Genomic DNA, 70610 nt, shown 5'->3' with positions numbered 1-70610 from the left:
TCGAAGTCATTTTGGTTACTCAGTAAATAATAGTAACAATAAGTTCCAATTGGTGTTCCTCCTCCTGTGAGTTTCGAAAAAGTCGAAACGGTTCCTATAAGTTTTGGAGTCAAGAGTGTCTGCAACTTATGAGAAGATCAAACCGTTAGATTTAGTTCAAAATTTAGTATGATATGGATAAGAGGATACCAAACAACTTTCATGAAGAAACAATTTCGATTTGAGCTACCGAAATGGAGTTTTGGTACTCATAAGGTGGCTGCCCAGTTTTCTGCGGAAATTGGAAACTGGTTTGGTATTTCAGACATCTGCGACGATCGCACCGTTAACATTTTCTGAAATTTTGATATGTTGTAGATACTGAGCAGACGAACAACTTTCAAGAAGAAAGTATTTCAATCCGAGGTCCGCAAGTTGGAGTTCCGAGGCTATTTACATGGCTGTCAAATTCTCTTACAAATTTTGAGTCTTTTACTCTTTTGCTTCTGCAAAGGATGATATACAGTCATATAACAATATATATAGTTGCTTCAAGAAAATCAATTGTACTGAGATTTGAAGATGAAATGAAATTTTTTTCTTATCTACGAGATTCCAACTGAAGGAGGTGAACAGGATTTGTGGCGTTGTGCTTTCCACTGACATGAGAGCTTCTCGTGCTGATAACGTGTTGTAAAATCGACTATGGGTGCAGTGGAATAAATGAAACAAGACACAAAATTTACGAGGTTCCTCTACAGTCAGTGTGACTGGAGTACGTCCTCGGGGCAGCAGTGGTGCTTTCATTATAATTTGAAATAATAGGAGTACAAAGATAACTCTCTCTATTATCTCCTCTCATCTTCCTCTATTTTCTCTCTTCCTCTTCCTTCTCTCTCTTCCTCTTCCTTCCTTCCTCTCTTTCCTTCCCGTGAACTCTCACATCTATCTATCCCTTTGTTGTGTTTCATAAGGCTTGTTTTTATACAAGTAAATCACATGCTAAATAGTGGAAGGGCAACTTGCCCATTATTTGAGTGGACATCCATTTCTACAACAAAGCTATAATATTTGTTGGCTATCCTAGATCGGTGAGGGAATAAGAAAGAAAGAGTTTACATATGATTACTTCACTATAACTAATATCGATGTTTTTTGCGATAAAATCTTGCACCTGACGGATTGGGCAGGTAGTAATTATGGGCCCTCGCTCCATAGATTTGAAAAACTCAACTTGGTATCAAGCCCCGTGCAAGCCGAACAATTTTGGACTCCATGGAGCCGACCTCTGAGTTTCATCTCCATGTGTGACCCAATTATTGGTGTCCCACGTGCGGGGGCGTGTTGGCTATCCCATATCGTGAGGGAAAGAAGAAAGAAAAAGTTTAAATATAATTACCGCGCTAACTAACTAATACCGAGACCTTTTGTGATAAAATCGCACCCCACACCTGACGGATTGGATATGTGGTAATTATCAAGTTGGAGAAGTATTGGTGTTATTAAAATGGGACCCTCGGCCCGTAGATCTGAAAAATTCAACATATATATGTATATGTCATCATTTCCTTTGGATTTTTCTATTTAGCCATTGGCAAAATTTATTTCAAATATAAACAGTCGAGCGCACTACAACAATAAAATGTTAATATGTTTAGCAAAGATTTTTCCCTAGCTGAAAGTCCAATTCCTCCAGAAGTATATGTTCTGGGCAGTTACTCTCGCGCTGTTAAGTTTCATGCGACGATTAATTCGCTGAAAAATGGTCAAAGAGTCGCCAAAAGGTGGTTCCCTCACCATAGGATACCTCAAAACGTGTAAAATCTGGAAAATATGGCGAGAAAAGTTCAAGAAAACTTGGTTAAATTGTTTGAACGCAAAACAAGTCTAATATCTCCATGCAAAATTACACATAGAGTTCAGATCCTGAGATATTTCTCCACACGACATAAGTGTAGACTCGACAAAGCTAAAATCAACACTAGAACTTTCAAATATTGAAGCATGATCCATATCCTCAATACCCTTAATTTCCATCTGATCCAAGAGCGTATCCTTTTCTTGCTGTAGAACTACTTCTTCTCCCTTTGACTGCTCTCCCACTAATATTCTTGGTGCTTCAAATGGTTCAGTACCAGAAGCCCAGATGTTACTATTTTCCAAGAGTCCAAACACTGATAGGTTCACCGAGGAAGACGGCGATGAAGAGGAAATATTATTGATCAGTGTGCTGTGATCAGTGGATTGTTGATGAGGCAACCTGGTGATGTCATTGAAGGTAGGATCGTCAACCCTAGTCCAAGAAGCATTACTAGGGTTTTGACCATGATCATGATATTGATCAGTAGATAATGTCACATTAATAGGTGATGCATTTATTTCAGTTAAATGTACTGAAATGGGTTGCTGTTGATTATGTGACTGTAGCAGTGGAGATTGGCTGCTGCTTGCAGCGTTGTTAGAAGCTGACCTCTGATGATGAGATTTAGGAAGCAAGTTGTGGGTTTTTGGGTCTAAACCTTGTGACATGAGCTTTTTCTTAATGCATGAATTCCAGAAATTCTTCACCTCATTGTCTGTTCTTCCAGGGAGATGCTTGGCAATCTGAGCCCATCTGTCACAACCAAACCAAACAACATCAAATTGTGATGAATCCACTTTTTCTTTCGTCCTTTTGGCATATGATGGAATAGAGTAATGTTAGAGTGAACATTAATTTTATTCACATAACGTTAGTTGAAATTAATGATGGGTGGTGCTACTGCTAATTAATTAACAACTGATCATAATAGTTGATGTAATTCAACAACTGAGCATAATCGATGCCTCTAATCTTACATTTTTAAGAAATGAAATATTGTTTGACAAAAAATTGGTTAATTAAATCCTCACTTGTTACCCAAAATTCTGTGAACATCAATGATAGTCTGTTCTTCTTCAGGAGTAAAGGATCCCCTCCTGAGTTCAGGTCTCAAATAGTTTATCCATCTCAACCTGCAACTCTTGCCACACCTCTGCAAGCCTGCCAGTACCCCAAGCTAAAAATAAAACTTTCTCACTCACAAACTCATGAACTTGATAAATGTAATCAAGTATATGTGTGTGTATATATATAAATATATATGTATGTATGTATACCTGCATGTTTTGGGACAGAACTCCAGCTGCCATGACCATGGGTGGTAATGTGTTTCCTGAGCTTCTCATCTTCTTCAGGTGACCATAGACCTCTCTTCACCTTCTGTTTGCCGCAGCAGCGGTGGCCCATCTCAACCCAGCTTCAACACGCTCTTCCTGATCTACATTTGTATATCATACATACTAAGGGCCATCACTCTAACGGGCGGTCTCTCTGCTTGTCATTAGTAATGAATTATCTACAAACAATATATGTACTTATATATAGACATATACTTGTTTATAATCAGACGTAAAATATATCAGTTTTCAAACCAAGTAGATAGTCAATTATTTGATTAATTAATTAATGTAACAGAGAGACTCCTATATGTACTACTGTGTCTGACATATGCATGACCAAGGCCAAGGCAATCTTTAAGTATAACATATGTTCGATATTCATAATTGATTGCTGCACAATTACATTGCTCATTCTTTCTACAACAAGGATCCTCATTGTAAGGATAAAAAAAGGGATGTGTTATTCACACACCCCTTTTTACTTCTCCTATACCCCTTATTAATTTATTTCATTTGATCTTCTTCAATTCATCCGATCCAACGGTCGAAAATTAAAAAGGTGTGAGAGAAGTAAAAAAAGGTATGTGGATATCACATCCCTAAAAAAATGCACCCAGCTTTCTTAGGACTACCTACCCCATAATGCACTTTAAGGACTGAAACCATTCATATTTTAGGTTCTCAATCAAAGGTTATCTCTAAAAAAAATATCCAAATCCAAAACTATTCTTCAGATATATAGCTAAAATGAAAATGCGGATAAATAAAAGAAGTGATACTCACACACCTATTTTAACTTCTGCACATCATTTTACCTCTCACCATGTAACATGTTTTTAACACCAAATTTTTATAAGGAAAACTAATGAAAAATGCTTGAAAACTTTGAGTTTTAATGATAAAGACAAAATAAAAGGTAAAGTAAATAGTACCATGATTGACTTTTTAGTGTAAAAATATGATTTTTTATTAAACTGAACAATACCAAATGTTTTTCGTTAAAGTTCCCATTTTTATATCTTTTAAAATTTGGAGTGTGCTAGAGCCCTGAGCAGACACTAGCTGGCTCCGCCCTTGCCTATAATAAAAATATGCACCTTCTCCAAAATTAGAGGAAACCCGAGCCCACATGTACAATATATAACATTTGGGCAACATCAGGGAGATCCCTTTAATTTATCTTCACTTGTGTTGTGTTTTTTTAAGGGAGTTTTAACGAAAAGTATATGGTACTGTTCATTTTAAAGAAAAATCATATTTTTTACACTAAAAAGTCAAACTTGATACTATACCCTTTACCTTTTATTTTATCTTTATCATTAAAACTTAAAATTTTCAAGCTTTTTTCGTTTATCTTTTATTTAATTGAGATTATTATGGGCCTCATCAAAGAGTAAGAATCCGATTGACCCCAGTTCAAAACACATTTGAGAATTGCCGGAAAACATAGGATGCAACCATGAGAGGGAGGGCACAACATTTAATTGATTGACTGCAACTTTATTGGCCTTCTCTTAAGCCATCGGTCGCTAATTACAACTCCATCACAAAACTCATGTCAAAGCTTATGTTCATGTTATACCAGTGTTACTCTAATTAAAACAAATAAAAAGCAAATATATTAGGGCTAAACAAGTAACTAAAATCTATTTAATAAAATTAACAGAAGATCTCTGCAAAATTTGGTCATTACTCTTTCTCTGTACTGTTTCTTCCCATTCAATAACTGAGAAAGCTTTCTAGTCACTAATGCTATAGGCAAAAACATATGTGCTTGCTTAAACAAGCAACGTCTCCCCCTTGGTAAATTGCTTTGCCAAAGTAAACAAAAAGCCTCCACTTCAAGTATATACAAAAAGTTGGGTTTCCAAAAACGTGCAAGTCATCATCAGAATATTCAAAACAAAAGAAAAATACATTGATAAATTGTTTGAGGTATGTATATCATAAGTTAATGAGAGAAGAGGGCACTGCTGATTAACCCAAGAATGTAACAAGAGGCCATTATGTTGTACTAAAAGCTGAAGTTTCCACGTTGATCATCTCAGATAAAACCAAATACTGGCTCTTATCTTTCAAGCTACCTATGCGTGTTTTCCCTTGTCTTAGTCATGCTTCATATTTTAAATTAAGTCTAACTAAAAAAAGTAGAAGCATAATGACTGGGAGCAATAGAATTTGGAGTACAGTTCAAGAGAGCACATTCCAAAATACTATTATTCCACAATTACAAATTCATCAAAAGTAGAATAAAATTCGTTAGCCACATATTTGACTTCTTCCGATACCCAAAATCCTAATCACGAGGACTGAACTTTGCAAGTCGCATTACTGAAGGCACCACGAGATAAGGTTCGCACCAACCTTAGGTGATCTTGCAATCACCCACAAAGAAGCCCTTCAATGACTCACCTCCAACAAACATTGAGTGTTCTTCGCATAGTCCTTTGTCAAGCACACAAACCATAAAAACCATCACCTCAAATTAGAACAACAGATGTCAAAGTCGCGACTACTACTACAACTATGAAAACTCTCCTCGGCATAATGGGAGAGCAACCACAATGGGAAACAGAGAGGGAAAGAGAGGGAAGAGATCAAGAAGGATTGTCGCCGACTTCAAAACCAAAGACAAGGAGTCGGTGGCTAGAGTTTTTCTTTAAAGGGGTAGGGTTTTTCTTTGAATGTTTATTAGTTAGAGAACAAAACAATTCTCATAATTTTATTTTAATAAAAGTAGAAAACTCAAGAATCAAAATTATTCTAATTCTTTTTCTTTGTAAGTAAACATGCTCTGAGATTGCATATATATGTGAGTGTCATATAGTCTTTTAGCATGATAATGATTTCCTTTTGAGAGGGACAATATATCAAATCTGTTGTGGATTTAAGAAATGAATCATTCATGGATGCTGGCTACAAGAAATTAATCACGTTTTTCTCGCAATGGCTTCTTAAAGCAGGGGAATCATGTTATGAGAGTCTTGTGACCCACTAATTAGTGGTATAGTTCAGTAATAATTATGTTTTAACATATTATAAGAGTTAAAATATAATTAGTCAATAAGTTCTGTGGAGTTCATAATTGCATAAAAGGAGTCAAAGTAGTGTGGCTGCTGCGCGCCGAGGTACCCCAAGAGAGGGATAGTGCAGGGGAGCAATTGCGCTAATGGATGGGAAATCTTGAGTAGAATCTCTCCGATAAAGAACTTTACCATGCAGCTTTAGTATTCTGTACGTTCTTCTTATTTCATGGTCATAAACATGCATGTGGTTCAATGAATGTATTCAAACTGTGGAGTCGCCATTATGCCCAACGAGCTTAGGTAATCATTAAAAAATGGACCAAAATATAAAAGAAAGCATTAGAGAAAGGACAGACTTTACATACATTAACTCCTTAAACAAATAAGGAACACAAACTCAAAACATAATTAGCTAACAGACCACAGATAAGACTAGTCGAGTCACTAATATTACAAACTAATGGTACATTTTTTGTATTTATAAGTAAGAGAACTTATGTTTGATCTCATGAATAGCGAGTTCAAATCCTCCATTCCCAAATGTCTTCGTACATAAAAAAAATATTGACCAAAATTTAATAAAAAATGAAAACACAGACAATATTCTATTAAAAAACAGACGTCTTGAAGCCTAATTAAACACAAGAATTCTCAGTTTTTAAAACAACCCAACAACTAATTATCTTCTAAGAATAGGATCGTCACTTTCTTTCAAACCCTATTCATTAATGTCAATGTACATTATTCCAGATATTTTAAATTAAAATGACAACGACTCAATCTGAATTTGAGGTTTCTTGTGGTTGCATACATGTTTTGTTTTCAACAATTTAACTGTCTTTTGCAAATTAATCCTTGTCTTGGACGTCAATATATAGATAAAAAGGACCAATAGCAACTCATTTGTTTGCTAATCTGATTACTGCAATTTTTGTCTCTTTATAGACCAAATTTTTAAATTTTTACAAATCAAATTATGTATTACCAATAGAAAATAGGGACATTAATCAATACTTCAATAATAATTCAATCATCAACAACTACATCATCTGATTTACAAGATTTACAAATTTGATATCGCTTGCATTACCCCTAAAATAATTACTGATATGAAATCTTTTCGTTCTCATTCCTGCTTTACTCTTGTGATATTATGAAAAGATCTGCAGCCAAATCGAGTTGCTCGCTGTACGTACTGTCTTGCTTGACATGCATTGTTAATTAATTTATAATTGATAATGACATCATTTGGTTAGAGTTGTCACCTTTAACCTAGGCTTATATTTGAAGTTTCATAACAATCATATACTTTGTCTTTTATAGAAAGCGATATAGATATATTATTTGTTAAGAAACTTCAAATATAAGCCTAGGTTAAAGGTGCAGTTTGTACAATTTTGAATTAGTTCATACTTAGACGTACACTTAATCTTTGAGACAATCATACTACTAAGACGATCTAATGGGTATCTAATGGGTAGCATTCAAGAAGAAGAAAACATGGAATATAGACAACAACAAAAGAAGTAATGGGTGACGTCAAAAGTTTGTGCATGTTCAGGCTATTCTTTTTTGGATGCTAGCTCCGTGTATGCGAGACAAACGACCTTAGAAGGCTCATACATGTCAAAAAACAGACTCTTTGAATAGACCATTAAAGACTAAAGACCCACGTCCGCTTAAATGTTCCACATGATCACAAAAATTAACCAGCAATTCGTCGACAAGAACAATCTCACAACAAAGTATGGCTTTCATCTTTTAATCTTACGTATACATGATTAGATCTGATTTAAACAAAGTCAAATCGCAAAGGCACACGTATATTATATATATAATTCTTTATCTTAGCCAAGTAATATCCCACTAAGAGTTAATGGCCGCAACGCCGTCCCTAATCAGTTACTATCAAATTCATGGTTACTTCTCCTATACGTCACTTCTCTAAAATGAAAATTGTTTTTCATTTTTCTTGTACAAATGATTAATTATGAGCATAATTAATAAATATTCAATAACACGATCAAGATGTCACTTCATCGATTTAAAATTCATCACTTTAGCTTCTGATTCAATTCCTTCCTCAACGTAAAAATATGTATTAGTTAGCAACTTAGCATAATTTGTATCGGATAAACAGTTTCTTGTAGAACAAGAAAAGAAAGGCTAGGCATATTAAAATTCTAAATTTCACGTCGAAGAAAACCGTGTTGGAGTGAACTAGTGGATAATCAAGCATACACTTTAAACCAACCAAATATTCTAGTGAAGATTAGAAACACCTCTATCCTGAGTCCTGACTGACCAATTTGACAAAATCTGACGACCAATGTTGCCCTACTTCTGCAAGTTTGCAAATCTTTGGTCTCTGTGTCTCTATGTTGTTCCAGAATATGAGCAGCTGTAATTACAGAATAATTAGCTACAGACACTTTAACAATTCTTCACAAGGTTACCAACTTAACTATCTGCAGCAAGCAAAACCAACTGGTCAGTAATAGTCTGAAAGGAAGAAAGTCAAAGCGTTTGGAGTTGAAAGTAATTGCTATTTACCCTTAGTTAAGCTTTAGCTCATTGATGTGGGGTTTTTGGTAATTAGGGGATGGAAGAAAGTTCATGATTAGATGATTGGTAATTTTTTAGATTGTTAGGTAAAACTTTTTTAATAGTTGTAATATGTTTACATTAGATTCTGATCTGATTGGAAATTTGGAAGGCAATGAACTGTAGTGAACTTATGATATTTTTACTTTCTGTCTAAGATCACTCATGAATAAAGTCGGATGATTAGTGAGACTTGATGTACAAGGCTTACTCAGATAAACTATCCCATGCCTCATGATCAAGGCACGCATGTCAGATGCTCATGACCAAAGTCAAACATGTTCACGTCACTTGACAAAGCCAACCACGCACTATCAAACCCATAACATGAAATGAACTAAGAAACATGAGATTAAGGGCTGGTTTGGTATCACTATGCTTTGAATAAAAACTACTTCTGTTGTGCTGTGAGAATAAGCTCATTTTTGCTACTTCACGTTTTCAGTTTTTTTTCATCCAAAACTGTGAAAATAAGCTGTTTTTAAGTGTTTACCAAACACATTTTTGAGCTCAGATTTTTTTTTATACCTATTTTTTATAAAAGCACATCAGTACCAAACCAGTATTTAGAAGCGAAAGCAAAATATGATTACAAAGACCAATTAAATCACAAAGCAAAATATGATTACAAAGACCAATTAAATCACAAACAAAAGAAGAAAAAGGGATTTGACGTTATGCTGTATTGTAATCTTGTTAAACTACACCGACTTAAACATCAGAGTATTTTCCTGAACAAATGGGAAATAGCGAGCAGCAAGTAGCAGCGCACAAACTATTGTGGTTAAACTGGATCAGTAGAGGTTTGCAAAAGACTATCATCCCAAATACTTGGGCTCATCACTCATTAATCTGTTTCACTAGGCTTCTTTGTCGCTATTTAATATTTGGGCCTCTTTTTTTGGTTGTTAGAACTTAGTCCTTGGGCTTCCCTTCACAAAAGCTAAATATTTGTAGTGTACTAATTTTTTTAGGATTAAGTGCTGTTTTAATCCTTAAACTATCATTTTAGTGAAAATTAGATCGTTGAATTATTTTTTTGGTAAAATAAGTCCATAAATTCATTAGAAATTGCTAATTTCATCCCTACTGTTATATTCAAAGATATTTTATCCAATTTTTCGTCAACTTAAGTCACTTTACATATTTTAGAGTGCAACACCGTCATTTTCACGCCTATAAGCCCTTAACGTTTCATATACGTTTTGAATCTATCATCTAATGTACCCTCCAAAGTTAACTCCATACATTATTTCATTATGAAAAATTGTCAATCTACCTCAATGTATATCACATGCAATTAGCGTGACTTAAATTAACGAAAAATTGAACATAGTAGTTTTGAATCTAATATTAGAGATGTAATTGTCAGATTTTTATAATTCAATGATCAATTTTTTTAAAAAAAATTGTTTAGAAATCTAATTTTCATTCAGATGATAATTCATAGACTAAATTAATAGTTCAACCATTTTTTTATGTGAATAATTGCAACAAGTGGATAATTCCATATGAAAATCAAATTTTACTTGTACACTTATCAATATTTTGCACAAAATTTATATTATTTTTCAATATTTCATAGCAATATTAAATGATACAAACAATGAATGACTGGAAATTTTTTTGAACAAAATATATTATCAACACTAAAAGGGTGGGAGACTGGCCAGTTAGTACTATAGTCTAGTAGTATTCCTCTTCACGTGTAAGTGAGAGGTCTTAGGTGTGGTTCAAATTCGCCTTTGGCGTTAATCGAACCTAAGACCTTCCAGTTAAAAGTGAAGATGAATACCACTAGACTATAATACTAATAGCATAAATGACTGAAATCAAAATTAAAAAAAAACAATCTAGTGATATTTATCTTCACTTGTAAATAGCCACTCAGTACTACGGTATAGTAATATTCCTCTTGGATGACAAATTCGATACAAAATTAAGTTGCCCATAGCCGAACTCCCCCTCCCTTTAGTGTAAAAATATCGATGTATTAAAAAAAAGATGAAAGGTCTTTTGGACATGTAACGCTTCGTGCATTCGCTCACGCTACTTATTGGAGATACTATTGTTTGTTAAAATAAAAAAAAATTAATTGTGTAAATAAACATTTGAAAAAAAAGCTTTTTTAATTAGCACTTCACATTAAAATTTAATATTAAGTGGCTTATGTAACCTACTATGCAATGCCAATTTTGACCTATGAGGTTTAAAGAAAATAAGAAATTTTTAAATACATCCCAAATTACTTTTAACGTATTATTTATCTTCTTCAACTATAAAAAAACCTTCTCACACTCCACTCAATTGTTGAATAAAATTCTAACTATTGAAACTATAAACACATTGATTGAGAAAAAAAATTAACGAATGGAACACGATATCAGTATTTCAGAAGCTTCACATAAAGTAAAATTTCATATTTGTCATTTTTTTAATTATTCAACGATATCGGTAATTATTTAAGTCTGCTTTTGCTTTCCATACTACCCAATTTCATAGGAGGCAAACCCAACAACGCCTTTTCCGTTCTTATTCATCTTATGGGGTTTACTTTTGCTCTGTTAGGTTCCTCCTAGTTGCCATGTTTTGGCAGAAATCCTTTTTTGTTAGCAAAAGGCTTAAGAGACAGAGAAAAAGAGATTGGCTGTTATGACCCAATGAAACTCAAGCTCAACAGATCGGATTGTAGACTTCTCTTTTTAGAGAATGTTAATGTTTTAATCCTAAGTCAATTTAATTTATAAAAATTGAAAATGGATGTTATAAGATTTGAAGAATGTGGGATGTATAGAAAATGTGGGGTGTATGTGGAAAATATTAGGCGAATGAGAATGTGAGGTGCAAGAGTATTATAAGAAAGTATGTGGAGTGTAAGGATATTATGATAAAGTATTTGAGGTTTAATCAACAATATGAAATGTGTTAATAGAATAAGCCTTGAAAAAAAAATGATTGAAAGATGAAAAAAGAAAAGAAAAAGAGGGGGCTTCCGGAGTGAAATTCTCCTCAGCGAGTCACAGTTCACCCTGTCTGTAGCGCAGAAAGACTCTTAAACCCCGAAAATCTCCCGAGCCTAAAACCCATAAATCGCAGCAGAAATGAGAGGAGGAACCGCCATTGGAATAGGTAGGAAGCTCACCAATCCATCCAACCTCTCCATCTCCAAAGTAACCCTAATCCCCTTCTCCACTTCCTCCAACAGCGGCGGCGGCCGAGGTCGTGGTCGCGGCGGCCCATCTCCCCCCCGTAAGTTCGACTTCGTTGCCCCAAATCGCGTCCCGGGTCAGTCCGATTCTGACGAGCCCAAATCTGACACTCCCGCGTCCGTTCCCGGAATCGGCCATGGGCGTGGCAAACCCTTGGCTTCGTCCCAACCACCGTCGTCCTTCTCTTCCCTCGTTTCTTCCGTCAAACCCAATTCACCAGCTGGGCGTGGCCAGCTGGGTCAAGTGCAACCGGGCCCACATGCACGTGATCCGGTGGCCTCTGACGCCGGCCCCAGCAAACCCGCTACACCCATTTTCTTCAGAAGGGATGATGGGTCGGACCCGCCGTTGCCGGGTGGCGGGCGTGGGAAACCAATGAGTCAACCGGGCCCGGAGCTCCTAATGAAGGAGGTGAACACGCATTTTGTGGCCCCAAAGGGCAAAATTGAGAAAGAGAACCGGTACATTCAGGCCAGACCCGACCAGGATCCGGCTCAGAAAAGAACCGCGCCGAGAGGTCCCAAGTTGACCCGGGAAGAGGCGGTGGCGAAAGCACTTGGGATACTGCAAAAGGATGATGTTGAGGGTGGTGGTAGTGGCGGTGGCGGCAGCGGAGGTGGTGGAAGAGGCAGAGGGAGAGGGATGAGAGGAAGAGGCCGAGGCAGGGGAAGAGGAGATTTTAGACGGAGTGACAGAGGCAAGGACGTGGATGAAGGAAAAGGTTCGGGGCTTTATGTTGGAGACAATGCTGATGGTGAGAAGCTGGCTAAGAAGCTTGGCCCTGAGAATATGAACAAATTGGTTGAAGGGTTTGAGGAGGTGAGTAGTGAAGTGCTTCCTTCGCCGTTGGACGAAGCGTTTGTGGATGCCATGCATGCCAATTATATGGTGAGGAGTTCTTCCATGTTATGTATTTTATTGCTTGCTAAGGAAGTTTAGCTAATGAGTAGCCTGGTTCAGATTGTGTATAATATGTTGTCTGCTTATTTGAGAATTTTGTAGTTAACTGAGCCTAGTAGTGCATTTAGGTTGATAATTTTGGATAACTTATGAGCTTCAACTATTTTATTCTTCCGACAGGTTGTGATAGTTCATTGTTTTTTCTGGATTGCAGATAGAATGCGAGCCAGAGTTTCTGATGGGGGACTTTAGTAAAAATCCAGATATTGATGAGAAGCCGCATATCCCTCTTCGGGATGCGCTTGAGAAGATGAAGCCTTTCTTGATGGCCTATGAGGGTATTCAAAGTCATGAGGAGTGGGAGGTATGTTTTATTGGTCTTTTGTTATCTTGTCTGCTGATTTTGTTATTCTGCAATCAAATCCTGCATCTTTGTCTACAAGTCAAGCTATACGCCTGTATTAGGAGCTTGGGTTTTGTTTGGCCTTCTTTTGTGGCTAAGCTATTGTGGTTCCATAGTAGTTAAATTTGATCTTTGGAAGTTTGGTTTGTTTGAAACAAGAAACCTTTTAAAAGTTATATCTTATTTATCTTTTGCTTGATTGGGCTATCATCTTTTCTTTGTTAGTGAACATGTGCCATCTTTTTTTTTTTTTGTTTTGTTTCTTTTCTTTTTCTCTCTATACTTTACCGGGTAGTGATATGATAAATTGAACTTATTTATGCTTGTCTTAGAATTCATCACCTTATCTGTCACATAATAGTTAGTCAAGGTGTTTAAAATCAGGGAGTTCTAGTTGACAGAGTGAGAGTGACAAAGATTAGACTTTAACCATGACACAGAATGTGGGGGTTTTAATTCATGTATCACCAGATCTGTTTGTTCTCTAAGTTGACATTTTTTCTCTTCGTCATGGATTTTTATTACCTAAATATAAAGAGAAAAGTTGACACTTCCTATTGTACTTGGTTTTCTGGTTATAGTTTTGGACATTTCGTATATGCCGTTGGTTAAACTTTTGTTGACCTATGCTTATGGTTTAAATTTTCTTTCTGTTGTTAGAACCAGGCGACTGTAAGTAGTGATGGACTTTCAATTTTAAAACTTTATTTTTCTGCCTCTGGTTGTATTTGTTTAATTCATGGAAATTGGTCTGGTGATCTTCAAACTTCTAGCGTACTTGTGAATTATAAAACTACAGATCTAGTAAGTGTGTGGCTCATTTGTGTCTCTTATTCTATGGCCTCTTTGATATCATCAGGAAGCGGTGGAAGAGGTGATGGAAAGAGTTCCATTGTTGAAGGAAATTGTCGATCACTACAGTGGACCAGATAGGGTAACTGCAAAGAAACAACAAGAAGAGTTAGAAAGAGTTGCTAAAACTTTGCCTGCAAAGGTACCTGAATCTGTAAAACAATTCACTGATCGTGCAGTACTCTCTCTCCAGGTATGTATTTTTCCTTGTGCACATGTTATCTCTAGCTCATCTATGCATGAAAAACAGCATTATAATTATTATTTTTTTGGCTTGTTGATTATGTTGGTTCTTTCGTCAAACCATCTTGTGTCACGTTTTGGAGGTACTGTTTATTTTGTCTAGTAATTGTTTCACTGCCTAGTGTGAGACTGTGAGGACTGTCTGTAAAGAAGAGTTTGGCAACATGGATTTGACTTGACTGTATACTAGGATACATGGTAAAGGCTCTGTTGGGATATTGTATATGTACACTCGTCGAGGCAACATATTTAGAAGCATTGCATTTGTTAAAGTGGTAAACTGTTTGATATTACTAGAAAACACTCCTTTTAAATAGCATTTCACAAGCATGTCAGTACATTTTGCTGCTTGTTTACCGGCCTTTGGTCGAGGTGTAGAAGTAAGAATTAATCATATTTACGAAGTAATATTAAAATGCAATGCCAATTATGTACACATTTGTTGACTAAAGATTTTTTGCAATTCCTTTTAACATTCGTATGTTGCAACTTAGGGTTTGCTTTTTATTTTCGTCTATTTTTATTTTGTTTGTACTAAAATGTTCGTGCGAGAAATGCTACACAAGCATTTGCTCATCACTTTCCTTTGATGTGCAGAGTAACCCTGGTTGGGGATTTGATAGGAAATGCCAGTTCATGGATAAACTAGTGGACAAGGTTTCCAAGCACTCCAAGTAACCTCAGAACTTTTATTGTTTGACGCTTAGTGCTGAAAATGCCCACCACTAAGCTCATACGGAAAAAGAAGTCGTAGATTGTGCTTTAATTTTTCCAGTTCAATTTTCTTTTCCTCAGAATTTTGTGCTCGTGCTGAGCTTGTTTCGTTGTCATTAGCAAAGGAAAATGTTAAGTTGTGTTAAATTGTCGTCTGCAACGGTCGCAGGAGAGTTGCACCATTTTTTTTTCTGCAATAATTTGCTCTCTATGCATCATTGGACTTTTGCTGAAGCACTTAAAGGCTTACAGCGTCCGTAGGGAGAGCGTGTCTTTCTTTTTGATTGAATGCGAATAGCATATTTCCCCAGTTAGCTGATTATGGTGCGGATTTTATACATATCGGTTATCATGTTCGTGCATGTTGGTGCGGGGTTGTTGCATTAATTTTCATCAGTGAGATGAGCTACCTGTGCAGTAACAAACCAACCTGAACAAGGCTGTTAAAATTTAGTGCAGATATCAAGATAGGCAATTCAAGGGCCGTTTGATAACCATTTTGGTTTTAGTTTATGGTTTTCGACCTTTATTGATAAAGATAGAGGGAATGCATATGGAGGAACGATGATTGAAGAATGGTGAGATGAGGGGTGGAGGGAGGGAGGGAGGAGGGTGCAATGAAGGAGAATGAGAGAAGCAAAAACCTACCCAAAATTGTTTTCCTTTTAGTTTTCGTTTTGTCTATTTCTCCATGTACGTACTTTCCACTTTCTTCCCACCATCCTTCCTCGCTTTTGATTGTCCTTATTTTCTTTCTTGTATTTCTCATTTGTTCCAAACAAAATTGAAAATTATATATACTAAAACTCAGTTTGAAGTCACTGTTCATTAACAGTGATTTGACGAAATTGTCCCTCATTTGCTACCTAATTCTCAGCCTTTTTCCTCTGTTATACAGTGAAATCACGTATTTACCCCCATTGTACGCGTGTTGGTTATCGTGGAAGGAAATGAGGCTGGATGTACGCGTGTTAGCCATTTGGGAGGGGAAGCAAGTGTTGGGGATGGTGCAAGCATCTTCTTCTCTCTCTCAGATCTCTCGAGCTCTCTCGAACGTTTCAATAACTTTTCCATTTGCTTCCCTTTTATCTCAACCTGAAACCAAAAAATCCCAAAAACCCTCGAGCCCTCCAACAAAATCAGAAAAAAACACCATCTTCGCCCAAAATTTTGAATTTTCTCAAGAATTCTCGCATTTTCCTGAGATTTTTTTCTATGGGCTTTGGTAGCAGATGAAGATCGATGACAGTGATCGGAGTTCGTCACATGACATTGTGGTAAGCTATTAAATCTAATTGGCGATTTTTTTGTATGATTGTTTGTTATTGGGATTTGGGATGTTGGGAATAATTTGTTTGGTTTTTGTGTGGATGCAGCTTGGCAACGAACAATTTGATCACATCCTGAGTTTTCCGACTAATTTATTCAATCGGATCGGTTCTGATTTTGTCCCTCCATAGCATCTGCAGCACTATCTGCCTTGCTTTCGTCACAGCTTGGCTTTCGGTTCCTCAGGTAAAGTTTCCACCTTTTTTTCTTTAGGAAAATAACAAAAATTCCAAATTTATTGAATTATTTAGTGATTTTCTATTGAGTTTTTTCTTAAAATTTTTAATATAATTTTTTTGAATTGGAATAGGGGGAATGGTGGATGTGAGAGTTTCTTTTACAGCAGTTCAAAGGGAGAGCTTGAGAGACAGTGGACTCTTCCCCTATTCCTCCACAATCGCTTTTACCAATTTCCAAGAACACATTAAATTCCCTCAAAATATAAGCCGAGGTATGGAAAAGCTTCGAATTCCTTGGTTTCCTCCAATTAGTATGCAGAACTCTCAAAAAAGAAAGTAGTGAGGGTTGAATTTCTACTCTCATATATACACAGATAGATATGGAAAAGCTTAGAATGGTGAAGTGAGGGTTCAATGACTTATTACTCATTTTGGTCTATTTAAATAAAGTTCTCTGATTGGTTTGATTTGTGTTGTGTACATTTACTTCTTGGGTATATTTGTGTTTTTGGACTTATTTGTTTCTGTATCGGTTTCTGACAGAATGGATAGGGTGCCAAAAAGAGAGGTGGCATTAGGAATAATGGCTTTTTTGAGAGAATTAGAGTTTGATCTCTTCATTTGGGTTGTGCATATTTCGTTTGATCTCTTACTTTTGGTTGTGCAGATTTCATTTGAATTAATTTGGGTTGTGAGGAAGTGAATAATTATTTGAATTAATTAATTTCTCTTGGGTTGTGCATATTTCCTTTGAACTAATTTGGGTTGTGTTTGAGCATTGTACATGCATGAACGTGGGTAAAGAGTATGAGGATAAAGGGAAGAGAAAATGTTGTGATCATCCACCTCAAACGATTTGTTGAGGTATTTTTTGTACCTTTTTTTTGTTTAAAATTATATGTTTTTCATATGTTAGGAGTATGTCATCGAGGAATGTTAGTGCCTCTTTATTCAATTTTTTCTTTATTTAAATATATATGTGTTTAGAAGTGTAAATTTGTATAATTGAATCTTTGCTCCAATTTTATATTTCATTTTTTTGTGACTTTCTGCAAAACTTGGAATCAGCTTTTCACATAATATAGATGATGAATATAAGAAACTCATACACAGAATTACTCCACCAAGGTATATACAAATTAAAATCATAACTTGTGTCAATATAGAAAAAATTATTTTTTAGCACACAAGTTTGACATAATAATTTTTCTCATAATTTATAAAATATTGTACAGATTTATGCTACCTGGCAATCAACGACTAATATTACTTTCAAGAAGGCAAGACCAACATATGGCATGTCACATCGGCATTTTTTTCACAAACAGATGGTAAAATTGTACACATCACTTAGACAAGTTTCAATCTTTTTTGCTTCCATTGTAACACATTTCTAATTAACATTTCGTACTAAATTTTGATTAAACTTTATTTAAATCTTTGATTTCAGAATTTCACAAGTCGAATTACCACCTCAATAATAGGAAAAAAATACATTTGATCTTCGGTTATAAGGTGACCTCACCTCTCCCTCCCTCTCTCTCTCTCTCCCTCCCTCCCTCCCTCCCTAAACTCAATTCTGAACTTTTTATGCATATTTTTTTTTGAATCATTGGCTGTCTTTATTATTTTTGTAGTTGTATTCACAACTGTCCAAGAGAGTACAACAAAAGGTCAATTTTTCCATTGGAAGCACCTCAAGTTAGGAACAAGTCTGTTATCCAATTACATTCATGGCATATAACACTTGAAAGGTCAATTTTCCATTGGAAGCACCTCAAGCTAGGAACAAGTCTGTTATCCAATTACATTCATATGGCATATAACACTTGAAAAAGCTAATGATGTATTTCAACATTGTTTAGCATGTAGCAAGCTTTGTTTGACTGATATACTCAATACTACATTTGTAATTTTATCATTGGTCCAACTTTTTGAATAAACAATTTCTCTTTCTTTGCACTTTGAAAAAATGGATTTTTATATTTTTTGTTAGTATCTAAATTTGTTCCGTTCATGATAAGGTTTAGCAAAATATCTCATATGATTTTCAATCCCGCAGCATCGCGCGGGTGCAAATTTCTAGTTAAAAACTAAAAATGGTTTTAAGTGGAGCCAAATGTTTGTTGGGTTGTAGATGCTTAAGCGGGGCCTAGGAGGTTTTTTAATTTTAATTAAATTTTTTATATAACAAATAAATAAATGTCTATTTATGTTTAAAAAATCATTTATATGAGGATATATAAATTGCAAACGAAAAATGACATATAAATTCTAAAGTACTAGAGCATATTGAAAATATAAGGAACAAACATATAATGAATGTTCATCTAAGTATCCAACAAGTATTTTTCAATATATTGAAAGAAAAAAAAATGCAAAATGGAAGAATCTACTTTTTGTTTAAGTTAGAGTTGCAACTAGACGGTCGCTTAGGCATGTTTAGTTGCTATTTTTGATTTTTTTTAAATGCCTAAAAATTAATCGTGGTGGTGGCCAGTTGCCTAGCGTGTAGGCTAGGCCTAGGCAATGTCAGTGTTTTAAAAATCGTCCTAGGTGTTGGATGGTAATTGACCACTGCGATTTCCTCCTAATCAATCACAAAATCAAAAATCATATTAAACGGACGGTTGGGCAGCGCTGAGCAGAGTTGGGCAGGGGCTAGGCGAACGTATGTAAAGACGTTGGAATATGAAAAAAAAAATTGCAGAGTAGTGTCGCGCGCGAGGAATAAGAGGATCCGAGTCCCATCATTTCTTAATTGCATGTCTCTTCTAAGTTGGTCCCACCACTTCATTTTAACGAGAGATTTTTCAGTGTGATCGGCACACCAGGTGGTACATCACGTATCACTATACAAATGATGAAATATGTGTGTTAAAAAGTTAATAACCTAAAAAATAAAATTTCCCACCACTTACCTAAAAACACGTGGTGTACTACTTATGTTCCCGTCACAAAAAATTTCTCCATTTTCACAATGGTTAACAACATGTTTTCTTTTATGATGGTCCCACCATCTTCCTTTTTACTAACTTTTATATGTTTTTTTTTTTTTTTTTTTTTTTTTTTTTTTTTTTTGAAGAAGAAGAAGAAGAGGAGGAGGAAATTTATATGCTTTTCTTAGCAAGCGGAAACACTGCAAACCATCATCACTCTTTTTTTTTGGTAGTGTTTTATAATTATTTTTTATTTTGAGAGCATATATATGCAGGTATCCCCCATCGCAGTTTACTTATTTTATATATACGAGGGATCTCATAATGAAGTTGTGAATATAGGGGAAAAGAGTTGCACATGCCGATAATTTGATCTTGACCAACTACTTTGCTCACATGCTTGTGCTACATATAGACACCGACAAATTTCATGTTATCCTGTGTGTTCTTATTATTATACTACAAACTCCTTGGTTATTGCGTATGCAAAAGCTATCTGGATAGTTGGTGATCAAACTGATTAGATAGTAACTAATGATGTGCGTGAAAGAATTATCCGACAACCAATTACACGAAGAAGAAGATATGGCAAGCACAAAGAAAAGAGGATCCCATCACACGGAGAAGAAAAATCTACTCGAAAGTGTTCACAATGTGGTTCAAACGGCCATTATAAGCAAACTTGTAGGAATCTCGTTCAACTTCATCCTACTTAGCAGAATCCCTTTAAATTTACAGTTTAATGAATATAATTTTTTTTTCTATCATTTTATTATTTATATTGGTTATACAATCCTTTAAATTTGAGACAAGTAAAAGTTAATTCATTTTTATTTGTTCACTATGGTAGTTCACTTGCTGCTATGTGAAAATAGTATATTGCCCTTCTAATGTTTTGTGGTATGTTGCCCTTCTAGAGATTTAACTTCTTTATGTTAATTCCTAGCAAAATAAGAACAAGAGATCTAATAAGTAGGATGTTAATACCACTTTCTTTGATTAATTATTAAAAAAATAAAATTAATAGAAACTAAAAATTAGAAAAATATTAGTGAAAAATATGAGAAAAATATTAGTGAAAGCACTACTTGATTATCGCACAAGAATCTTTTAATCAACAACTAGTTATTTGTATGAATTAAAGGTATTTGTGTCTATTTAAGTGATATTTTGGATATATTTGAAAGTTTTTATAAAAACTGACATTTTTGAAATTAATAGTTAATATTTGGTTATATTTAATAAATACTCCTGTCTTCCTTTCTTCATATCCAACTACCATAAAATGAAAAAAAAACAATCCAACACAAATTTCATTTAAAAAAAATAAAACTGGTGTGTCCATTTTTTTTGTTTTTTCACTCATGAGCAACATTTCATTGAAGGTTTGTTTCATATTAGAGCAGTTATATAATTGTTTGCTTCTTAAATTTTGTGTTTGGGTTCTTTGGATATCCAACTCAGACTTCAATGCAATTTTGCATCAAATTTTCCGGACCAGGATCCTCTCCTGAGCTAAGGATGAGGATCCTCCTCATCAAAGGGTATGGGCCGTTGGATGAAAATCCAACGGCTACAATTATTATAACTTTAAAGGGATCCCCTGTTTATAACCGTTGGATTTTCATCTAACGGCCCACATCCCTTGATGAGGAGGATCCTTATCCTTAGCTCACGAGAGGATCCTGGTCCAAATTTTCCAACTATTCATTCTGAGAGAAGGGCCGATATGTTCTCATCCCTGTACATAATAGATTTCTTTTTCAATTATCACCAAGCTTGAAACACCTGTGAACGAATAATGAGTTACGTGGCAGAGAAACTTTGGTGCCTTGGCACAACTGAGAGTTGTTGGGAAGATCAGAATGATTAATGGGTTGAATATGACATTAATGGCTTTTCTTTTCTTAATAATGTTTCTACAGATTTTTTGGGAACAGGAAACCTAGTTGGGGAAGAACGACTGCTAAACGGTAAAGGGAAAGTCAGAGAAGAAAAGAAGAATGGGAAGAAAATAGGAAAAAATATGGGTCATTAGATGAATCTAACCGTGTATGTTAATTAGAAGAAAGATTATTTATGATAAATTTAAAGATGAGTGGTCTCCCCACATCTAAAGAAGAAGGAATGAAATTGAAATCTAGAAAATAAAAATAACTCAATTTTCTTTTTAGTTTATATTTTGTGCACCTTTCTTACACATTCTTCCCTACACTTTTCATTCCTAATTTTCTCCACACATTTACCCATACCTCAAGCACAAAAAATAGAAATTGAAAAACTAAAAACCAAATGATTATCAAACGAGCTCTTGGTAGTTTGAATTATTTATTAAATTTTAAATAACAAAATAGGGTATTAGAACTTAGAAGATCATATTCAAGGATGACAATCTAATTTTCACAATTAAATTTGCATGAGAATTATATTTTTTTCTTAAATTTACATTATTTGAAACCTAATAAGATAATTTACAAAGACAATTCAAACCAAACTCTACCTCTACATGTCATCCACCACTCAAAAACGCAAACCTTAGATATTTTAAGAGACAAGCCTTACAAGACAAAGAGCTAATTAACAAGTTGGGAAATCAATCTAGGCATGATCATCAACCGCATTACAAGCAGCTGTCTCTTTGTACTCTTCTTCATCCATCGTATCACAAATTCCTCTCCCTCTTGTCTCTGGCAAACAAACCACAAACCACCCACAAACCCCAACCACAACCCCAAACACTCCATACGACAAAAACCCACCGTTGTCTCTCCCCGCGGCCGCCAGCATGGGACTAAAAACGCCTCCTACCACCACCGCCTGCCTCACCATCGAAAGAGCCGAGTTCCTCACGCAAGTGGGAAATAGCTCAATTGTAAATAGAAGCAACACATTGAAAGCCAAGCATGCGCTGAAAAAAGACACCAGCTCGAACCCTATTTGCAACCCTGTCCATATCGGATGGATACCTTTTAACACGGACATGATGCTACAGAACCCACTAAGAACAGTGTAAACCAAGATTGAGGTTTTTCTGTTCATTTTGTCGATGAAAAAGAACGCAATTAATGAAGCTGGCAATTCGGACAAGGCGTTGAGCGTGACGCCTAAGTAGAGATCGATTTTCAAGCTTCCCAAAGCTAATGGCATGCCATAATACACCATTCCGATACCACAGCCGATCGCCATAACCGCGGACAATCTCCGAAAAGCCCATTTTCGCTTCACCAAAGCGTTGATTGCAGAGTAGAGATCGACGTTCCCTGTTTCATGCTCGAAGGATAATCTCGAAATAAAGCTCGAGGTAAGTGCTGTTTTGGTTGTAGTACTATTGACGGGTGCAATGCATTTTAGGGTTTCAATTGCGTCTTCTTTTAGACCTCGCACAAAGAGCCATCTTGGTGACTCACGAACCAAAAAATGAACCGTTATCGAGTACAATAATGTGGGGATTGAGGTCCAAAAATAGAGTGTTCTCCATGAGTGAGCTCTATGAGCGTATGCTATAATTGGGAGGGAGAGAAACCCTAGAGTGAAGCAGAAGAATCCAATAACACCAACCTGTCCCCGCCACCGCTTTCCGACGAGCTCTGTCGATAAGACAAGGGCGGAAGTACCGATGGTGGCACGGGCAAACCCGGTGATGAATCGGAGGACGGAGTACATCCATATGTTGGTGGAAAAGGCGGTGAGGAAGGTGGATAAAGACATCAGGAGACATGAGAGAAATAGCATGTTTTTGCGACCTAGTGAGGTGTCAGCAAGTGAGGCCAGGGTCAGCCCGCCAATTAAACAGCCTATGAAGAAGGCTGAGGCCGGCAGTCCCGTGATGAGTGACGACGAGCACTCGAGGCCCCATTCGGAGATGATGGAAGTGTGTTTGGCCCTGTCCCAGGCCCATGCGTTTTGAGGAAGTTGACAAATGTTGGAGGCTGAGTTGCATGAGTTGGGTAGGTCAGTGAGGTGGGTGCAGTGCCATGTTGGCACAGAGTCGGTGAAGACAGCGATGAATGTTTGTTGGGCATCAAAGAACCATGAGAATGCTACAAGGGTGGCTTGGAGAAATTGGGCCCATCCAAAATCTCCGATGCACCGCTCGATCACGGAGTCGAGGGATGGGAGGTGTTTGTAGAGCACAGGGGGTTCTGGCTCAGCCGAGTTTGGTTCGGAGAGAAGAGGGGTTGAATCGGCCATTTAGTTCAGAGCTAAAAGAAAAGGTTTGAGATATGATTGTGAAATACAATGAAGGTTTTTATGGAGCTAAGAAACACACGGAGCTAAAAAGAAAAGGTTTGAACTCTGGGCCAACTTTCTCAAAGTTGTCGTGTTAGTTATCAATTGTCATTGATCATGTAGCTCAATCATTGTCTTAATGCCATTTAAATAAATAATGAAGATGTGAAAGAAAAAAAAAAACGATGTATCATACAGCTGTTTCATTAATTCAGTAGGCTAGTACAAAGGCAGGCCAAAGTTGGATTATACAGATGTAAAAGAAAGAGATGTATCATCAAGTTGGATTATATAGATGTAAAAGAAAGAGATGTATCATCGTTTCTCAAGCATATCACATGTAATTAGTCTAAGTGCGATAATAAATGGCAAACATCCAATTGAGTGTAAAGTATAAAGTTTTTAGCCGGCTGCGCACAATGTGACCCACGTTACTAGATATTGGTTCCTTACAAGTCAAATTTTCATGACCTCATTTAATCGTAAAATATCATAATTTGAATTATTTATTCTATTTGTCATCATGTGAAGATCATCTCTAAAAAATATTTCATTTGATTTAAATACTATTTAGTTATCCATACAAATCAAACTTGATGACAGTAAATCATGATAATATTACTTGTTATCAGAATCATCTATTTATTCAACAAATATGGATGACTAAAAATAGTCTTCACCTTAAATAGATTTTCTAAGAGATGATCTTTAGATAATGAACGGTTTGGATAATGACACTTGTATACAAGGAAAAAATGTTAGGTCGTCAATAGGTCCTAACATGTGAGGAGTTAAGTATATCTCATGTTATTAACCCATCTTGACATATATTTCTCTATTTACTTATCATGTGACAAGTCGTGTAATGAGTTAAATAAAAACGATTAATAAGGTTATGAATCTGTTGCAAACAAGTTTGTTCTCGCCACAATGAAAAAAAGATTTATTGTTGAAAAAGTACTTGTATCTTTATACATACCTAAATACTCGTAGTGTAGATTTGATCATTTCATGGATTTGAATATTTGGAAGTCCATTGAATACTAACACAGCAACACAAGACACATATTGTTTGAAGCTCAGATCGTATAATATTAATAGAAAACTAGTTATAATACAAATAAATTGATGACAATGTGTGTCAGACCATATGAATTTTATACCTAATCATGCCTGGCACATGGAAACGTTGTAATTAATGCCTGAAAATCGCAAGGCTCAACATTCGTGAAGAGAAACATACAAAAAAGGGTAGTAGGTCGAAATTGATGAAATTAAATTAATTAGCAACACTTTGGCATAGCCTTTTAACCGGAATAACATTCAATGGTTTTGAGCTTTTGGTTATCAAGATGATCAAAACTGCTTGCAAATTAGCTAACAAAATCTTTTATTATTAAATATATGCAGACTTTGCAGCCCACTGGATATGATTTTTATATCCCACTGGATATATAATTTGCTTGTCCATGGTAACACAAACTGGAGCTCCCCTGGCAATGGACTAAACACTGGTCCAAACAACAAACACCAAGGCCTGCCTAAACAATGAGGTTGCAAGCAAAGATCCTCACACATGTGGGGAAAGACTGTTGTGTAAATCAGCAACACAATATTGTATGCAGTAGAGGCAGTAAAAAAATGAAGCCAACTAATCCAATCTATTCCCTTTTGTTTACTGGCTATTGCGCCTCACAGTACCAGTGTTGAAATTTTCCTATTTCCTATTTCTCTATCAACACAAAGTTCCACTTGCTGTTTACTAAATTACTATAAAAAATCCCAGTGTTAAATCTCAAGGTTATGCAAGTGACTTGTAGCTGAAATGGTTAAGAGTGTTTATCCCTACACCTGAGGTATGGTGTTCATTTTCCTTTTACGCAGTATCGTTGTACAGAAAAAAAATCCCTAAGTGATCAACCCCCAATCACATCCTATGTTTTCTCAAATAGGGTCTTATGTTATGAGTATATAGCAGTAGTTATTGTTTTGAGCATATATGCATCATGCATGCAATGTGATGAACAAATCTTACCAAGAAAAACTAACATTGAATAACAATTTTGTGTTCTTAATTTATTTGATGGATTACTGAGTCCCTCCTACCATTATTCCATGAGAAAAGAAAAGTTCAACATTAATTGAGACATGAATAGGCCAATGTTTTCTCCTCGATGAGCTCTTTTGCAGTTGCATCTAGCTTTCCCCTTGAGAAATCGTCAATCTTGAGTCCTGCTTTCAAAATAATTAAAAGTTGATCAATTGGTGAGTGCACAGAAACAGCCTCATATAGAGGATGAGTTTTTACGTAGAAAATGTCTTAAACACTTCAGAATATTGAATGCTGAAATATCAAATGGGATCGATACATGGTTAAATCTATCCATGAACCGTAAATTGAGATTGGCTATGAAGTTTTCAGCAACGACAAGTATCAGCTCAATGCGTTTGAATCTATTCCAACTTTATTTTCCAGAATCATTTCTCGGATATGAAGATATTTGACCATCCTTAATGACAGTAATTTGTTGCTGCCTAAACATGATTTGAGTTCAACACTCGGATTTTTAATCGCTGAAGGAAGATAAACAGTAGTCATGAATTATAACTTACCCTGCACAATTGACCATTGTCCTTTATCACATGTAACAGGGAAGGAGTAGATTAGGCCTTGCTGGATTCCATAAGAACCATCAGAGTACACACCCATTGAAACCCATGTCCCCTGGATGACATTCAAAGAAGCAAAGAAATATTAAATTTGTATAAAGTATATGAAGAAACAAAAAAAAAAGGTTAGCTTTGAAAGAAAAGAATACTGATAAAGATAGCAAGCAACCTTAGGAGTCCCAAGAACCCAATCACGTATGTGATCACAAGCAGAACTGGCAGCAGACAATGCACTTGATAGCTTCCGAGCCTTAATAATGGCTGCACCGCGCTGCTGCACAGTGGTGATGAACTCGGTATTTAACCTAAAGAACAACAAATGACAGCATATTAGTGACACAAAATGGTAAGTTGATGAATGAAAGGTCGAAAATTTTGTCCTTCCATGGTTGAACAACAAATAGACACCATTTCATGCTGGCCCTTTCTATGTATCAAACTGGATGAAGACTTTGTGCAAAGGAGAGGACGAGTTTCTAGCTTCGAACACCCAAAATTCTCCACGTTATATATTTGAGCATTTTGTCATTTCAAAATATTTATAATGAATTTTAGGGTGAGAAAAATTAGAGTTACCATTGATCATTAGCAACAAGTTCCCTGACAGGTTTCTCTCCGCTGCTAGTGGTGACAGTTGCATGATTGACATCAGGATACTGAGTTGAAGAGTGATTTCCCCAGATGATAACATTCTTTACATCCCCAACATGAACATTTAGCTTCTCGGAGATTTGTCCCAAAGCTCTGTTATGATCTAGTCTTGTATGACATGTGATGTTCTTCTCTGGGATTTTAGGTGCATATTCTTTCAAGATGAGTGCATTAGTGTTTGCTGGGTTCGCAACCACTAGAACCTATTGTAGAAGCAATGAAACTGCATCAGCTTAAGCATAGCAACATTATCTCCAAATTTTCACAATAAGTGATGAGCATGAATTGCTTCAAAAAATTAACCTCCAAAGTCATTTTATCTTTTTTTTTTTTTTATTTAGGGTAACTGGTTTAGGGTAACTGGTAACGCATTGCTAAAATTCTTTGCCAAATAGATAATTAAAAAGTAATGTGATATGCACGTATTTCTTATGGCTTCTCACCTTGACATCTGAAGCAGCATGCTTTTCTAGTGCTGAAGCTTGAGCCTTGTAGATTGATACATTTTTCGACATCACATCCTTTCTTTCCATACCTTCCTTCCGCGGGAATCCGCCCACCATAACAGCAATATTGACATCTTTACAAGCTTCCTGAGCATCTGTTGTAGCAACAACACCTACAAAAAGTATAAGGCAAAGTTTAATTAATTATCCTCAAAGTGAATATTATCAGTTTACAATAAATTCGTGTTCAAGATCAGACTTTATGAAGCGTACCTTTGAGAAGAGGAAAGGCAGCATCAATTAGTTCCATTTTCACCCCATTCAAGGCTTCAGCTGCAGGTTCAATATCAAGCATGTGCAGAATTACAGGCTGGTCAGGGCCTAGCATGACCCCCCTCGCAATCATTGGAACAATAGCATACCCTATTTGCCCTGTTCAACATCAAGCATGAACCTTCAGCGAGTTTTCAAGAATTCGGAACTACGCAAGTTTTACATTTAAAAGCATGACCCCTTTCATAACCTTAAATAAACTCATCACAGACAATTATTAGAATTGTATGGCAAGTATTTTCAATATAATAAAATTGGACATCAAGATTAAGCTATAAACTCAGGAAATCATCCAAGACTGGTTTATTGATATGAGAATATATAGCATGCCTGCAGCACCAGTGACCAAAACAATCACAGGATCCTTCTCCATACTCAAGAAGCTCCACATGTATTTTACGAGCTTCCAAAAGAAGGCAATAGTGAACAGAACAACCAAACTTTTCTGAACCAGTACAACATTGATATTCTCCATTTTCTGAAGCAATGCTACAAAATTCTCCATTTTCTCAAGAAAAAACAGATATGCAACAAACAATTCCTGTTAAAATCAAAATAATCCAACCCTAAGTTTTTATAGAGGTCTAAAAATACCATCCATGAGACGAAGAATCTACAGCTAAATGGGACACCTCTTCAACAAGGCAATCAGATACCAAAACAAAGTCCACAAGATATTTATAAATACAGAACTCTTAATAATTATATTCCAAAGAAAAGAACATGTCCTTCTGTTTGGTCTCCTCCAAAACCAAGGAACACAAGAAATTAATAATAATAATAATAATAATATGAAATCTTGGAAAGTTAAATAATCGTGTTAGACTTTGGGACGAGATTTGGGTTTTCTGGATCATGCATTAGAATCCCAAATTTAATGATTTCATAACAAATATCAAATACATAGAACCAAGATTTTGAATTCTTCTCAGTACATCCACATTTTATTTCAATCCAAACAGGAAAAAAAGCTGGAAAAAGAAAGTTAATTTTGAAAAGATGATCATACCAGCGGCACCAGTGACAAGAACTCGAACTGGGTTTTTTGCCATTGTTGCAAAGAGTGGTTCTGGATAGAGAAAATGAGTGCAGTTAGGAGTGTGGATGAGTGAGAAAAATGGCGATCAGGAGTGAGGAGGTTGTTGAAAATAATTGGAGTGGTTTTATAGATGAGAAGGAGATAAGGAGGTGGACATTACAATGGCGGGAATCGAGGATAAAGATAATCCGATAAGCGTTATGATAGGAGATCAGAGTGAGACCGTCAACTTACACAGTTACGCAGCAAAAATTAGATATAGTCACCATGCAAATACTAGTGGGAGATGTCCACTTGTAACGATCTCGTCTCAACGACTGCGTCACTGTGGCATGTTTGGCTTTTGTTTTATTTTTTGTTGCCTTTTCCACCAAAATGATTATTGAGAATGATATAACTCTTCATTCTGGTTTTTGAGATTTAAAATCGATAGAAGTTGTTCCGAGTTTGTCCACCTTAATCATTTTGGTCATTCCGTGAAAAATCTCTGTAAAATAAGAACAAACATGACAAAAATATTCGTAAAATAAGAATGAAAGTAGGGGACATGAGGGGAGAGATAATGCAGGGGAGAGAATCTGAATCCACAGAAGAGGGACAAAACTGTTCTGTTACACTAAGGGGTATATTGGAAATAATGGTGGGTAAAGATAGAGTGTTGTTTTTCTTTTTACTGGGGTGGGACTATAGGGGGAGTGGAGAAATAGAAGAGAAGCACCACTCTAAAAACATAGTGGTTAATTATCAGATATTCTCTAACCAGCAGACATATCATGTTTTCACCTACTTCGGTACCATTTTACAGTATCCTACATTCGCTTTCACTTTAATTTTCTTCATATTCTACATAAAAAATACAATAAACATATATATTATGTTTTAACTTGATGATATTTGTGGTTAACTTGCTACGTGACATGAAAACCATACCAGTTATATATGTAATTTTTATTTATGTTTGCAAGTGTCTCTTTCTTATTGACATCACACGCAAATTGTAGAACCGGCTGCACATTTACTCATCCATTTTTTTTCCTCTTCTATCTCATCTCTGCCTTTTCTATTCTTCCCCTCTTCCCATTTTCGTCTCACACCCTCTCTTTTCTATCTCCATCTCTTTCCCTCTTCCCTAACCAAACAACACTGATGGAATCGAACCACAACCAATAACATTGGCTCATTTATTCCGTTCAGTTTTTATCTTTGAGATGAAGTGAACCAAATCGGACCATGTTCACACTTATTTACGAGTAGGAAAATTTAGTGGCATTTAGTGGTAAGGTAAGTCTCAGTTTGCAACCTCTTCATGTGTTCCAAATTCAGGGCTCTGTTCTCTTCAGATGTAGGGGCTTCTTTTGGGAATTTTTGTTAGCCCACATCCATGCCAATGAACATTCTTTGCAATTAATTACAGATTCCGTATTACTTTGATGAAGCATGGAAACCATTTATTAAAAACGTTAATCAAATCCTTTTTTTTTTTTTCGGAAATTTACTATTATTGAGGAGAGGAAGAGAGTTCGAAACTCTTATAATAATTTAGGAGAGAGGAAAGTTTCGAATCCACATGGATAGAAACTCACTACCCTTCCACTAGGATATTAGACCACATGCAAACATTATCAAATTCACAGACTAGACCAAGATGCCAAGATCTGGTTTTATTATAATAAACTGATCAAGTGATAAATTTGTTAATAATCTCACTTCAAAATCCCAAAATCTCACCTCAAAATCATATTCTCTTTGCGTTCTTGTTCATCCATGGTGTCACAAAGCATTCCACCTCTTGTATCCGGTAAAAATCCCACAAAAAATCCAGAAAAAAATATAGCCAATCCAAACACGCCGTAAGAAAGAAACTCATTGCTGCTCCCAACAGAAACCAACATCGAGCTAAAAACAGCACTCAACACATAAGACTGCCGCAGCAAAGATGTAGCAGAGTTCCTCACACAAGTCGGAAACAACTCAACTGTGAACATAGAAATCAGATTCCAAGCCGTCCGTGAGCAAAAGAAAGAAGCCAATTCCAACCCAATTCTCACCCCCTTTTGCCCTGCAACTGCACATACAATTCCACAAATTCCACTCACTAAACAAAATCCGAGCACTGAAAATTTCCTGCTCCATCTTTCCAATATAATGCAAGTAATTGGATACGAGGGTATTTCTAACAAAGCATTAAACATAACACTCAAATAAATGTTAAACCCCAAATTTCCAACCCCTAATGGCATTCCATAGTACACCATTCCGATTCCAAACCCTAGTACCATTACCGTCAGGGTTCTCTTCATAGCCCATCTTTTTGCAAACAAGTCCTTCATTGACTTGTACGGATGATCACTGACATTTGAAGAGTCGACCTCCACCTCATGAGATGAGACCAACAACAATTTTAACTCACTTGGGTAATTTTGTCCGGCAGATTTCAACAGTATCGCTACAGCTTCCTCTCTTTTACCGTTCTTGAACAGCCATCTCGGAGACTCGCTGACAAAGAACTGAAGCAGTAAGCAGTATAAAACTGCAGGAATCGAAGTGCACAAGTACAGGGCTCTCCATGAGTTAGCTCTGTTGAGATAAGCAATCAGTGGTAGTGACAAAAACCCGAGAGTAAAAAAAAAAAACTGCATGATTCCCACTCTAGGCCTCCATTTCTTCCCAACTTTTTCCATCAGCAAGACAAGAACACATGTACTAATTGAGGAGCGGCCGACCCCGCTTATGAATCTGACTGCTGAGTAAACCCAAACGTTTGGCGAGAAAATGGTGATAAACGAAGCTAAGGACATCGTTACACAAGAGATCAAGAGGAGCTTCTTGCGACCGAGTGAGGAGTCAGCTAGGGTTCCTAGAAGGAGCCCACCAACCACACCGCCCATGAAGTAGGAGGAGGCAGGGAGGCCTCTGATGAATGAGCTAGAGCATTGGAGGCTCCAATCAGATATGATTGTGGTGGAGGAAGTTGAATCCCAGGACCAATCGGAGTCGGCCAGGTCACAGATGTTGGAGTTTGTGGTGCATGAGGTGGTGGTGGTGGTGGAGCAGTGCCATGTAGGGATTGCATCTGTGTAGACACTGATGAAGGTTTGTTGACCATCAAAGAGTGATGCCAAAGAGACAAGGATGGCTTGGAGGAATTGTTTCCACCCAAAACTTGATTGATTTTGCTCAATTATTTGATCCAAGGAATTGAGGAGATTGGTCCTCAGAGTTTCTGGGTCTTCCATGTTTGGATCAAGGCCAAAAGGGGTTGGATCAGCCATTAGATATAGCTGCTAGCTAGAGCATCTTTGACAGACTAGCTAAACACACACTTTTTACAGTTATTTTTTCCCACATATTCTTACGACACACTAATTTAACAAATTAGTTATTCACGAGTCAAATTTAAACTAATTTAACAAATTAGTTATTCACGAGTCAAATTTAACTTAATTTAGGAACCGGACCAAATGAATTTGTAATACTATAAAAATATCTGAATTGTGTTGGAGATTTCACAGCTGGCCATGGATTCAAAAGACTTACTAGTCTTCTTATTGCATCGGTTCTTCGTAGACACATGTACAAGGTGTGCACTTTCACTTTCAATATTTAAGTTTGCTATCTTGTCCTTACCAATAACAACAACGTTTGTTGTCAGTAGATATGACGTGTACAATAACAAGTAGCAGATGGAGAGTTCAAGTGCTGTATGTCCCTTGGCATAACGAAGAGGCCAACTGATCATACAAAAGAAAATGGAAAAATAAATTCTGATTTTCTAAGATTTATTTTTGTTCATTATTCTAATTCTGAATTACGAGTTGTGAGCTTCGACCTAGATCACATTTTGGGACGAGTCTATATTATTCAGTCAGAGTTTCATAGAGAGAGGCACTTGGGTTAAGCCACATAACAGATGTGGCAGAATTAGAATGTGCCACATGTTCAATTTCTTTTTTTTTAGGAAAACTAATGAAAATAACTTGAAAATTTTGAGTTTTAACGAAAATAATAAAAATGTGATTTTTCGTTAAAGTGAACAGTACCAAAATCTTTTCGTTAAAGTTTCATTTTTCTTCCTAATTATTTTTGCACCATAAAAAGTGTATACCTCCTCATTTTCCCTGACCAGAGGAGAGAATGATAATGTCATGAGGAAGAAGACAAGATATCTTGATGTGGTTTGTGGGTTTACTCTGCATGAGAGCTTTTTAGGAATAAATACCAGTCTAGGGATAATCATAAAAGAATTTTTTTGACAAAAATGATAGATTGATATTTCATTGATCATCTCAAATAAATAGAGGTGTTAGTTGCGCATCATGCTGTAGTGATTAAGAAAATGATTTGGAGTTAATTTGTTCAAACAAGACAACTATAATAAATCTCTAAATGGCTACCGCATATATGAAAACTACACACGGTACCCATACTAATCTATTACATAACAATAGATGCAACATATTCGTATCAATGATTACAATAGATCATTACCTAATAGCAAAGCCACATAAATCATCCGAAAGAGCGAGACCACATAAAATCATTGTTAATTAGTAAGGAGAATCAAAACTTTATTAAAATAAATTGCAGAGTGTAGACGAATGTTGGATTAAATGACGAATTGTTGAGTTCAAACAAAATTTTCTTTAGTTTATTAGACATTGCTTTACGTGCGTATTTCCTTTGATAACTTTTTATAGTAGTGAAAGTTAGGAATAAATATATTTTGGGTGTAGCGTATTAAGGTTTGTATAGACTTTTGTTGAGTTTTTTTATTTCACCATGTAAGTAGACTTTTATTGACTATTATAAACTCCATAATATTTTTCAACCAAAAAAAATAAACTCCATAATCTTTCATATGCTTTTTATGATACACTTTTGTGGAACTTTTGCATAATTTTAGAGAGTTCAATACTATAATTTTTAGATTATATGGATTGTCATAGACTTTTAATGACCAATTTATTAATAAACATTATTATTATCAAGTTTTGGGAACTATTATTAGTACTCCAAAAATTTCATTCTACACTCATCACAAGTGTATTTTTCTTTCTAATTATAGAAAGTTTGGAGGGCAAAATGAGATTTTTGGAGTGCTAATAACAATTCCTAAGTTTTTACTATTAAAATGTTGATGATGACCATGACAAAGTGGTCCTATGAGGTGGTAGTGGTAACAATGGTGGTGAAAGTGTCACATTGTAATTGTTAACAAGATGGTGGTAGTAAAGTTGGTGCCTTTAGTGGCATCAATAATAATAGAGGTGGTCATTGTGGTGGCAAGGTGTTGTTGGAGTGGTGGAGGAGTAGGGATGGGGACGGTGGTGATGGGGTGGTGATGATGGTGGTAGAGGTGCCGGTCATGGTCATGGTGGTGACGGTGGTGGTCATAGTGGGCTTGGCAATGATCGACATGGTGGTGTCAGTGGTAGTCATAGTACAGTTGGTGATGATGTTCATGGAAGTGACGGGGGTGGTGGCTATGGGGGTGGATAAGTGGTCATGGTAAGGTGGTGATGGCGACATGGTGGTGAAAATAGTAATAATAATAGTCATTGCATTATGATTAGTGGTAGAGTTTATCATTTCAGAATTGAGAAATAAAGAAATTCATCAAAAACATAGATGGAGGGGTGGGATTTGAGATAACAAAAAACTTACCATAAAAACACTACAAGCCCATAGAACCGGCATTGACAAACTATAGATAAGGAAAAGGTATTTGGTTTGTTGGATTGAATAGCAGAATGACATTTCTATGGAATGATCGTTCCATTGTTTATATGTATGTATGTATTTTGTCAATCATACATATATTTAGAATTGCTCTTTAATTTTCATTCCCAAACCAATGGAATAGGCATTAACAAACTATAGATAAGGAAAAGGTACTTCCAAACGGGCGTTTCTATCATTCAATTGGCCCTAAGGATTTACTCGAACTCTAAACTCGAGACTCAAGACCCAAAACCCTTGAACTTGAGACTCAAGACCCCAAACTTGGAATACAATATCCCTGACTCAAGAATTGCGAACTTATGGCTCGTTTACATACCCATAATTAAAATATAAGAAATTGAATTGAGGAGGAGTTGAAATGAGGAGGAGTCACAACCAGATTCTTGTTGAAATTGTGTACTTAAATATTCTAGAATTGGAGTAAGAATGAAACTGAGTTCATATAAGTTGTTTACTAATCCACCTTAATTAGAATAGAATTGAATATGATTATTAAAATGCCTTTATTCTAAATAGCATATTTATATGCCAATTAATTGGATAATATTTTTATTCAAATTAACTGTATAATTACTGATCATTTTTGAAATAAAATAAAATCTTAATCAGTAATTACCCTAAAAACATTAATTATTTTGTTACTTTTTTTAATTCATATGTTTATAAACAAGAAATTCAAGAAAATTAACCCAGCAAAAAAGGCCGTTTGCTAGGCAGTGGACAGAGGTGGTTGGCAAAACTGAAATTATAGTAAATATCTAAGGGTATAATGGGTAAGAACAATGGATATCGATTCCTCCGTACATCCAGAATTAAAATACCACCTCAATTAGGATGTCCAATTTCTTCAAAATGAGGAATTGAATTCCTTATTTTGTGTGGATCCCATCTTTCCTTTTATTCTCCCAAGTTTAGTAATTAAAATTCAATTCCGCATTTTGATTTTAATACGCTGTTGTAGTAGACCCATAACTGACTGTTCAAAGAACTACATCGAAGAAGCTAGGACAAACAATGACATATGTTTGCCTTCACACAGTGGGCTTGTCCTAAACCCAAGTCTCATTATCATTTCAAGCTATGGACCAAACATCAAGGAACCCAAGCCCTAAGTTCCTAGCTAGTTATTTTTTAGTATTGAGATACAAATTTTGAGTAAATATCCAAAGGTCTGCGGACATTGACAATGATGGACAAGCTTGTTATCCCAAACTCATATGCCACACGGGCTGAAATGCACAATTCCTTGAGGATCTAAGCCAATGTGGCAATTACAAACCTCTCCCAACAACTGAAAGCCACACTTGAACCTTTCCCAATATAATATAAACAAACAAAGAGAGAGCTTGGCTTGAAAGATCACCCATACCTTAAACCCATCACATCCGCCTCTCCAACACCACTCACACACACCCAACCTCTCCTCAGTCCGCCATATACCCTTCAAATTTCAATTCCCTTGTCTTTGATGCCGACCTTCCACCACCACCACCACCACTTGCCACTTTGCTCATTTCATTTGTATTTGCCTCATTGGATTTGGGACCAGCATCCGGCCCGACTCTTGTAGGTCCCACCTTCTCCCCACTATCCCATCAGGGCTCCACAGCCGGCCACGTTGACAAATTAAGGTTAGTGTTTACTTGATCATGCGAAAAAATGGTATCAATTATGTAAACGAGGTTTCATTGAGTTAGTAAGAATTGTTTTCTTTCGTTAGATCAAGATTTAAGTTGGAGTCCTACTACAGGCAATATCTTTTGACGAACGATCTGTAAACAAATAAAATAAAATAAAATCCTTTGTGTAAGTCCTAAAAAAGATTTGTAATATATTCTGATATTAAAATGGGTTAGCCTATTTTACTAAAATTGGTATCAATTTTAGGGTTTGGTGTGAATTATATTATTCTTAGGTTGGGTGGGGCCCATTTTGGAAACTGTGAACAAGTGTTTAGTGTTTTGACCGAGAGAAGAATCAAAAGATGAGAGGCACCCAGATACCGAGGACTAAAGTGCTTAAGCTAAGCGGAACGAGATCCTTGTTTTTGGATTTGATTTTGATAATTTGCTCTGAGAGAGTAATTAACGTGTAAAAGAAGATTTGGTAAATTTGTCCTATATGGGAGTGGGTGCAAAGCCTGCAGTCATTCAGCCTGTGTTACCAACTTACCATAATAACCTTGTGTAAATTCACGAGAAAAAGTACTCCCAAGTTCCCAATACACGCATTTAGCGGGGAAGAAAAACACTCGTTACATTTGATTAGCGTATTACTCTTCTTATTTTCAAGTTCGAATATTTTTCTCGTAGTTAAAATGTTTGCCTTTTTATGGAAAAAAAAAAACAATAGACTAGTCTAACAAATGAGACTACGACGTGTATTACCAAAAACTGTGTCATTATGTTCGTACTACAACTATATACCATTTAGCAACTTTATGTTTGCACTTGCCAAAAACCAGAATCAGAAATAATACTCCGTAATTTGTTTGGAAAGGGCATTAGGGTCTTTTACTACTTGAGATAGGCCAATCCAAACAGACCCTCTCTCTCTCTTCAGTTGGGTAAGAGAGAGGCTTGAGCAGCTCGAGAAAGAGAATAATGAATATATAAATAAAACGACAAGAGAGAGAGACCTAAAGAGAGCAAGAATAAAGTAATAGACAGGCCAACATGCGATAGTGTAGTTTTATTATAACCCTACCATTCTCTGCCGTTGGACAGATAAGCTGTCCCTTTTGTCTCTCTCATCCCCAAACAATCCCCTTCTCACTCTTTTGCAATCCCACCTTCATATAACATAATCTCCCTCTCTTTTAAAACCTCACAACCCCAAACCCTACTTTAATCCCTTCATTCTTTCCATCTTTCTCTTCAACCATATATCTTCATCTTCCAAATCAAGTAACTATGGCCTCAAAAGCAAGGAAGAAGCAGATATGGTGTCCACAGCCACTGACGCCGCTCATGGAAGGGCCGGACCCCGAAATGCAAGAGGAAGGTGGCAAAAAGGAGAGCTCTTGGGAAGTCATACGTGAATGGTTTAGGGCACAAAAGGGTGGCCCTCCTAGTCCCGGGAATAACTTATCGGCCTCAGGATATGGGAGCGGTAGTACTATTCCAGCCAAAAGACAAGACTTGAGGCTCTTGCTTGGTGTTTTAGGCTGTCCTCTTGCTCCAATTCCACAAGCCAATGACCCAGTTGATCCTCACCTCCTTCACATTAAGGACATCCCATTTGTAAGTGAAAAAACCCACATTATATTATCATTGTCATTATCTTGTACAAGCGATACAGGAATAGAGGGGTGTTGAGCGCAGAACCACAGATGCATGAGTGAATCTTCTCTTAATTTTCTGGTATATGTTGTTTTAGTTAGTAATTAATTAGTTAATTTACTTTTTTGCTAATAATGTGTAGGAAACTTCTATAGCGCATTACATTATAAAGCAGTACTTGGCAGCCACGGGGTGCTTGAAGCAACAGAAATGTAACAAAAACATGTATGCAAGTGGGCGTGTGAAAATGGTTTGCTGTGAAACTGAGGTTTCTGCAGGAAGAAATGTAAAGACTTCGGGAACAAGAAGTGGGGAAAGCGGGTGCTTTGTTCTTTGGCAAATGTTGCCTGGCATGTGGTCTTTGGAGTTGGTCGTTGGAGGCAACAAGGTGGTGGCTGGTAGTGATGGCAAAACGGTTTGGAGGCACACTCCTTGGCTTGGTATTCATGCAGCCAAAGGCCCCCAGCGCCCACTGCGTCGCCTCATACAGGTATACATATACAATGTTCCTCTCACAATAATTTTCTTGCATAAATCATACCATTAAATAATGTTAAAATGTAGAATATACGCTTGTTATATGCAAGAAATTTTGTCGTAAATTTATGATGCTACATATTAATGATTTCTATTATGATTTTGGGCATAAACAACTTTTGATTTTGAACTATAAAGAGAAGGAACCGTAGCGTTCAATTATTCGAAATAGCCTTTACCAAACAAAGATAGAGATTGAGGAACAAATCACAATCCCAATAAAATGATACTTGGCTGACAATGATAGGGAAACTGTCGCGTGCTTTGCCCTACAGACTCTTTTTTTTGGTACAGCTCCAAAGCGACCTAAGAATGGCACGTGATTACCGTTCTTACGTCATATACTGATCAGATGTATTATGTACATCTTGTTCTTGGGATTACCACATATGCTGAACTAAAGTGTCTATGTATTATTTCTTGCTTTAACTTTTTCTTTTTCCCTTTAGTAAATGCTGCCGGATCTAGTGCAGCGTACCTACATGCTCTTTCTTTTTCGTTCTTCTTCCTTCTTTTTCCCTTTTATTTTTCCTTTTCGTTAAGAAAAATTCCCTTTGATAAAAAATAAATAAAATACTATTACCTAATATATATATGTATATACTTAGTATTGGTTGATCAATACTTTGTAGAAAATACTTCGAACGAAGATAAAAAGGCATTAAAAGAGATCAATAGTACGATGAGAATGTGCATGAGCCATTCAATCAAAATGAAGTATTGGTGATATATACTCATAATTTCATAAATTTGACAAATATTTCTATGTTTAATTTGCAGGGCCTAGATCCAAAGAGCACAGCAAGCTTGTTTTCCAAAGCACAATGCTTGGGAGAGGAAAGAATCGGAGACGATGATTGCTTTGTACTAAAAGTCTCTGCCGATCGAGCGGCGGTGATGGAAAGAAGTGAGGGTCCTGCAGAAGTAATCAGGCATGCATTGTATGGATATTTTTGTCAAAAGAGTGGTCTCCTCATATACTTAGAGGACTCACACCTCACCAGAGTTGAAACCCCAGAAAATGAAACTGTGTACTGGGAGACCACCATAGGAAGCAGCATTGCTGACTATAGGGATGTGGATGGTGTGCTCATTGCTCATCAGGGCCGCTCGATCGCCACAGTTTTCCGGTGTGGCGAGGTGTCGATGGAATACACAAGGACTAGGATGGAAGAAGCTTGGAGCATTGATGATGTTGTGTTTAATGTACCAGGGCTTTCCATGGACTATTTCATTGCTCCTGCTGATATATTTGATAGTACTGTACCATCACCATGATCATTAACTGTCTACTCCGAACTGATGGAGCTTAATTACTAGGATATTAGTTTGGTTTTAATTACAAAAATATTGGTGGGTACACTTTGTTAATGTGATGTAATATTTTGGGGGTTTTTTCTTCTTTTTTTTTTCAAGTGTATTATGTAATATGTAGTAGGGTTTGAAGTAAGCTTAAAATGACAAATTCAAGCATGGGGTGGAATAAGGGATCTTGTTGTATTCTAATCTAATTCATTGTCCTTTTTTTTTTCTTTCTAAATCTAATGCATTTAGGAAGTGGCCTTTGTTTATTTAAACTATTTGTACCATAATCACTAATCAGGTCTCTTATATACGTATAGATGCGATCAGTAATGCAATTAACAAATGAAATGTGTACGCAAATAATTAATATTCTCTAAATACAGGTTAAATTCATTATATATAAGTACAAAAAAATGTAATCAATAAATGTGATTGTACACAAAATAATTAAAGTTCTCCAAATTTACATTTGGTGGTTTGATAAGAAAAAATTGAAATGATGAATTGTCCTTCCACAATGGATGGGTGGCAAAGTCAAAATCAAGGAAACTGGCAATCAAGAACATGAAATGTTTAACTTTCTTACTTCAGGTGGGCTATCTAATTTAACAGAGTAGCCCATATATAGTTTTATTTTTCCTTCGGCTGACTAAATTTCGGTTCCTTCACACTTAAGACCCTTTTGTCATGCGGAGATCCAAGCATGAAGCCCACCGAATCCACGGTTGAAAACCTCTAAAACAAAAAATAAATAGATATGGCTGGCCTCCTTTAAGATGAAAATGGGCAATGGTCTAGCTTCAATCGACGGAGAGGTCATTTGCAAGCCTTCGTTCTTGAGAGTCACACACAGAACTTTGTAAATTTGGGAAGTTTGTTTGTAGCATGTTCCCTAAAGTGTTGTGCCTCAAAAAAACCAAGAATGCCTAACATAGTAACCAAACATAACCATATACCATAATTATAAACATTAGACATAAGAAAATGTGTGATGTTATTCACAATGTCAAAAGTGTGTATAGTGTACACATACGTACTAGCTAGATCCATGCAGAGAACCGCTAACTGGTTAGGGTTGCACTCCAGTTTCTTTCCAAATGAGAAAATATTTCACATAAATAGCATCAGAGTCGATTCTAAGTTTTTGAACGCGCAAGGTGAAATTTACAAAAACCTTTCTTTGTTTGTAGCTAGATACATCTTTCACAAGGAAATAAAGCTTCGAAATAGTCCATAACTTCATTCAAATACAAACCTTTATTTCAACTCGTTAGATGCATCCAAAACTCGATATCTCTTCACCATGACAAGTAATAAGGGAAACATTTTGATTTGCCACCTATAGTTTTACCAAAGTGCAATTTGCAACCTGAAAATGGAGAACGAAAAATTGAAGCAATGTATCACTTGAATTATAATTAATTAATTGCAATCTGCCACCAAAAGAGGTCACCAAAACATGCACTGCTTCAATTTTTTTAATCGAAAATTTGACTAAGTTAACGATAGATTGTTGATTGCAATTGATTATTGATTCATGTGATGCTTCAAATCCCTTCCAGGTGAAAAATTGTGACATGAGTGAATTTCCAGTGGCAATTTAAGAATTTGTGCAAAGTATTAATAAAACTGACTGGAATAGAGTGCTTGCATTTGTTGTAAATTATGTGGTTATCCATATAGAGAAAAGCATTAAGGGCACGTTTGGTGGCCCGGCTAGGATTGGATTTGGTAGTTTGGATTGATTAGGCTAGGATTGGAGTGGATAGGTTGGGAGAGTTGTGTCTGTTGTTTGATGCAGACAACTCAACCAAATTCAATTTGGGATAGGCTGGGAGTTTTCTTGCTCAACTCTTTGAACGGGAAGAGAAACCTCACCATGTTATCATAATAAAAACCATTGTTCTAAAAATCCCCGCTTAGAGTTGCCTAAGCCCTATCTAGGCGCTATTGTAAATTAAACCAAAAACCAATGAAGCAATAAACAAAACATAATAATTTCAGAGTTCCTCCAATATAGGAGTATCTCTCTGACAACGGAAACTTTATTGATTACCAACAAATACAAGAGAACTCACAAATACAAAGTATTCTCAAGTATACAAACTTATGCCTCTAAAAAACTTTCACACACAAAACTCTATCCCACATCCATCTATTTATACTAATAGATGTCATAGGTTTACACAAAGTCCCTAGAATATAGGAAACCAAATCCTATACTAAAACCAAATCTCAAACCAATTAGGAAACACAAATCCAAATATCTTGAGTCCAAGATATCCTAATCCTTGTTTGATTCTTGTTTTAGTTTAGGCATGTTGATTTAATGCCAGATCCAACAATCTCCATCTTGGCATGAAATCCAAAATGAGGCATCAAGATCAAACTTGCTTCAACTGCACCAAATCCAAGCAGTGCTCGAACTTAGCTACATTAACCACCGTTGTCAACATATCAGTTAGACTATCTTCTATAGCAACCTTTTTTTAGACGAATCTCACATTCAGCTACCACTTCTCTCACAAAATGATATCATACATCAATATGCTTAGTCCTAGCATGATGTACCTGATATCTGGCCAAATAAATGGCACTTTGGCTGTCACAATATACATCCAACTTGTGTTGTTCTACACTTAAATCTCCCAACAACCCCAGAGTCCACATTGCTTATTTGATAGCTTCAGCAATCGCCATGTATTCTGCTTTTTTGGTTGATAATGCCATCGTTGGTTGTAATATTGATCTCCAACATATATGACCCTTTGCCATAGTAAACACATACCTAGTCATCGATCTTTACTTGTCTAATCTCCAGCAAAGTCCGAGTACACATATCCAACTGAGAACTTATCAATTCCTTCATCACATTTTTCAAAACAAATACCTTTGTCCCTCGTTCCATGTAAATACCTTAGTATCCACTTAGCAGCATTCCGGTGCTTTCTTCCAGGATTATGCATGAATCTACTAACAATTCCAACTGCATGTGCTATATCAGGACGAGTACACACCATAGCATACATTAATTCTCCAACCAAATTAGCATATGGAATACCATTCATCTTCATCAGTTTTGAGACATTGTTGATTGCTCAACTTGAAGTGAGCACCTAATGGAGTTCTTACAGGATTAGTGTCTTTTGTTACTCCAAACTTTTGTAACAACTTCTCAAAATATTGCTTCTGAGACAAACACACCAAACTTTTTTGTCTATCCCTTGTGATCTCTATTCCCAATATTTTCTTAGCTTCACCAGGATTCTTCATTTCTAACTCCCTTCTCATTTGCTCCTTTAACTTTTCTATCTCTGAAATATTGCTTGAAGCTATGAACATCTCGTCCACATAGATTAACAAGTACACGAATGAACCATCTTTCAACTTCTTGTGATAAACACAGTGATCATAGTGACATCTTGTATAGTCTTGACCCTTCATAAACTTGTCAAATCTTAAATACCATTGCATGGGCGACTGCTTCAAACCATAAAGAAATTTTCTGAGCTTACAAACCAATCTTTCTTTGCCCTTCACTTGATACTGCTCGGGTTATCTTATATAAATCTCTTTATCCAAATTACCATGAAGGAATGCAGTCTTCACGTTTAGTTGTACCAATTCAAGGTTGAAATGTGTAACTAGGGCAAACAATATTCAAATGGAGGAGTGCTTAACCACATGAGAAAAAAAATCTAATTGTAATCTATTCCCTCATTCTGAGCATATCCTTTAGCCACTAGCTTAGCTTTAAATCTTACCAAACTCTTGTCATCCACTCCATCATTCTTTGCATAAACCCTGCAGCCAATTGTTTTCCTTCCTCTAGGCAGCTCCACCAATTCCCAAGTCTTATTCTTGTGAAGGGAAAACATCTTATTGTCCATTGCATTATACCATTTACTCTCTTCTTCATTATTTACTGCCTCTTCAAAAGTAGTGGGAATTTCAGCCTCAATTACTGGCAATACATATACCATGCAGGCCATGCAATCTTTATATCTCGTAGGTAAGGATATGTCTCTTTTCCCCTTCCTTTGGCTATTCAATCATCTTATATCTTTAGTTCTTCTGATGGTGTTTCTTCTTCGCGATCACTCTCTTCATGTTCAAGTTGATCGCCTTATTTTTCTTCTTCTAGAGCTTCCTTACTTGGCAGCGAATTCACAATTACTCGTTCCTAAGCTCCACCATCTGAACATCTTCCTTCAATTTCATGTGACTTTCATCAAATGTCACATCTCTACTTACTATAATCTTGTTCAACTCGGGATACCAAAGTCTGAAACCTTTCACACCACTATTGAATCCCATAAAGATAGCTTTCTTGGCTCGTGGATCCAGTTTGTTTTCCTTCACATGAAAGTAGGCATTGCATCTAAACACTTGTAGCTTATCGTAGTCCTGAGCTGGTTCTCTAGACCACACTTCAATGGGTGTTCTACCCTAAAATGCTATTGATGGTAGTTGATTAAGCACATGACATGCATAGCTCAAAGCTTCTGCCCAAAATATCTTTGGCAGCTTAGCTTGAGATAGCATGTAACGAACTTTCTCGAGCAAGTAACTATTTAGTCTCTCTACAATCCCATTCTGTTTTGAAGTATGTCAAACACTGAAATGCCGAGTACTCCCTTCCTTTTTACACTATGAAGAAATGATCAAAGGTATATTCCCCTCCATTGTCACTTTTCAGTATCTTAATCTTCTTTCTAGTCTTGTTTTCCACCATGTTCTTCCATTCCAGAAATATGTCAAGAACCTTGTCCTTTCGTTTCATCATATATATCCTTGATCTGTGATAGTAGTCATCAATAAAAGATACAAACCATCCTTTTCCACCTAAAGAAACATTCTTTGCAGGCCCCTAAACATCAGAGTGAAAATAGTCCAAAATCTCTTTTGTTTGATTAACAGTTGAGCCAAATTTCACCTTTGTTTGTTTGTCGAGAACACAGTGCTCACAAAACTCTATCTTTCTAATTTTTGCCCATTTTAAACACCCTTGTTTGATCAATCCTTGCAATTCTTTTTCTCCTACATGTCCCAACCTCATGTGCCATAATGCAGGCAAGTCATTTTTATCAATTTGCACTTCATCAGTTACCATAGCCGCTCCATTTTCCAAATTCTTTCCTTGTAGAATATAAAGTAAGCCATTACAAGGAACTTTCATTATGACAAGTGCTCTTTTAGCAACTTTGAGCACATTGTTATCGGAGTAAAACTTGTAGCCTTGTGACTCGAGAATGCCTAGTGAGATCAATTTTTTATTCAGATTTCAGACATACCTTACACCTTACAATTCTCGAATCACACTATCATGATGTTTAATCCTGATGCTTCCAATTCCTTGAGTTGTACATGGGTTATCATCTCCCATATACACAGTTCCATTCATAACTTTGAAGTTTGAAAACCAATGCCTTTGAGAAGTCATATGATGGGTATAACCTATGTTAAGCACCCACTCATTCATATAATCCACAGTGCTCGATGTAGTTAGGGCATAGACAAATTCCTCATCCACGACTTCAATCATATTTGCTTCTGAGTCATCCTTATTCTTTCTAGTCTTTTATTTTATTTTAGGGTAGTACTTCTTCCAGTGTCATTTTTCATGACAAAAAGCACATTCATCTTTGTCCAAGAACTTCCTATTCTTTAAGACTCCTCTAGTATGAGACTTACTATTTTTCATGTGTGAACCTTTCTTTTCTTTCAATCTCCCTCTCACCATCAAAGCTTCAGAGTTATTCATTTCTTGCTTGTCAAGGTGTCTCACCTCATGATTCATAAAAGCACTTGAGATTTCGTCATACTTAATTGTCTCCCTGCCATAAATCCAAGTAGTTACGAAAGGCTCATAGGATTCAGGAAATGAGTTCATCAGGATCGAGACCTTGTCTTCATCCTTGATTATCTCTTTAAGATTTGCCAGTTCAGCTAGAAGCTTATTAAACTCTTCTAGATGGTCAATCATCTTCGTGCCTTCTTTGTACTGGAACTTGTACAACTTGCTCTTGAGATGCAGTTGATTCTCTGCACTATTCTTTATATATTTTGTCTCCAATGCACCCCATAATTCCTTCACAGACTTCTGTTGCTTTCCCAAGCATAACCGAATTGTAGAACATGCATGAGCATTCAATCTTTCCTATTCTTATTTTTTCATCAAAAACGACATGTCTCCTAACACAACAACCAAACCTTGTTGTATCAGGACATCTCAAACCTCACATTGCCACATAGCAAAGTTCATTCCGTCAAATTTCTCAAATTCAAACCTAGCACTCTGAACCGTCATATTGATTCCACTAGTGCCAGACTTTTCTTCAACATCATCACCATTGGTAGAATCTGTGAAATCCCATTCCTGGATTTCACTGTTATAATCTACGTATTTGTATTATTGAGATTTTAGATTGTTTTTCGAGAATTTATTTTAATTTGTTTGAAATTAGATTTTAATTAAATTAGTTTCGAAGTTTGAAGTTTGGAAAATTAATTATTTAAAATGAGTAGACTATTCGAGGTTACAAGTTATATTTTCGAATAGAGATCGATCTCACAAATGAGTAGGCGAAAACTGTTCGTGAAATGGAGTTATAACGAAGAAATTAGAAACGTTTTAGTGGTTGGGAAATAAATAAATAAATAAATGCTTAGAAGCTGCCATGTGGCAGCAAGGGAGAGGGGAGAAAGGAGAGAGTGCGGGAGAGAAAAGGGGAGGAGGAGACCAATCAGAAGGGAATCAAGGAGGGGAAAGGAGAGAGACCCGAAATGGGTCATTTTTGACCTGCGAATGATCGTTTTTGACCCGACCATATCTCCTTCATACGAACTCCGTTTTGGGTGATCTTGGTGTCCATGGAAAGCCCTTGACGAGCCCTACATCCTGGTGGTGTTAGATTTCCAAATTTCTTTCCCATTTTCCAGTTCGAAGCCATAAACCCACGGGTGTTCCGGCAACTTTATCCCTTTTCCCGGTGGCTCCAGCAAGTTTCACCATCCATGACCACTACCAAAAGACTTCCCTCAACCCTAGGAACAAATCCCAAGTAGTGTTGGAGGCGCCTGAGTTCGATTGGAAGCCGAATCAAAGCACACCATTTTCTAGGGTTTCGGCGGGTTTGAGTGAAATTGAAGTGTTTCCAAGCCAAATTGGACTTGGCCACAGGTATAACGTTTGTTCTACTCTTTGAGATCTTTATTTCTGTAATTTTTGGTAATTTTCAAAAATAGTTGAATTTTCCGGCAAGTCGGGGCGGCCAACCGCCACCCGCGGCGGCGGCCTGACCAGTGGGCCGACGATGTCCTTTTAAGTTCAATTAGATGCTCTGATTTCATAATTGATATTCTTATGATATGGTTTGATTGTTTGAACCTAATTTCATTACGATACGTGGTTAGGTCAAAAATATGAATCAACGATCCGACCGTTGGATCGTCACCAAACCTTAATGCGTGATAGAACATAATATTTTTAGATCATAGAAACCTAAATATCAAGAATCTGACGTATGGATCTTCCCTAATTGGATTTCTAAGTTTGTAAAATTAAATGTCGACCACCACTTGAATTTTGAAATTGGCGGAGATTCGACCGTCGGATCGTGTTGAGATTTTAGTATGTTGTTATTTGAGCATAACGTGGACTTTGGAAAGTTACGGATCCGAAATTCAATGTGTGGATCTTCTGGATTGAATTGTGTAGAATTGTGGACCCTACCTTTGACCGAAAGTTGATTTTTGATCAACATGTCTCGAAATGTCCTAATTACTAAAATTAGTACTGTGGGGGACTAAGTGAAGTCTAGTGGGCCTACATTGGTTAGATAGCGACTTGAATATATGAAATATGATTATTATCTTAATTTCTTATATTAGTACATTTATGAATATGAATTGGTCTTATAAATATGATTTCTATTGAAATGTGAATTTTATATATTTAGCCATAGACCTATGCTAATTAAATATGATTTGGCTTGTGTATTGATGATGTTTGTGATATACATGTGCTTAATTAACTTTTAATAATGTGAATGATAATTATGAAGAATGTTATGACAATTATGGGATCTAAATATTGTTTGATAATTATTTGGATATGATTGCCAGCTGAATACTTATTTAAACTTGGCACTATTACCTAGCATGAGATGGAGATGAAAGTCAGGAGATGAGTTAGGTATTTTATTAGATTTTTAGTATAATTAGTAATTGAGGGAATTCCTTGTGTTATGCTCCATATGACTAGATGCTGGTTGATATGCGGAGTCGATAGCATGTATGCGTATAATTATGTATAAGGTGTGATGACGAGACTGCACCATGTAGACGTGGTGTATGGCTGGTCCTGCTTGGTTAATTCGCGTTAGGGAATCACTACGTACTTGGTTATCTTGACCCTGCTTGGTTAACCCGCGTTGATGGTCCTGCTTGGTATATCCATGTTGGGGGACCATATGCATTCTAGAAGTGAAGAGGATTAGTTATACTTGGTACATTTAATGGAGGAATCATATGCTTGTTTGGATTCCGTTGAGTGATGGTCCAGAATCGTATCCACTCGGATTCTGTTGAGAGATGGTATGGAATCCCTCATACTCCGCGATCTCATTGAGTGATGGTCCGGAATTGTATCCACTTGGATTCCGTTGAGAGATGGTCCGGAATCCATCATCCTCCGCGATTTCGTTGAGTGGTCCGGAATCATATCCACTCGGATTCCGTTAAGAGATGGTCTAAAATCCCTCATACTTCGTGATTCCGTTAAGTGATGGTCTAGAATCGTATCCTGATTTGGATTACGTTGAGTGGTCCGTTATCCCTACTCTTGCTTATTTCCAAAAGTTAGACTTGTTCCTTGGATTCGAGTGAATGGGATATACCCACAATAGATCTTTTGAATATAAATTAGATTTATCAAATTATTACTTGAAATCCAAGCAGGGAACTATGTAGAATTCCTTTATTAATTTTGTGCATTGAGGTGTGATCTGATTGACTGATTAACATAATTAAATGTTAATGTCGTGCCTCATTGATATCATGGAATGGGTTACTTGAGATGATTGTGAAATGATGTTGAATATGATTGTTATTAATATGATCAGATCAGTAATTAATGCGACTAGAGGATACTATTGTGCTGTGTTGATTCTTTGATATATTACATGATATGAATAGCAATTTTATGTCAAAACATAATGATTTATTTGATGGATGAAATAGAAACCTTGATTGTCATGCGGGTTGTTATGTAGTTTGAATCGAATAATTCATGCTTGTCAAGTCCAAATGTTTGATTGAGGAATGTTATGCATTTTGGCTTGAATAGAATGTGTTATATGTCGAGTTATAGCGAAGTTGAACTACGAATGACTTGATCCCTATTGAGGGTACGTAGGCAGTCTAATGAGGAGGTTAGATGCAGCCATAAAGTATAAGAAAAATTATCACGAAATTCGAATCTTGAGTTATGCATTGTCCATATCCCGGAGGCGGGGCATGTGAGTGATATGAGTATTTTGTAACGTCACGTGTCAATCATGGACGTATGTTGGGATCGGGGCGTGACAGAATCACCAGTCTTCATCATTGCTTGATAGTCACAACCCACGTAAGAACCTAAGCTCTTGATACCACTTGTTGTAAACTAAACCAAAAACCAATCAAGCAATAAACAAAACACAACGATTTCAGAGTTCTTCCAATATAGGAATACCTCTCTAACAACGGAAGCTTTATTGATTACCAACAAATACAAGAGATCTCACAAACACAAAGTGTTCTCAAGTATACAAACTTATGCATCTCAAAAACTTTCACACATAAAATTCTATCCCACATCCATCTATTTATACTAATAGATGTCATAGGTTTACATAAAGTCCCTAGAATATAGGAAACCAAATCCTAAACCAACTAGGAAACACAAATCCAAATATCTTGCGTCCAAGATATCCTAATCCTTGTTTGATTCTTGTTTTAGTTTAGGCATGTTGATTTAATGCCAAATCTAACAAGCGCTAGGCGGTTGGTTACTACCCCGATTATTGTCTAGCTGTTTGAAAATTAAGAAATGGCACTTAGACATGTTGAGGAACATGCCTAGCCCGCCCAGACCCGCCTAGGCACCTGCTTAGGTTGCGACTCACTTAGATAGAAAATAGATAACTTTCATTTTGTATTTTATTTTTTTCAATAAATTGTAAGAGACTTATAATTAAATGAACACACATTATAGGCTTGTTCCCTATGCTTTCATTATGTTCCAATACTTCATAATATATATATATCATTATATTTTGTAGTTTATGATAAAATTATATATATTTTAAGTATAAATAGACACTTATTTACACGAAATATAATAGATTTACTTAAATTCGCCTAGCCCGCCTTGGCGCTAGGCCCAGCTCCCTGACTAGGACCTAACGTCTTTTAGAACCTTGATAAAACAAATAGAAATCCCTAAACCCACCACCCACCACCCATTGACAATCCACTACACCTGAAATCGAAGAAGCGGACTGCCGCCAAAATTGAATAAGATCGCTAAAAATTTGAAGAAAAAGGTCAACCATGAAATCGAAGAAGATTGCTGGAAAATTGAAGAAGAACGACAACTAAATTTTTGAAGAGGATCGAAGGTCAAATGGAAGAAGATGTTCGCACAAGAAAGAAGAAACCATGCTGATTAAGAAGGAAATCCCGGAGACATAATTGTAACCTGTGTATATGAGGGTTAGTTACATAACCCCTCTTATTTTAGATTCATAACCAATCAGTCCTAACCTGTCCAAAATACATTTAACATCGTCAAACATCGAACTGGACTCATAACCCTTTTAATTGAACATAATATGCTCCATCCAGCCCACCAAATAGGCCGTAAGGCCTTCTGCAATAGGCCGAAAAAAGTTAGTGTGATACTAATATATTGAATTCATATAAGAATCATACATCTATAGTGGGCCGAATTTTGAGTGTGACACCAATTTATTGAATCAATGAGTTCAATATATTAGATTCATGAGTCCAATATATCAAACTCATGAGTGTGGTACCAATATATTGAATTCACACTATTACAGCAGTAGTGTTATAGAAATTAAACTCAGGATGTCTAATTCCTGTATATAAGTATCACACTCACTTGAACCACTGTGGAAGGCCTAATCCTATATATAGGGATTTAATGAGAAGAAAATGATACACTTTGATATTTCCAGTTCCTCTCTTATTTTTTGTATTTTATTTCTAACACGTTACCAGCATAATTTTCTAATGCACACATATTTTTCTTCATCAACAAAGTCATGTGTCACAATAATATGCAATACTTGGTGTTGGGATATTTTCTTTAGTTACCGCACCTATTGGGAGAAATCGCATTGCTACTCAATGTCTCCTAGTCAATTATGGATTGCTTGAAAACTCAATTGGAGTTTGAAATATTAACTTTGAATATCTCGTAACTATAAATGTTTAGTGAATATCTTGTAACTACTAATGTTTGAAAACTCAATTGGGGTTCCTAGTCTATTTGGACTTAATTTAAGGACGTATAGATGCATAAGGATTCTTAATGGGCTTATGATGGGTGTATCCTATTAGAGTTATGTATTCTATATTAGTAAGGGTCTTATTAGTGTGCTACAAGCATTAAACATAATACTCCCCCTTGACGATAGTACTCTAACGTGTTTTAAATATATGAGCACCTTAAATTAAATGTGGATGATATATATTGCATCCGATCATTACCAATTTGTATGTGTGTGTGTATACACACACACATACGTACATACATGTACAGCATATTAAATACAAAGCATAAGTTCTTTTTCTTGTTAGCCGATATATGTGTATCAATCAAACTACAATATCTCAAGATCATCGCTCCCTATTCGTTATTGTGCCAATCCCATATGATCAAATACAAAATAGCTTTTTCGAACTTTGAATTAACTAGAAATTATAGGCTTCTTCAGATACTAACTAAGTTAAAGGATGTCTCTTTGTCTCCTTCATTTATTCTATGGATCAAATAAATGCTATTGGTTTTTCAATATTTTTATTTCGGTGATTGCTTTCTCTTTTGGTAGGGGGTGAAAACGCAGAGAACTAGGCATGCCATTCTCAAGAGGTGGTGTCTTAGTAGTGGTGGTACTAATGCTTTGCGAGGGTTCGAGAGACCCCCCCCGGGGGGGGGGGGAGGGACAAAAGAAGCTTCTGGTGTATACTTAATAAGTAGCAGAAAAATTCTTTACTAAAAGGTCCCAAAGTTGCCAAATGAGTAATGCAGAATCCAAAGTACTTGTGAATTGGAGAAGTACTGCAAATGATTTGCATTTGCATGCATGGAAGAATGTGCCTTGAATAACAGCTTCCTCAAATCATAATCATATGCTGATCATGATTCCTTATAAATTAATCAACATGCAAAATATTATTATTGCATGCAAACTACTGTAATATTATATAAAATGAAAAACCTAATTAACCAAGATAGCTTCATATATATAGCAGCAGCTTTCGATGCAATGAGAGTACCCTTTAACTTTGCCCACATAAAGATAGAAGCTTCCTCGATATGTGCACGCGTGGGAGTGCGTATTCTTCCTTGCTTTTAGGCTTTATCATCTTTTCCTCTCTCTCTCTCTCTCTCTCTCTCTCTCTCTCTCTCTCTCTCTCTCTCTCTCCCCTGAGTTGTGTCTATGTGAAGATCGGACAGGAGCTTTCCTGCCAACTTGCAGTGGCTAAATTTTTCCCTGCAACCAATAAAGCTATTATGGCATCACTTTCTTTTTCCACACACGAAAGAGAAACCCCCTCTCACTCTACATGGATCTAATCTACTTAGTTAGTCCTTAATGAGATCACCTGTTAGAGGCAGTTAGATACTCACATTACCTCTGTCTTACTATAATAATGTTAGTAACTGGAATCCATGCATGATAAAAAATCAAATTAAGTACACCAATCAAGAGGACTTTTATTTTCTTTCAATAAAACTTAGACACACAATACCAACATTTGTTGACACATTTATGTAATAGATGTGAACTTTATGATTGCATGGGGGACTCAATGTATCTAACATTTGTATTAACAAGTGTGTTGATTTTGTGTGAATTGCGAGATAAAATAAATTACTATATACATCACCTAAATAAGTAGTTGCGTTAAAAATTGTTGGGTAAAGAGGATAAAGTCATGTACATACTACTTGTTGGGTAAAGAAAAAAATGATGAAAGGTACACTTGTTGTCCTCCTTGTATGACACCCAAGGAATGTGAAAGACTAAAGAGTGAAAAAGGAGCTTTGAAAGATAGATACTATTGGTCGGCTCTTGTAGAAATTCTTTCTCATCTTTAAAAGGGAGCCTGTCCTCTATGAGATCTTCCCATGCCAAATGAGTATTGTTCCTTGAAAATTATAGAAATCAATTTTTCTTTCTTTACTGTGCTCTATGCATGTGTTCGTTAGCGCTTATACGATCTTGTACTTTATTGGGGTTTATGTTTTGTTAAATTCTTGGTTATTATCCCAATAGTTTTGTCTGCAATAAGAAGAGTAACTAACTTAAAAAGCAGCATTATTCCTATTTGCTAGTCTTCCTGCATGATTTAACAAGAGGTTCCACCATAAAACTAATTGGCAATATGGGGAGTAGCCCAAGTCCATATAAGCACATAGCAAACCTTGTCTCTCACCGATGTGGGACAACTCTCAACACGCCCCCGCACATGTGGTAGATTTTCAAGCCTACACATGGACAACAACTGGGTGACGTGGAGCGCATGTGGCCGTTTGGCTTCACACGAGGACAATCCGCTTTGATACCATGATGAAATTGAGGTTCCACCATAAAACCAATTGGCAATATGAGGAGTAGCCCGAGATCATATAAGCACATAACAAACCTTGTCTCTCACCGATGTGGGACAACTCTCAACATAACATACATGAGATCACATTGACCATACACTAGTACTATTACCTGCAACACAAAAATGAAAAGGAGAGAGGGGGGAAAGAAAAAAACCTTCCAACTGCTTGACCTTACCCTTATATATTATGGAATTCAAAAGCTTGTAAAAACCAAAGTACCGACTGTAGAATGACCTAAGCTATAACCTTTTTATTTTTATTTTTATAACAAACGATATTATCCATACTAAAGGGGTGGGAAATAATATTATTTACACCAAAGGGGTGGGGGAGTGGGCTAAGCCTCACACCGGGCTAGCCATAATGATATGGTCCAAATTCGCTTTTGGCGAGAATCAAACCTAAGACTTTTCATCACTTACAAGTGAAGAAGAATGTCACTAAACCGTAGTACTAAGTGGCAACTATAACGCTCCTAAGACTAATTAAATGTTAGTAACTAGAAGTTGCAGCTAAGTTTCTTTTTAATTAAAAAAGAAATTAAAGAATGCATGATGAATTTTCAAATAAAATGTCTTGATTAATAGCTACGAGAGACATGAAAGTTTTCATGCTGTATATCACTTGAAAAAAGTACGAAGTTGTATTACTTGCAAGTAATAAGGAACAATATATTAATTACTCTACAGTACCTTGCTTTCTCAATCATACTTAATAAACAAAGAAAATATACCTGCAGGTCGCAATTTTTATTTATTTAAAAAAGTTATATATTCATGAATAGTATTGTGGAATTAATGTTGCACCTTGCTACTCATATATAGTTTTATTCATGTCAAGATCAAATTTTCCATGACATCCATGGAAATGGGGAAATTAAGTATCAAACACTTACAAGGATCGGATCACATTAAGTAACAAATGTTGTAACTTTATAGGTTTGCCATGCATGGCATTTATCATACATTAATTAGTAGAAACCCTAACGTGACCTAATAACCTTAATGAACATCGTACAAGAAAAGAAGAAAGAAAAAAAGAAGAAGGAAACCTTCATGTCACGGACCAAAACCCTAGATCGATCTCATACTTCAAAGCTTAATATCAATTGATTTTGGGCTCACCCGAATGGTGAATTTCTTCCTTGTCGAACGCCGGTGTTGATCATGGGGTTCATCCTGTCTGAGCCTAGTGGTGCTCTCCGTGGCGAAGGCCTTTCAAGTTTATTTGCCGAATCAAACTTCTTGTCATCCCCTTGGAGCATTGGCTTGGATTCGTAAATGTCTGAAATAGAATCGATCTCTGATCCTCTCTCGATAGATGGCGGAGCAATTTGAATTGAATCTGATGATTTGAAAGGATCATCCTGAGGTCCAAGACATGATGCGGCTGTTCCCAAGTCTTGAAGCCGGAGATCATCAGACCAAATCAAAGGGCTCTTGCCGCTACCACTATAAGGGCTAGGCCTTTTCTTTGGTCCCAAGCAAATGTTGTTATCGTTATTCGGCATGAAACAATGATCAAGAGGTGGCCTGTCCAAGTTTTGTTGAAGATCAAGGTGATCTCCTCCATAGATGTTAAGGTCTTGAAAAGATGGAAAGTTGAGAGGAGAATTGAAATCTTTCAAAGATCCCATGTCAGTAGGGTTAACACTTTGGTTTGCAATATTACCCTTGTAACTTCCTGCAGCAGCTGCCATATTGTTCTCACCAGCAAGGGTTTGGCAGGCCTTCTCTAATATGCTTTGCATGTACTTTCCCTGAGCCTCAATTCTCAATTGAAGGTGTTTTTGGACCTGTTATATATATAGTATAACATGCTATAATCAGGATCAAGGTCATGAAATATATGTCCAAAACCTTGCTTTTGATCACTGAACTACTTAGAATACTAATGCATGAGTTGAAATATACCTCCAATTGTTCATGCAGTCTTCTCTGCACCTCCATTTGCATCCTAATTGCATCAACCATGTTGGAATTAATTCCGTTATATACAGTTTTTCACATGCATTAAACAAGAAAATCCAACCCCCCCCCCCCCCCCCAACAGCCCCCAACAAAGCATGAAATATTATATAGCCAACCGAGTTTTTTAGTTAAAAACAAATAACTTCTTTGTAGAATTGATATAAAGATTGTACATATTTTCACTTCAAGATTTTAAAATTACTAAAATATATGAAAAAGAAGAGAAAGAACAAGAATAGACAATATATACATACTCATTCATACTGCGGCCTATTATGGCAGAAGAAGATGCACTATTTCGTTGGAGATCCAGTGGAGATGCTGCCATGAAAATAAATGAACAGAAATCAGATATGCTATTTATTGAAAAATAATAATTTATTAATTGAAAACAGTCCAAAATTTATACACACATGTATATGTATTGTAAGGAACCCTAGAAAGGAGTCACATAAACTCATACCATGATCCTTGATTGAGTGGTCATTGAATTCCTTGTGAGGTTGCTTTCCAAGCCTAAATTTCTATACAAGGGAAACAAAAGAAATTAATGAAAAGAAGGGAAAAGAGAGAAAAAGAAATATCAATAACCGACCCGAAAATTGGAATTTTTGTAAAAGTGAAGAAAAGAAAAAGAAGTTTGAAAAAACATTGTGTTTGTATGAAAATTAAACCTGGAGGTGGCTCTTGAGGTGGTAAAGTGTAAGACCCTTCACACCCATAACCCTCATGATAGTTTTAGGTGTAGCCTCTGAAAAATGAAGAGAGAAATCAATGAGCTTATGTGCATAATATGCATGAAATTTTTATATATAATGAAGCTAGGTGGCTTCAAATGGTGGTATTACTGTCTGGTCCTCCTAGCTGAGTGACAGCATCGACAAAGCGTTCATGGAGCTCGACGGTCCATCGCAGACGAGGCTTAGGGTCGGTGGTGAGGACAAGGCCAGAGTCCCCTTGGACACACATGGGTCTGTCATGGGAATTCATAGTTGATGGCTTCTTGTGGTGTTGGTGTTGGAACATTATTCTCTCTTTTTTGGGTTTTTTTCTCTCTCTCTCTCACTCAGAGCTGAGGGCTCTGGGAATACCGAGAGATTCAAGAACAAATGCGATGCAAATAGGGAAGAATAGGGTGCGGTTTTGAAGAAGAGGAGGTGGGCTGCCTTTGGTTTCTCTCTCAAGTACTAGAAAGCATGGGAGACAAGCTAACCTTGTTTAAAAGAAAATTGTTTATCATTTAAAATAAATAAAAAATTAAAGCGCACCTTATTCTACATTGTGCTGCTAGTCTTCCTTTGCTAAAAGTTACTCTCTCTCTCTCTCTCTCTCTCTCTCTCTCTCTCTCTCTCTCTCTCTCCACCAATTCTACGCTAAATATACTATTATGCAATCATATTATAATGTAATTAGAGAGTATTAATTTGATTGGTATTTTTAGAGTGGTGCATCTTTAGTTTGTTATCTCCAAAAGAGGAAGAGATCTTTGTAGTGTTATATATTCTATTAGCATGTGAAACCTTTATTTTTTGCATTAAGATATGAGTGAGACCCCTCATGCATGTCAATGATGATGGGCACTATGTTGTACTTTAATTTACCCCCTTATTTTTCTGAAACCATATATCTATTATACATATAACACTGCATATATATATGCTCCTCTCTCCCTCATCATTACATATATAATTAAATCTTCACCATCTTTTTCAGTATACTTATTTTGAACCAATTATAACCAATATATCCAGCATCATATGGTGTTTAGAACACAAAGACACATCCTTTATGTCATTACCAACAAAAAGGTTTCAAGTATCATTACCATTTTTTTCATGTTTGTATTAATGTAAGATTCATATGCCAAAAACCCCATTAGTTTTCTAATTTTTGCCCCCTGTTTTTCATGCTCCTAGATGGTTCAATGAGTGTTTAGGAGTAAATAAATTGTGTTTTCATTTAAAGGAATATATTAGTATTTTTTATGTCATTCGATTTTATTTAAGCTCTTTTTTTTTTTTTTTTGAAGATTCTGACTCTGTCATTATTGAATGCACGGTTAGGCATTGTATCAAGCTTTTGGGACATATATATGATTACAAGAACTTGATTATCAGTAAGATATATAATCGAAATGGCAATATAGATGTGACCCATTAGATCTTATTCTAAAGTTAAATTATTTCTACTCTTTGAAGGAAGTTAAGGTTCTACTATAAAATGAATTGATAATATTAAGAGTAACACAACTTACTTAATTATAAGTCTATGTAAAGTCCCTCTTCTCATCAATATGTGTGGTGAGTTAACATAATCTTTATCTATAGGTTTTCATATCAATCGAATGTATGTTAAACATTTCATGCCATAATACTCCAGGATGTATACAATGCTGCGTAGGACATGTTTTCTACATGCCTATTGGTATATCCAAATAATATTGTTTGCAAAACCCTCATCAAACAAGTCTCAAGATTGAAGATGAAGTACCAAATTAATCTGTTTTATTTGTAAGATTAAAGATTAATGAATGCGCTTGATTTTCTATCATGGAGGAGAGAAAGCACTAAAAAACAAGAAAATAAGGAACAAAACTTTAGGGTACGTGGTTGGTAATATATGAGGACGTGAACATCAATGCATAAAGGGTGGTGTAATGTGAAGCTTTTGATGACAGGAGTAGGGGACCTTGACCTTATACTTCTAAAGCTTAATTTGCTGGGCCTCAATCCCTTATCTCACTTTCCTGGAATTCAAGACTGCTGCTCAGCTGCAATGCAATATATTTCTACTCCAATCCAAGCAACAACAAACAAAACAACTCAAGTAAGGTCAAACCTAATAAGTTGCAACATTGCCCCACTCACTCTACATTTAGGGTATGAACAGCATGAAGGTTGGACCCAATAAGTGAAATTAAAGGGAAAACACAAAATGGAGAACATAATAAAGCTCTCTCTCTCTCTCTCTCTCTCTCTCTCTCTCTCTCTCTCTCTCTCTCTCTCTCTCTCTCACGCAAAATGTCAAATATCTACCCAAGTCATTATCTATGCTAATTAGTTCTAGTACTTCACCCAAAGATGGGGAATCAAGCTGGAGCTGGAGATTTTGAGTATAAAAGTAAATGTTCTTAAGTACTTGAGCTATAAGAATCTTGCATATTCAACAATACTCTTGAGTCTTGTGTCACAAGTTACTTTTCTCAAGTTTTAGTTATCAACTCACGTGGCCATTCCTTATTTATCGTAATTAAGTGAGAAGGTAGACTCTTGACAAATAAATTCACGTCATCTAGGATCCAAAATTTTGAAATAATAAAACGAAACCACGATTTTATTAACTTAATTCGTCTATACATTTTCGTCTATAACCAGAATCGTACAAATGACTCTCAATAGTATTTGCCCAAATCTCAGTTGGGAATAAATGCTTTCTTCTTTGACAATCAAAGGAAGATTCTTCTCCTAAAGATCTAGAACTCCATGAGCTACACAAAGCTCAATATTTTACAAGATATATATAACATTTTATGACCGTCCTATCTTGTATACACATATAATTTGGTCCCATTTAGTAAAAGATGTTGACCAGGTCCCACCCAATTGTTCAAATCAAACCTATGCATGCATGCCAGGTAGGAAATCAAACATTGCAGCATAGATTGATTTCGAGTTCCTTAGATTTGACCCTCCCCCACACCCTTTGCATGTAAACGAAATTGCTTTTATAATTTTGGCACCTCCTCTATCCAAAAATGTGTGTGAGAGAGAAACAAAGCATTTCAATTTAGAATTGGAGATATTCTTCTTTAAACCACCGATTATATTATAATTCAAGCAAAGTTATGATTTAACTTTTAGTTGATAATTATAATGGTTTTAATTGAAAGCCAAAAACGAGTGGAAAAGTGGGTTGGCTTAGTGTTAAGGGCATGTTTGCTTGAATTTCAAGCATCTTTTTATGTGATCTATAGAGAATTATTCGATAAAATGAATATATTCCTTAGAAGGTGAGTTTGTGGGACCCTACTTTATTGTACAATTTGAATACTTTACAAAGCTTCCCGCTTTTCTATCGAGTTCCCAAGGAGGATTGGATTGCTGGACACAGCCTGCATGCATGTTGCTGCATCTGCATGCATGCATGCATCAACCATGCATGGTTTCGTTGTAGCAACTCGATCAATGAGTAAGTGAATGATGAAATGATGAACTGATGATGATGTTTTTCTTTTTATATTTCTTTTTTTCTTAATTTTTTTGCTAGCAGAGATAATGGTTCAGATGATCACGATATGAAAAAACAGGTTTGATCTTGAAAGCATATCTGACAAAGGGAATATATGACATTCCATAGTCATTTTCACATCTTTTCACACGAATCGCAATATATTAAGAGACATCATTTCGTTTGCAGCTTCTTATATCACTTTTTTAGAAAATTGAAAACTCATTTAGTAACTAGTTTTAAATTTTCACAAACTGAAGACGAAAAACCAAAAAGTAAAGCTGCTTTTTTGAATTTTCAAATTTGTTAATTTTTGTTTTGAAAAAAAATTAAAAAAAAAACTAAAATTGAAAATAAAATAGTTATCAAATGATCCTTAAATAATTTTTGGTTTATTTTTAGCTACGCCCTTGGAAACTCTATTTTGGTCTCACTATGCTCCTTGTTACTCAAAAGGATCACTACTTTATTCCCTGAAACTCAAAAATCGTTTCACTTTGACTTGTGAGCTCTTTTTTCTCCCTGAAAATTATAGGTCACCTCCTAAAACATATGTGGGACCCAACACACAATAAGACTATGCCACATGTGCAATAAATTTGATTATAAATCTCAATTATGCGTTAACATTCAACAATCGGAGAATATTGAGTTTAAAAGAAATTGAAAAGATGAAAAAATAAAAAAAAATAAATTGATTAGCCTGGCACACCCATATCAAACTCACATAAGAAATTAACAGATCTAAGGAAATGTTGATCGAATTTTGAGTTTTATAGAGACGACTTTCGAGTTTCAGGGAACAAAATGAGATCAAAATCGAGTTATAGGGGCAAAATAAAGCGAACTATGAGTTTTAAGGAATAAAGAGGTGACTTTTTAGTTATAAAGAGCAAAGTGAGATAAAATCGAGTTTCACGCCGCATAACTTAAAATAAGCCTAATTTTTTTACTAATTGAATCAATTCAGAACACTTGGACAAGCTGCTGAGCTTCTATTGTACTTTTTATCTTTTAGTAAGTTAGGGAAAAAAATTGACAAGTTCCTATAGAATGTGGGTTAGCTAGCCCAACCCAGCTAGCCCGAGCCTGGCTAGAAGATAGTGGTAAAAATTTGGGGCCTCCAATTTTGTAACAACTTCGCCATTACTTGGGAATTGCCTAATCTGATATTGTAATTTGACCAATGTTCATTTGGGAACTGCCATTAAGTCTGCCCGATGTGAAGTAATGTCTCCCATCCGAAAGTTAAAACTCTGCAAATATTTTTAGTGTTAGGCACTCCCTCAATTTCCAATTAGTTTGGGGTGAAAAATCAACTTCTTTAATCTTATCCGGATGTGAAGTCCAATGACAATGCATACTCTACATCACCAATATATCTTTTATGTGTTAAGCTTAAAATTTAATCACGTAGGGAGAATGTACGTAAATGCGAATGAATGTTCCACGTCCAAAAGTTAAGAAACCTTGCAAAACTGTGTAAGGAGTTGGTTAGTCCCCTATTGCCAATTGAATTTGAGGTTAAACCTCAATCTCATCCACTAGTTTACTCTGTCAAAAAAAGACCCAAATTCAAATCTCATAAAACAATGGTCGGTTGGATACCTAGAAATTTTGCTATGGATTTCAATTGGTACCAAAAAAACAAAAAAAAAACACAACTGGTTGCAACATCAAAACTGAAAATTTATTTATGTTCTCATAAAATTACATTGGAACTTAAAATATACTTTTCTACTACAACGAAGACTTTTATTTTGTGTTGTAGCAAAACTACACCAAACTAGACACTTATTTTCCCAGTACAACACATTTTCGAAGTAACAAAGGTTACATCAAGTTCCAACTTGCGTTTTAAGCTTGGCAATGATCCAGCTAGAAACCAAGCACTTCAGTTACTGCTCATATTCCCCATGCACACGTATTTAACCTGCAATGCAGCATTGAGAATTGCCTTAATATTACACATAGAAGTATCGTTCTTACGAGAGTATTGTATGTAGTGCCTAATTATCTCATCTACAAGACAGGCGTGAACGGACATTTTGCAACATTTGAATCTACTGATACATCGGGCCATTTCGATATGTTATGTTAACTATAACAAAAAGTGGTATATTCAGTAAACTTACTTCCAAATATTCATCCATCCCATACTTGGAACCTTCTCGTCCAAGACCAGACTGTTTGACACCTCCAAAGGGAGCCACCTTCATTGATACAGATAATCTCATAAATAACACAAGAGCTAGAAAACAAAACTGCTGGTGGATGCAGTTTGGGACCCACCTCTGTCGAAATTAGGCCTTCATTGACACCAACAAGTCCATATTCAAGAGCTTCAGAGACACGCCATGAACGTTGAATGCTATTTGTAAATATGTAAGCAGCTAACCCTGTATATGCATGCGGGAATGTGTTTACGAGCAGCAGGATACAATTTTGAATGAAAAAGTTCACCAGTTTCTCTAGGGTCTAATGGAGGACAATGTATCAAAATAGGAAAAGGAAGCTCAAAAAAGAACCTGCATTGGTGTCATTAGCAATGCGGATAGCCTCCTCCTCAGTTTTGAAACGCAAAAGGGGTGCCACTGGCCCAAATACTTCCTCTCTGAACCAAGATACAACGTTTTTTTAGTGCACATAATCTACTAAATAACAGAAGCCAATAGTTGTTGAGCACAACCAAATAAAAATTTGCAGACCCCAAAGCACCCTTACAATCATCTCAGCCAGAGTGACGAGTGTTAAGGTTCATTAGTTCAAATAAAAAATCCTAATAGTTTGATTATGGAATTCAAATATTGCTAACATATCATATAATTTTTCCAAGTATTTACCTTGATATTAGCATATCACTCTTGACATCCCTGAGAACTGTAGGCTCATAAAAAGTCATTCCAAGGCTATGCCTCTTGGCTCCAACAACAACTTGTGCTCCCTTAAAAAGATCAATCATTAAAGAATTCGAGTCGGTACTGTTTGAATGAAAAGTTTCATTTATTTTATGTCCTCAACTAATTGAATAAGTGAGGAAACACAAAAAACACTGGAATAGCAACATAACAGTAAAGAGGAAGATAAATGGCAGTCAATGTTTCATGAAACTGATCTTAGTTCCAACCAGCTTGAATGCCGCAACAAAGTCACATAGTTCTCCCAGGTCAAGGTTATATTCTTATGGTACCAACATCATAGATCAAAAGAAAATGTAGAAAACTAACCTTTGATACAGCATCTTGAACAAATGATTCGACCTGTAATGTGAATTCCCAAAGTGATATACAGAAATCCATAAAGATTGAAGGGAAGATGTCATACATCAATTCTAATGGAATACAAATTTGAAAAAGAAAAGAAAACCTTTTGCACCGCTGCTTCATTGATTAAAGGGCCCTGCAAAAAAAATGAAAGCAATAGGTTAAACCATGGTTACATAGTGGTGGCTCCAAGTGTAAACCCTGGAAACCAAAAAGGCGATCACAATAGAAGTTAGAACAAAATGCATGAGAGAGACTACCTGCACCACACCTTCACTGAAGCCATTCCCAACTTGCAGATTCTGGACAGCTTTCACAAAAGCATCCATAAATTTCTCATAGATACCTGAACAGATAAAAACTTACTTACAAACCAGCACTATGCATTTTGAGTCCTAAATTGCATGAAAATCTCAGTATGCAAGAATCAAAATCAGGACATAAACTTGAGGAAAAATCTGGATTTGTTAATCCAGATGGGAACAAGAACTTTAAGTATTAAAATCAGAATCAACAGATACATCACAACTACCCACTCTAGTCTGCATACAAAATCTTGTTTTTTTATAAGAGCATATATAGCCAAAAGGAATGGTTGGAACTCTTGGAAAACAATTTTTATTGATAAAAGAAGTCAACACATTCCGTTATTCCCAACCATCACGTAATTACCCACCCCCCCCCCCCCCCCCCCACGGCGGGGTAATGAGCATAATACTTGAAAAATAATAAAGGATATAAAAGTTGCAAACTACAAAAATAATGGTGTTTAAATAACTAGGGAGTAGGGAGCATGTATTGTAACAAGGACTTTCAAGAATTAGCAGGCCTCGCTATCACAATCTGATACATGCCATTCGAAAGCAATTGCTGCTTAATGGAAAAACAGACACCGGAACTTCCAATGTTTATAGAAGCATACGCCAATGATCAGTCTCAGAATCTATACATGAGGGAGCATTCACTCAATTAGAAAAGTAATACAAACTGAACAGCAGTATGATTTCAAAAAGCATAGAGTTTGTAACTTATTAGTTAAATGTGTTCCCATCCCTACCTTCTTGTACGATAATTCTATTTGCACAAACACATGTCTGTCCACTATTACGGAACTTTGCTGCAAGCTACAAAACAAATTGTGGGTGATGGTTCAGCTGATGACTGTAAAAAGGAAGTACTTTCAAACAAACAAAAAAAGGTACAAGGTACCAACAGCGCAAATAGGATATAGCTGTAGCTAACTTCATCAACCGGAAATGGGAACATATTTCCTGCTAGTACATAGCTAGAAAAACTTGAAACTACAACATTCACTCGACACTTCCTATTCAGGAAAACATTACTGTGCACGATTGATGCTTTAATTCTTCGGAATCAATAACCAAATAGAAACCAAACAATCAGGTTGGATGCATATATTATTTCCATGTCGAGTAAGTAACTAATGAATGCAAATGTTAGCTGATAAAATGTTACCCTATCGCAGATTGAGAAGTTTAGGTCCTAGTTGGACTTGGAGAAATCCTCCTCCACAAAGTAGTCAAAGAAAAGTATTTGATTGGGGAAATAATTAAAATAGGTGCAAAAGTGAAATAAATCAGCATAGATACAATATGGAAACAACACAATTAAAATGCATTTAGACAGTTTTACTCACAGCTCCTTTCACAGCCACATCCAGGTCGGCATCATCAAAGACTATGCAAGGTGCATTGCCACCAAGTTCAAGAGATACCTAAAATAATCAATAAACAAAAGCGATTTACCACATGATTCCTCAACTGCTCGGACCATCAACTTTTTTCCAAAACTCTATATCCAATAACCTATATCTTTACCTTTTTAACAGTCCCAGCTGCACCGGCCATCAACTTCTTTCCAACTGTTGTTGAGCCTGTGAACGTGATCTTTCTTACCTAGATAAGTTGTATGATACAAGAATGGTTAATGTTTTATAGTTTCTAAAGCCATATACCTCCACAGGAAAAGTGCATTATTGTGTCACATGAGAAAGGACTGGCTTATGTATAAACTATACACCTGTGGGCTTGCAAGTAAAGCATCCCCAATTTCAGAAGCACTTCCCATAACCACATTCACCACACCCTATATAACAAAGGGTAAACACTATTAGAAACGGAAGAATCAGTAAAAGTCAACTGCGATGACTGATGAGTGATGACTGAAGCAAAGTTTGGGAAGCCAATATGTTCCTTAGAGAAGATGTAAAATCAACACGAAGCTACAACAGATGTTTCATAGAACATGGTCATGCATCAAGAATTTTCTTTCTAAAAATAAAAATTGTCAATACTCAACACTGAGATGTAGAATAGTAAAAAGCCATCGATGATTGAATCTCCAAATGGATATTTGGTCTCAACTGTTCTTTTCTTTGGAAGAGTAAAGATGGAAAACATATTTTGTGGCCATGATGGGAAAAGTCTACCAAAATCAACCATTCATAAAACCATAATTGTTAAAACATAAATACCTACAGCTTTATAAATACTTGTAGCACTAACCAAGAAATTAAGACATTCATTTCCAGCACTCAAGTGACAAATGACAATCTATATTACATGCCACGCTTGACTGTAAGAAATATTAACCGGAACAAGTATTACAACAGCTTCCAGGTAAGAAACATTACCCACAACTCGAACGGCAAATGAAAAAAATGTACATTAACCTTAATACGAAGTGTATATGTGTGCGTGTGTGTGTGTACATGTAAGAAACATTACCGGTGGTATTCCAGCTTGAAGGGCGAGCTCAGCTGCTGCTAAAGCTGTGAGGGGAGTAAACTCAGAGGGTTTTATGACTACTGTGCAGCCACATGCAAGAGCAGGACCAACCTTAAACAAAGTGGGGAGTAGAATATGAGATTTTGTAATGATAGTCATGCACTGAAAGATTGGAATGCTTTCCCTCAATGAAATCTGCACAATTCAATAATACTAAAATACCTTGCGGGTAATCATAGCCAATGGGAAGTTCCAGGGAGTAACTGCACCAACAACACCTATAGGCTGCAAATTAAAATTTAATAAGAGGTCAACAAATTACCATAAAAGTAAATACAGCCCCCTGCCTTCCACCAAAAAAGAAGACCAAACATCTTTCTGTTGGTCTATTATACAGTAAGCATATAATAGCAATCTTCAAAACCCTGAAGTTGTTCATTGGACGGGTTTTGAAGAGTTTTTTGTTGGTGTACTTATATGATTGAACAGAAAATTTAACATAAACAGAAATGTATCTTTTGTGTCTTTCCTTTTCTAAAGAATTTTTCAGCAAACCAATAAAAAATATTCCTAATATTTGGTTATTGGATGAACTAGTTCTAATTCAGAGTAAATATAGGACATCAGAACATCAAAGATGCATATCAAATCACCTGCTTCAAAACAAACAGTCGCCGATCAGCAAGAGTAGCTGGAATTATATCACCATATACACGTTTTGCCTCCTCAGCATAGAACTCAATAAACGCAGCCCTGTAGTTCACCTGCAATATCAATCTGTGTGACATGTCGATGATGAATGAAAATGCAACGCATTCAAAGCTAAAGCTGATTGCTTAAATTCCTTAAACAAAACTCTGAAATAAGATACCTCACCAATCGCTTCTCGTAGAGGTTTCCCTTGCTCCAAGGTAATCAGTTGCCCAAGCTCTTCTTTGTGGGAAATTAGTAGATCATACCTTGAAGGAAGGGAAGGAATATGAATATCAAGATTCAAGATCAAATGATAGTTCTACAACAAACAGATATAGAATCACAGAAGAGCAATTATACCATTTCCTCAGATACTTGCTCCTTTCAGAAGCAGCGAGCTTGCTCCAAGCTACATGAAGAAAGTTTAGATATTTAAATTAGTAAAAGAATTTTTTACAACCTCAAGCTATGTTAAATATGACGCCCTCCATATTTACAAAGTGATGAACACATAAGCACTGTTAACTCAGTTTAAAGAAGTATGCTAAATGCAGAAGATAAATTTTTTCAAGCGTCTAATGTAATCACAAATTCACTATATGGATCAGTTCCCATACAACTAAATGCACCATAGGCTGAAGATATTGCATCATTTGTCTCCTTTTGACCCATGCATGGAACAGTTGTTATAACTTCGCCGGTTGCTGGATTCTGAACCTGCATGATAGGAAATAGATGGATATTTGAAGGATCGGAACCAGTCATCCAAAGGGGCAAATAAAGAGATCTTTGGTACATACCTTTATAATGCTCCCATCATATGCATCAGACCATTTCCCCCCAATAAGGCCTTGACTACGTAAGAGACCAGCACCATTAAGCTGAGAGACAAAGCTTTTCGCGTCCATGCTAATCTGACACATCCAAATCCGGCATTCAAACTTTGATATATATACACACAAAAAAAATACAACTTCAAGATAGACAATTCTAAAAATAAATTGTAGAAGACAAAATCGGATCATGTTACAACTTCTTGACTATACCGAAGAATAATCTAAACATAATCAAACAGTACTACTAGAGTGGGAAGAAGAAGAAATATCCTCATATCAAGAAACACATAATAACCTTATATGTATTAAAACAAATAAAAGAAGACCCTTAATTTTGTAAGATGGCGAAGGAAAAAAATAGATATTAATCCACAGGGTAAGCATGAAAACACTTGACATCCTCCTGCAAGTCTGAGAACACATTCAAAATGCATGGAACAAAACCAAAGTATATCAGCATTTAGTGGTTCCAATAAAAATTGGAAAGCTCCTTCAACATCCCAAACCTTAGCAACATCCCATTTTCAATCCAATCCATCATCACGGAGACCCATCTCGATCATATAACAAAGCAATCGAATGGGGATACAGCAAAGCTAGAAACCTTAAAACAAAAAACCCAGAAATTTACATAAAGCAACAATATTTCGCATAGAACATTGAGGCAATTGCCAACCTGATCAACCTCAATCAAATTGATAGTCAATATCCAAAACCAAACTCAAATTTAATCAAACCCAAAACGTACACATCCATGATCATACAATGCAAGCAGAGGGAGAGAGTCACTTACTAGTGCTGCTCACGGTTAAGAGCGTGAGGGTATTGCAACTGTTGGGCAACATAAATACAGAGAGAGAGAGAGAGAGAGAGGACATATGACAAACAGGTGGTGGGTTACCTGGCGAGAGAGAAGAGGAGTTGGGGCGTGCATGGAAGGCAAATGTGAGAGGAGCCTGAAGGATCGAGCTGCCATGCGTGACGCTCTGAAGGTCATGTCAGATTTAAATTTCTGTCTTTTTACTCCTTTTCTGCTGCTTCTATGAACCTCACCGCTCTGGTTTTTTTCGACTGCTGAAGCTCAGTGCTCTCACTGAAACTCGCGCTGCCTTCATGACTGCAATTTTGACAATAGTGGCACCCTCTATGGAGGGGCTTTTTTGTTTTGGTGTGTCAGCATTTTGGGGTGTTTGGCAACGACCCTATTCATTTTCTGGATTGAGGTTTGTAGGCAATATAAAGCTCCAGAATTACTCAATACAACTTAATAAGCACGAATTACTAGATTTCAGACTACTTAACGAATTCATATAACAACCAAGATTGTCATGTCACTTTTCACATATAGCACACTGTTTTTCAACGACAATTTCCACCATCATAACAAATAGTCGATTCAATGAATAAAAAATACACAATATTAGCATTTAACTACGTTAATCAACCATCATGATCAAACATCACCCCACTAAGTTTAACAAGCCAACTCCATAATGTTTGTCATAGTTTTCTACTTGAAATCCAAATATCCAACATTGTAACCTAAAGTCACAACACTAGAGTAAACTTCAAAAATTCTATGCTCGAGAATCTAGGATTCTGGACCAACTCAAAGAAACTGAATAGGAAAAGGGATTTATGACCACTCAACAGAATTCAATGAAGATAAGGTTCCCAATGCGGATTACCAAAACCATAGGTTTCCATCCCATGGTCCCTCAATGCAGATTAACCAGACGGAGTCAGCTCTAGAATGCGAATGGTCCCCCAATGAGTATTAATCAGCGAAACTATATGTATGCATCCAATAGTATGGTTTCCTAATGCGGATTAACTAGGTGAAAGAGATATAATGTAATCAAGTAGGCAGTGACCCATCAATGCGGATTAACCAAACAAAATCATCTATATATATAATATCAAGTAGGCAGTGACTTCTCAAAGTCACCCCTAGAGTGTGTTTGGTCCTCCAATGCAAATTAACCGCGCGGAACCATCAATGGACATAATGTGATTAAGTAGGCAGAGGCCTCTTAATACAGATTAATCAGCAAAGTCACACGTAGAGTGCATACAACCCCTAATGCAGATTAAACAGGCAGGATTATAGACATGTCTCCAATAGTGTGGTTCCCCAATGCGCATGAACTAGGCGGAACCACCCATAGAAATAATGTAACTAGGTGGGCAGTGACCTCCCATTACTGATTAACTAGACGGAGTCACTCCTATAATGCGGATGATCCCCTAATGCGGAGTAACCAAGCGGGACCATAGGCATATACATAACAATATGGTCCCCAAATGCATATTATCCATGTACCACATTGCTACAAGGTACAATCACATATCATACAACATGCGTCATACATTCTACATCCCACTTCAACAATATGATTTACATTGTGAGCAAATATACGATCAATTACACATGACAACCAAATATCTAGTCACATAGATACAAAAGTTCTACTCGATAATTCTAATATGATCTCCAACTCATATCCTCACACTAGCAATCACACGCATCATTTATCTTACCTAAAAATCCAATACACACGTGAATCTCGATAAGGATCCACCTATATGCAAACTGAGATGCACATCCCGGGGATGGCCTACTGACGTAAGTAGGCCACTAAGCTCTATTAGGCCCATAGTAATACTAACTTACACATTTAAGAATGATTCAAAGCAATGTTAACCAAAAGTCAACCCTTGATCAACTTGGTCAACAGTAGGGTTAACAACTCTATATAAATCAATCTGGAAGATCCACACATCATATTTTCGATCCGTAAATTCCTAAGAGCCTCACATTAATTACACAACAACATATTATAATTTCTTGACAATCCAACAGTTAAATCTTTGCCTAGCACAAAGGTTGAGTGGCTGACATTCACGAAACTAGGCTCAAACAATTAAATCACATCAAACAAATGTCAAATATGGATTCAAAGAATCGCAACTAGCTTAGAAAAATAAGGTCCAGTCCTTGGTCACATGCCGTTGCATGCGGCGGCCAGCGGTGCCACCTTGCCACAATTTTTGACAATCACCAAAATGGCTCAAAATTCAATAAGAGGTAGTTTACAATGAAGGGAGTACAGTTCAAAGTCGTAGATCGCTAGAAAAAAGTGGCCTGCG

General features: G+C 36.3%; 8 protein-coding genes and 1 long non-coding RNA gene across 10 annotated transcripts; 3 read left to right on the top strand and 6 right to left on the bottom strand.

Moving 5' to 3' along the window:
• Positions 1 to 1825: 1825 nt before the first annotated feature.
• Positions 1826 to 3352, bottom strand: LOC103409031 (transcription factor MYB8). The gene is made up of 3 exons (XM_008347850.4): positions 3118 to 3352; positions 2872 to 3001; positions 1826 to 2593 (listed from the first exon to the last, which is right to left on the bottom strand). The coding sequence occupies exons 1-3, from the start codon at positions 3245 to 3247 to the stop codon at positions 1867 to 1869; spliced, it is 987 nt and encodes a 328-aa protein (XP_008346072.1). The 5' UTR covers positions 3248 to 3352; the 3' UTR covers positions 1826 to 1866.
• Positions 3353 to 11732: 8380 nt separating this feature from the next.
• Positions 11733 to 15441, top strand: LOC103435355 (uncharacterized). The gene is made up of 4 exons (XM_008373744.4): positions 11733 to 12907; positions 13134 to 13283; positions 14182 to 14367; positions 15015 to 15441. The coding sequence occupies exons 1-4, from the start codon at positions 11912 to 11914 to the stop codon at positions 15093 to 15095; spliced, it is 1413 nt and encodes a 470-aa protein (XP_008371966.2). The 5' UTR covers positions 11733 to 11911; the 3' UTR covers positions 15096 to 15441.
• Positions 15442 to 16770: 1329 nt separating this feature from the next.
• LOC114825252 (uncharacterized) lies at positions 16771 to 18612 on the top strand. The gene is made up of 5 exons (XR_003773899.2): positions 16771 to 16911; positions 17444 to 17503; positions 17875 to 17970; positions 18090 to 18154; positions 18277 to 18612. It is a non-coding gene; the product is annotated as an uncharacterized lncRNA (long non-coding RNA).
• Positions 18613 to 21975: 3363 nt separating this feature from the next.
• On the bottom strand, positions 21976 to 24230 carry LOC114824963 (organic cation/carnitine transporter 3-like). The gene has a single exon (XM_029102871.2). The coding sequence runs from the start codon at positions 23767 to 23769 to the stop codon at positions 22177 to 22179; it is 1593 nt and encodes a 530-aa protein (XP_028958704.1). The 5' UTR covers positions 23770 to 24230; the 3' UTR covers positions 21976 to 22176.
• A 1628-nt stretch (positions 24231 to 25858) lies between these two features.
• Positions 25859 to 29182, bottom strand: LOC103435358 (malate dehydrogenase-like). 2 transcript variants are annotated; one of them, XM_008373747.4, is made up of 7 exons: positions 28918 to 29182; positions 27849 to 28007; positions 27573 to 27748; positions 27055 to 27332; positions 26648 to 26783; positions 26422 to 26533; positions 25859 to 26040 (listed from the first exon to the last, which is right to left on the bottom strand). In XM_008373747.4, exons 1-7 carry the CDS (start codon positions 28958 to 28960, stop codon positions 25946 to 25948), a joined length of 999 nt encoding a protein of 332 aa, XP_008371969.2. In that variant the 5' UTR covers positions 28961 to 29182; the 3' UTR covers positions 25859 to 25945. The 2 variants fall into 2 exon arrangements, with proteins under 2 accessions (XP_008371969.2, XP_008371968.2); XM_008373746.4 differs by lacking the exon at positions 28918 to 29182 and adding an exon at positions 28239 to 28455.
• A 1212-nt stretch (positions 29183 to 30394) lies between these two features.
• Positions 30395 to 32535, bottom strand: LOC103435526 (organic cation/carnitine transporter 2-like). Its single transcript, XM_070822654.1, has 2 exons — positions 32388 to 32535; positions 30395 to 32348 (listed from the first exon to the last, which is right to left on the bottom strand). Exon 2 carries the CDS (start codon positions 32217 to 32219, stop codon positions 30672 to 30674), a length of 1548 nt encoding a protein of 515 aa, XP_070678755.1. The 5' UTR covers positions 32220 to 32348; positions 32388 to 32535; the 3' UTR covers positions 30395 to 30671.
• Positions 32536 to 37380: 4845 nt separating this feature from the next.
• LOC103435359 (uncharacterized) lies at positions 37381 to 40018 on the top strand. The gene is made up of 3 exons (XM_008373749.4): positions 37381 to 37931; positions 38113 to 38460; positions 39288 to 40018. Exons 1-3 carry the CDS (start codon positions 37602 to 37604, stop codon positions 39783 to 39785), a joined length of 1176 nt encoding a protein of 391 aa, XP_008371971.2. The 5' UTR covers positions 37381 to 37601; the 3' UTR covers positions 39786 to 40018.
• A 14492-nt stretch (positions 40019 to 54510) lies between these two features.
• Positions 54511 to 56914, bottom strand: LOC114819112 (myb family transcription factor IPN2-like). Its single transcript, XM_008357891.4, has 6 exons — positions 56543 to 56914; positions 56369 to 56445; positions 56158 to 56218; positions 55949 to 56015; positions 55638 to 55680; positions 54511 to 55519 (listed from the first exon to the last, which is right to left on the bottom strand). The coding sequence occupies exons 1-6, from the start codon at positions 56718 to 56720 to the stop codon at positions 54845 to 54847; spliced, it is 1101 nt and encodes a 366-aa protein (XP_008356113.2). The 5' UTR covers positions 56721 to 56914; the 3' UTR covers positions 54511 to 54844.
• Positions 56915 to 61589: 4675 nt separating this feature from the next.
• Positions 61590 to 68713, bottom strand: LOC103419798 (succinate-semialdehyde dehydrogenase, mitochondrial-like). The gene is made up of 20 exons (XM_008357890.4): positions 68362 to 68713; positions 67425 to 67538; positions 67242 to 67341; positions 66985 to 67033; positions 66803 to 66890; positions 66585 to 66695; positions 66154 to 66216; positions 65932 to 66042; positions 65225 to 65290; positions 65023 to 65100; positions 64842 to 64919; positions 64242 to 64308; positions 63445 to 63530; positions 63288 to 63320; positions 63149 to 63181; positions 62765 to 62865; positions 62450 to 62535; positions 62214 to 62320; positions 62057 to 62134; positions 61590 to 61854 (listed from the first exon to the last, which is right to left on the bottom strand). Exons 1-20 carry the CDS (start codon positions 68455 to 68457, stop codon positions 61816 to 61818), a joined length of 1584 nt encoding a protein of 527 aa, XP_008356112.2. The 5' UTR covers positions 68458 to 68713; the 3' UTR covers positions 61590 to 61815.
• Between the last annotated feature and the right edge of the window lie 1897 nt (positions 68714 to 70610).

The sequence above is a fragment of the Malus domestica genome, chromosome 05 (assembly GCF_042453785.1).
Source record: "Malus domestica chromosome 05, GDT2T_hap1".
Classification (NCBI taxonomy): domain Eukaryota; kingdom Viridiplantae; phylum Streptophyta; class Magnoliopsida; order Rosales; family Rosaceae; genus Malus; species Malus domestica.
The sequence above is the reverse complement of the archived record's forward strand: the minus strand, read 5'-3'. Positions and strand labels throughout refer to the sequence as shown.

Bases quoted from the DNA above. Each gene is read 5' to 3' on its own strand.
- LOC103409031 (XM_008347850.4), bottom strand. From the start codon at position 3,247: ATGGGCCACCGCTGCTGCGGCAAACAGAAGGTGAAGAGAGGTCTATGG. The intron at 3,002-3,117 runs GTATACATACAT...GGGTACTGGCAG, and splicing joins TTCTGTCCCAAAACATGCAG to GCTTGCAGAGGTGTGGCAAG. The intron at 2,594-2,871 runs GTGAGGATTTAA...TGGTTGTGACAG, and splicing joins CACAGAATTTTGGGTAACAA to ATGGGCTCAGATTGCCAAGC.
- LOC103435355 (XM_008373744.4), top strand. From the start codon at position 11,912: ATGAGAGGAGGAACCGCCATTGGAATAGGTAGGAAGCTCACCAATCCA. The intron at 12,908-13,133 runs GTGAGGAGTTCT...TCTGGATTGCAG, and splicing joins CCATGCATGCCAATTATATG to ATAGAATGCGAGCCAGAGTT. The intron at 14,368-15,014 runs GTATGTATTTTT...TTTGATGTGCAG, and splicing joins GTGCAGTACTCTCTCTCCAG to AGTAACCCTGGTTGGGGATT.
- LOC114824963 (XM_029102871.2), bottom strand. From the start codon at position 23,769: ATGGCCGATTCAACCCCTCTTCTCTCCGAACCAAACTCGGCTGAGCCA.
- LOC103435358 (XM_008373746.4), bottom strand. From the start codon at position 28,413: ATGGAGAATTTTGTAGCATTGCTTCAGAAAATGGAGAATATCAATGTT. The intron at 26,534-26,647 runs GTTGCTTGCTAT...AATGTCATCCAG, and splicing joins GGGTTCTTGGGACTCCTAAG to GGGACATGGGTTTCAATGGG. The intron at 26,041-26,421 runs GTAAGTTATAAT...TTTTGAAAGCAG, and splicing joins ACAATGGTCAATTGTGCAGG to GACTCAAGATTGACGATTTC.
- LOC103435526 (XM_070822654.1), bottom strand. From the start codon at position 32,219: ATGGCTGATCCAACCCCTTTTGGCCTTGATCCAAACATGGAAGACCCA.
- LOC103435359 (XM_008373749.4), top strand. From the start codon at position 37,602: ATGGCCTCAAAAGCAAGGAAGAAGCAGATATGGTGTCCACAGCCACTG. The intron at 37,932-38,112 runs GTAAGTGAAAAA...AATAATGTGTAG, and splicing joins ACATTAAGGACATCCCATTT to GAAACTTCTATAGCGCATTA. The intron at 38,461-39,287 runs GTATACATATAC...TTTAATTTGCAG, and splicing joins CACTGCGTCGCCTCATACAG to GGCCTAGATCCAAAGAGCAC.
- LOC114819112 (XM_008357891.4), bottom strand. From the start codon at position 56,720: ATGTTCCAACACCAACACCACAAGAAGCCATCAACTATGAATTCCCAT. The intron at 56,219-56,368 runs GTTTAATTTTCA...TCCCTTGTATAG, and splicing joins ACCTCAAGAGCCACCTCCAG to AAATTTAGGCTTGGAAAGCA. The intron at 55,681-55,948 runs GTATGTATATAT...TGATGCAATTAG, and splicing joins ATAGGCCGCAGTATGAATGA to GATGCAAATGGAGGTGCAGA.
- LOC103419798 (XM_008357890.4), bottom strand. From the start codon at position 68,457: ATGACCTTCAGAGCGTCACGCATGGCAGCTCGATCCTTCAGGCTCCTC. The intron at 63,531-64,241 runs GTAGGGATGGGA...TTATCTGTTCAG, and splicing joins TAGAATTATCGTACAAGAAG to GTATCTATGAGAAATTTATG. The intron at 62,321-62,449 runs GTTCTTTTTTGA...ATGCATATACAG, and splicing joins TGCTAATGACACCAATGCAG to GGTTAGCTGCTTACATATTT.